The 72089-nt window shown below is 44.7% G+C and overlaps 1 long non-coding RNA gene across 1 annotated transcript; it reads right to left on the reverse strand.

Moving 5' to 3' along the window:
- Positions 1–13191: 13191 nt before the first annotated feature.
- On the reverse strand, positions 13192–48591 carry LOC136167662 (uncharacterized). The gene is made up of 3 exons (XR_010663106.1): positions 48222–48591; positions 13398–13615; positions 13192–13215 (listed from the first exon to the last, which is right to left on the reverse strand). It is a non-coding gene; the product is annotated as an uncharacterized lncRNA (long non-coding RNA).
- Positions 48592–72089: the final 23498 nt, after the last annotated feature.

Consider the following 72089-nt stretch of genomic DNA (forward strand, 5'->3'; position numbering starts at 1 on the left):
AAATATTGGAGTTTCAGCTTCAACATCAGTCCCTCCAATGAACACCCAGGACTGCTAGGATGGATTGGCTAGATCTCCTTGCAGTCCAAGGGACTCTCAAGAGTCTTCTCCAACACCACAGTTCAAAAGCATCAATTCTTCTGCACTTAGCTTTCCTTATAATCCAACTCTCACATCCATACATTACCACAGGAAAAACCATAGCCTTGACTAGACATACCTTTGTTGGCAAAGTAATGTCTCTGCTTTTTAATATGCTGTCTAGGTTGGTCATAACCTTCCTTCCAAGGAGTAAATGCCTTTTAATTTCATGGCTGCAATCACCATCTGCAGTGATTTTGGAGCCCAGAAAAATAAAGTCAGCCATTGTTTCCACAGTTTCCCCATCTATTTGTCATAAAGTGATGGGACTGGATGCCATGATCTTAGTTATCTGAATATTGAGCTTTAAGCCAACTTTTCCACTCTCCTCTTCACTGTCATCAAGAGGCTCTTTAGTTCTTCTTCACTTTCTGCCATAAGGGTGGTGTCATCTGCATATCTGAGGTTATTGATATTTCTCCTGGCAATCTTGATTCCAGCTTGTGCTTCCTCCAGCCCAGTATTTCTCATGATGTACTCTGCATATAAGTTAAATAAACAGGGTGACAATATACAGCCTTGACATACTCCTTTCCCTATTTGGAACCAGTCTGTTGTTCCATGTCCAGTTCTAACTGTTGCTTCCTGACCTGCATACAGGTTTCTCAACAGGCAGGTCAGGTGGTCTGATAATCCCATGTCTTTAAGAATTTTCCACAGTTTATTGTGATCCACACAGTCAAAGGCTTTGGCATAGTCAATAAAGCAGAAATTGATGCTTTTCTGGAACTCTCTTACTTTTTCGATGATCCAGTAGATGTTGGCAATTTGATCTCTGGTCCCTCTGCCTTTTCTAAAACCAACTTGAACATCTGGAAGTTCATGGTTCACATATTATTGAAGCCTGGCTTGGAGAATTTTGAGCATTACTTTACTAGCGTGTGAGATGAGTACAATTGTGTGGTAGTTTGAGCATTCTTTGGCATTGCCTTTCTTTGGGATTGGAATGAAAACTGACCTTTTCCAGTCCTGTGGCCACTGCTGAGTTTTCCAAATTTGCTGGCATATTGAGTGCGGCACTTTCACAGCATCATCTTTTAGGATTTGAAATAGCTCAACTGGAATTCCATCACCTCCACTAGCTTTGTTCATAGTGATGCTTTCTAAGGCCCACTTGACTTCACATTCCAGGATGTCTGGCTCTAGGTGAGTGTGAGTGATCACACCTTCATGATTATCTGGGTTGTGAAGATCTTTTTTGTACACTTCACCACAGAGCTCAAACAAGAAGTCTAGTCTTCTGACTACTAGTTCACAGTTCTTTTATTTGAATTGCTTTCTATTATGTTTTTAGTTATAGCTTCTGGGTGTATCTCCTTAATTTCACTTTTCTCTGTGCCTCATTTCTACTTTTTTCCTGCACGTGTTAGGCATTTGATGAAGGTTTCTGATCAAATAACTGAGCTTAGTGAACAGAAACTTTCTTTGCATGATCTTTTAATGCTGACCTGGCCCAATAAGGCCACTGGATAAGAACTAATGGAAACACCAATTCATAGTCTTTATCATCTGAATGGAAAGCCATGTTCCCACCAAACTATGTCTGCAGAGAGGAAAGACAAGGAACTCAGTTCTATGTTCTGCTGGACCCTCATGTTTGAAGTCAAGTCCTGACAGAGCAGAAAGAAGTGTACCTTGTTTACGCCATATGCTTCTTTCCCTAGACTAGTGCTATCAGAGGGAGCACCCAGGAGCCAGAAAGAGAGCTGGGTGACTACTTTTACCTAAAACTCTACTTCTCCATTGGGCAGTTGAACTCTCCAGGAGAAATCACACACTTCCCAGTTGTACAGGAGCCCCTGTGCATTCATGCTCCCACCCTCAGCTCTGTTGGTTTTCCTTTCTCATGTCTACAGTCCCCATTAACAACCCTGCCAAACACACGCACTGTTCCCTGCTCCTGCCTCAGTTACAAACGTCATCTTCCCACTCGACCAGGCCAACCCCCGGGGACATCTCAGACTCCTCCTTCTCCTTGCCACCATCACCGACAGAGTCACTAAACCCTATTGTTCCCATTCTCTCCACTTCTCTCGGATCTGTTCACTGCCCTCCTGTGGTTTTGGCTTTAATTTGTTTCCAAGCTAACCCTCTCAGGTCCATTCTTGGCATAATGGAGCCAGAGGTTATTTTGGCTGTGCTGGGTCTCTGTTGAAAAATTACGCAGGCTCCTTGCTGCAGTGTGTAGGCTTCTAGTTGTGGACGCAGGCTCCAGAGTACACGGGTTCAGTAGTTGCTGTGTGCAGGCTTAGTTGCCCTGAGGCATGCAAGATATTATTAATAGTTCCCTGCCCAGGGATTGAACCTGCAGCCCCTGCATTAGAAGGTGGATTGGTGACCACTGGACCACCAGGGAGGTCCCCACATCCCCTTTCTTAATGCTTCTCTATAGACTTCAGGATAAAGTCACACTCCTAAAATAGAAAGCCAGGTCTGGCCACCACTTTCCTCCCAACTTCATCTTTTATACCTTGAATCCCTTTGCACTATGCTCAAATGCATATTTGTCAAAGGCCTGAGTGAGTTTGGGTACAGGAGAGCAAGAAGACATGAGGGTGGACAGGGAAGGGATAAAAATACACAGGCATGTGAAAGAAGGAAGAAATTTGGAGCTAAGTAAGATTTTTTTTTTTTTTTAATTTCAAAGACAGAGGTCTAAGAGCACTGTTTCTAAAACTCTGGTAGATTTATTTCTATTTAAATCAACTGAAGGGAACAAATTTCATTGACTGATTCCCAGTAGCCACTACACAACTCAAAATGCCACCCAGCTCTCTGGTGAGCTATAGAAACAGGTGAGAGGTTGAAGCCTCAAAGAGAAGTCAGAGAAACAGTGATTAAAGCCAAGGTCCTGTCTTGGCCACAGTCCTGGGATTCTGCCAACATGAATTTCTGCTGGGACAGAGACCACCTTGCCATCTTAATGAAGTGAGCGATTTCTACTTCTTCTCTGGACCTCTCCATGGCACATTGGGGAAAACACACTCATTAATAACTTGGTTCCAAGTCTTGAAGGATCCCAATCATTTAGGCATGATGATTCATAGGAGAGGTCAACAAAATTGAGGACTCAACATGTAGGACAATTAGTATCTACCATGTGGCAACCCAGAGCCCAAAGAAGAGTGTGGAAGGGACATGCAATGCCTATGACTTGAGACCAAGAACCACTCTCCCACATCTGGGAAAGCTTCAGGTCACAAATATGACCAGTTTGTTGAGATCTTGAAGGCCACCCTCCAAATAGGAGCAAAGGCCAAAACCTGAGGCTCCACGTGGCAATACCAGTTTCCTGATGGGCAGTGTTTCATGCATTAGCATGGTGATCTATCTCCAAACCAAACAGTGGAAGCAGGAAGATGAATGAGCAAGGCCATTTCCATTCCCAAGGGCAACCTGATCCCTGACATAGCAACAGATGTGAATGAACCCAGTTCTTCACTTGTATCGTTTATTTCATGCTCACAACATTTTATGAGAGAAGTATTACCTTTTCTATACAAAAGCATACCCTCAGAAAAGTTAAATGTTCCAAATGTCACCAAGTCAGCGGGAGAGTCAGATGTAAACCATACTGAATATCAGCACAGCTCACATCTCTTCCACTCTTCTCTTCCCTTCCTTTCAAACAACCAAAGAATGTCAGGGTTGTAAGGGACTTTAGGTGCTGGGTGACCTCTCAGAGGTAGAAGGAAGGGGCATGGTGACTGATGACACAGGCGGAAGGTAAGCCTGAATTTTTTGGCTCCCAGTTCAACTTTTTCCTCATTGCACCTCATGGCCTCCCAGATTCAAGCAAGTGTGGTTCTGAATGCCATATACATTCAAACAATTAACAAATGTGGATTGAACCCTTACACAGTGTGAGGCCATGAGGATACAGCAGGTTGAAAGCAGAAAGTGTCTTGGTTCCCATGGAGCCCACATTCCACTGAAAAGACAAAGGTATACAGAAATTATCCATTAGTAGCTGCATGCGAAGTGGCTTCAGTCGTGTCCCACTATTCTCAACCCCATGGACTGTAGCCTACCAGTCTCCTCTGTCCACAGGGATTCTCCAGGCAAGAATAGTGGAGTGGGTTGCCATTTTCCTACTCCAGGGCATCTTCCCAATCAAGGGATTGAACCCATGTCTCTTAGGTCTCCTTCACTGGCAGACGGATTCTTTACCACTAGCACCACCAGTAAGGGAAATTTTGTCCTATGCAGAATAAGCAGGGCATGGAGCAATGGGTGAGAGAAAAGGACATTATTTTTAAAAGGATGCTCAGAGAAGGTGTCTTCTCCATTGACACCTGCCTGTGAGCTTCCCAACAAAATTCATTTTGACTTAACCTATATCTTGCCCAGCCACAGTATGCAATCAATGAGCATTTTAGACACACAGAGAGTGTGCAAGGGGTCCCCAAAGAAGGAGGGGGATTCAAAAGTAAGCTCCAGCTCTAACAAAGTCCAACCATGAGAACAGTGGGTGGTCACCAGCTGGCTTGGGGAGCAAGAAGGATTTTTAAAAGGTGGGCCTGTTCCCAGAGAAAATGACCCACTGACTCAGGAGCTTAAGTAAGATGTCCTTAGGATTCGTTTTATATCCAGGCTTTGAAAGCCTTCCAAGCATCTCCTATTAAAAAGGAAATCGGAGGTGGATATCATACTCAAAGAGCTTTGGTAGGAAGAAAATGTGCTTTAGGACCTCACTGAAAATGTTTTTTCATACACTTGAGAGGTTATGTCTCTGGGAAAGATACCAAAAATAAAATAATAAGAAGATTCTGATTGTATTTTAGAAACAATATGAAAGTTCATTCCTGTCCAACACCCAGAAAGAAAGCTTTGTACAGAAGTTGCCAAATATAATCTATTTTATAACAATAAAGTGATACGTCTGTAGTTCAAGTTTTCAAGCAATCGTATAAATCAAAAACAAAGAAAACCATTGCTCAAGTACATTTCTGTATTTTACTACTAACGTCACTCCTAAGAGAATTCAGTGAAGCTGGGGGCTCACTGGGAGAGGCCACAGCGAACAGCAGGAGAAGCCCCCAGACAGGGTCAGTGTCTGAAGCTGGGAGATGGTGGGACTCAGAGCCGGCTGGGAAGGGCAGAGAGAGGCTACCAGATGCCCAGAGCCAAGAGGCTTCTGCCTGGAGTGACGGGAAGTCACCTGGCTGGATGGCAGAGCTCGCTGCTGCTGAAAGTGCCCTAAGTGGTGCTGCAAATGAAACTGGCAAGAAACTCACAAGAAGCTAACACTTTCAGGAATCTTCACATCTCCCTCCCATCACCACTCCTGCTGCAGGAGAGGCTCAAATCTAAGTTAACCATCCATCTCAGCTCAGGATTCACTCCCTCCTTCCTCCTAATTAGGCTCTTTCTTTCTCACCTGGTCTCTTTGACAAACGCATCATCTCCCATTTTTAAGGGGAAGGAAAAAAAGAGAGGACTTTCCTTGGCCCTGCTTCCCCTCAAGCTAGTATTCCCTTGCTCCATTTTCCTTAATCAGATTTTAAAGCAGTATATCCATGCTCTCCAGATTTTCTTCCTCTTCTCCACCTTCTTTAACATCCACCAGTCTGCTTTCTGGTCCCACAATTTCACAGAAATTTCTCTAACTGCCAGGTGCTTTGCCAGCTTGTCCAAGCCTTTGGTGTCAGGAGCGCTTGTCACTGTTTAACCACTGCCTAGACCCCACATGTTACAACATTTGCCTCCTTTGGCCTATGTGACTTTGTTCCTTGGCCCACTCTGAAACCTCTTCCCTGTCCTGAGCACCCCCACCACCACGATCCTGAGATGGATAGTCATCCACTGGTGGAGAAGAGACAAGCCTCATCTAACTTACTGAGTGTTTTGGGGTCACACACTCTTTAGAATGTCTGATGGAAGTTTTAAAGCATGTCCGCAAAATATGGCTTATATGTATATGCATATAAATATTATCTCAGGAGAGACTAACAGATTCCCTAAATTAAGAGCCTCTGTCCCAGAGAATACCCTTTTATAGAAATGTAGTTATGATGTCATGTGACTCTTCCATGTTGCTTTTAAGTCTCATGTTTCTAGTAAGTTCTTGACTTCCAACAGTGCTAAAATGGAGCAAAGCACTTTATCAGAAAGAGGGGGCCCAGAGTTCTCATCCCCATTTTCATACCTTAAGGGCTCTCTAAACCAAAATTGCCTTCTCTTAAATAAAGCAAAGTGTGCTTTATTTCTACTCTGCTACAAAGAATTGCTGTATAGATCAAATGAGATCAAGAATTTAAAAACGTTTTGCAAACTTCAAAACACTATAAAAATGATTGCCATTAAAATCCTTGATTAATATTCTTAGAGGTATACCGATTGGGTGTCAACATGGGTTTTAATCCTCTCTTGAGTGCCATGTTATGATTTAACCTGTGTCCATCTGCCAGTTTGTAAACTAGAGATGATGACAGTTCTTCTAGCGACCTTGTGGAGCTAGTGTGAGTATCAAATTAAATAATGAATGTGGAGGGACTGTAGAGCTCAGCAAGACTGAGGCCCCCACGGTTTCTCATCCTCTTTTTGTGTCCCTCTCCATGTGCACTAATTGAGCTCCAAGAGCCCAACAGAATGAGGCTGTGCTCACAAGAGTCCCACCGTGCCTGATGATGGATCGTTCCTATGAAATAACTCCGTAATCAAATTAGACTCCAGTGAGTTAATCATGGATAATGTGATTACAAGAAGCAGCAAATAAATTGATAATAATTGGCTACTTATTATTTTTAAAAAGGAGGCATGGAGAGAAAGAATATAGTGTGTGAAAAAGATTATCCTTTGTAGAAATAATCTCTCCTTTTGGCCACTTGGCCTATATTTGAACCCACCCCCAAGGAACACTAGTGTCTCTTTGGTATCCTGGGTTCTCTAACATATATTCTTACCTGAAATCCTAGCTTCACCATGATTTGTAAGTATTTGTGCCCTCTGGTAAGTGTGCACAAGTTTGCAGCTTACAAAGAACGAGCATGTTGGCTAAAATCATGGTGCCTTCCTTGCTCACAGCCCATTCTTCCATGCTCTGCAGTGCCCAATGAGGCTCAGAGTGGTAGGACTCAGAGACAGAGGCAGACAAACTGGCAGGTTTAACTGGGTCCATCTCTGCCTTTTTACCGCGTTCTATCGGGTTGAAAAAGAGGTGAGATTTCTACGGTGATGTGGGAAAAGCAAGATCAGCTACTAACTGGTGAGGACAAGTCAGGTCCCTGTGAGAGTCAAATAACACAGCAAGGAGCATTTCTCAATAGTCTTCTGGACTGGGAGGTGTGAAACTGGGCGTTTCGATCAAGCCAAGGAGAAACAAATGACCTGGGCTCGGTACACAGTGGGTGGAGAATAAGGAAATGGGAAGGAAGATGACATTTATGGTAGTTGTTCAGTTGCTCAGTCTTGTCTGACTCTTTGCGACCCCGTGGACTGCAGCACACCAGACTGTCATTATTTCATCCAATCCACTCAACAGTACCCTGTGGTATGAGTTTGTTGCCCCATTTCACCAGCAAAGAACCTGAGGGTCATAAAGGCTAAAACTTGCCCAGAATTACAGAATAAGGAACAGAGGGATTCCAGGCTATTTCTACTCTGGCAGACTGGCTCACCGAAGATGTCAGAGGGCATTTCAAGTTCTGTATACCCAGAAAAAGACAAAGAGTGAGTCTCAGACAGTCAGTGTTCTGTCTGAAGAAGAAAGCATTATTTTGAAGTTCCCTGAACAGCTCTCACCAGAGACCTGGGCCATGGAAAATCTTCTCCAGAGCCCTTTGGAATTCTAAGAAGGAATCAAACTCAACATAATTCAGTGTTTAATTACTATCTATTGTGGCAAGCATGCTTCTTTTAGATCAGATTTATGATGAAGGGGCATGATAGTGTTTATGACACCTGAGAGTGTTGTATGTTTATAGGATATTGAAATCCTTGTCTTGACCCTGGGATTCTTACTTAGAGGTAGTTTCATAGTATGGGGTACAGTTGCAGTGGATTTCACAGCACAAGTGCTACCAAGGGTGGCTCCATGTTATGCACATTACCCACAAGGGAACCGCGCTGGGGTCTGCACTGGCTGAGGGGTATCCCTTCTGCAATGCCACATCCCCCCAGCCAAGTGCTTAACAGATCACCTACTGTGACTAACTCAAATTTTGGGTCCTATGAATCCTCCTTCTTTTTCCGTTCCTCCTAGTTTTGACTGTTTTTCACTATAACAATGTTTTTGTTAACAATGTCTCAATGTTTCTCTGACTCAGTAGGTATCCCTTCTACTATGCCAGGCTCCCTATAAAATGCATTCTTTATAGTTGGTTCTCAGGCCTCCACTTTTTTCCCATATGCAAATTTCTATGTACTCTTTCTTGGCAACAGTACTTAAAATGCTACAGTACAGAAGTGGGTGGACTCCATCAGTAGTAGATCTACTGAGAGGCGAGGTCCTTTTCTTCCTTGCCCACTGTGTTAATGGTTTGAAAAGAAATTTCTCGGATAGCTCATCTACTGATCTGCTGCAGGGTAATACGCGTCATGGATTCGGAGTAGTTTTCTCCATCAAAAACCCTTCCTCTCATGATGCTCGTCACATCACTGGGAAGTAAGACAGAAAGGGCTGTGTCTGTTTTGCAGGTTCTGAAGCTAAGGATCAAGGATCAAGCTGACTTACCCAGAGTTAGTTGGTGACAGGTCCCCCTTCAAGAGCAACCATTTCGTGTCTCCTTGTCTAATGGTCTTTAGCCCTTGTTTCTCTGTAACACTCTTGCCATAGCTCAGGTGTGCTCACAGGGCTGGCCGGTGCTTCCTCAATATGATGGAGGAGAAGAAGGAGGGAATCTTTGTTTTCATCTCCTGGAATGTTCCAATGGTTCCAGCTGTGGCTACAATTCATGACTACAGGGACCTTTTTTTTTTTTTTTTGCTTGTTTGTTTTCTTTTCTTTTTTTTTTAAATTTTATCTTATTAGTTGGAGGCTAATTACTTCACAACATTTCAGTGGATTTTGTCATACATTGCCATGAATCAGCCATAGAGTTACACGTATTCCCCATCCCGATCCCCCCTCCCACCTCCCTCTCCACCCGACTCCTCTGGGTCCTCCCAGTGCACCAGGCCTGAGCACTTGTCTCATGCATCTCACCTGGGCTAGTGATCTGTTTCACCATAGATAATATACATGCTGTTCTTTCGAAACATCCCACCCTCACCTTCTCCCACAGAGTTCAAAAGTCTGTTCTGTACTTCTGTGTCTCTTTTTCTGTTTTGCATACAGGGTTATCATTACCATCTTTCTAAATTCCATATATATGTGTTAGTATGCTGTAATGTTCTTTATCTTTCTGGCTTACTTCACTCTGTATAATGGGCTCCAGTTTCGTCCATCTCATTAGAACTGACTCAAATGAATTCTTTTTAACAGCTGAGTAATATCCCATGGTATATATGTACCACAGCTTCCTTATCCATTCATCTGCTGATGGGCATCTAGGTTGCTTCCATGTCCTGACTATTATAAAGAGAAATGCAAATCAAAACCACAATGAGGTACCATTACACGCCAGTCAGGATGGCTGCTATCCAAAAGTCTACAAGCAATAAATGCTGGAGAGGGTGTGGAGAAAAGGGAACCCTCTTACACTGTTGGTGGGAATGCAAACTAGTACAGCCACTATGGAAAACAGTGTGGAGATTTCTTAAAAAACTGGAAATAGAACTGCTACATGACCCAGCAATCCCACTTCTGGGCATACACACTGAGGAAACCAGATCTGAAAGAGACACGTGCACCCCAATGTTTGTCTTCTTTTGAAAGAGTCTCTCTCGATTTCAGCAAACTTTCCAGCAAAGAGTACTTTGAGGCAGCTGGGTAAGGGAGGGCTGTTCCTTCCCTGTCATATGTCCTTAAAATAACACAACAGGGGAGGCACGCCCTGAGGGTCCCCTTGAGGTACCAAGGATAACATAATGAATTGGCTAATCATAAACCATTCACTCCCGAGTTCCAAGTGATATGGTAATGAATTGCCAATGAGCCATTCGCCAGACTGCAGCCATATGGTGAGGGATGGGACCCTGGCACATTGTAGCCATACTGTGGGTTTGTCTGCATAATTGTTCCCATGCAGGACCTCCCCATCTCTATGGCTGCTAATTAATGTCCTTTCTAAGTTTCTGTTGTCAAAACTAATCATTTGTTTGTTTTATGCCAATAGGCCTTTCTCTTATCTGGTTAGCAATAGTGACCATTAAGACATGAAAATGTGTTTGAGTTCACATAAAAAATACTTGAGTGTCACATCTTGCAGTACCCAGTGGGTACCAGGACTTCGCAGGACTGGCCTCGGTAGCAACTTGATCCAGGAACTTATTAAAACCAACAAATTATCATCTTTCCCTACAGAAACTCAAATGAGGATTCAGTTCATTAATTTCTCCATTGTTCTTCTTGTCTGTGGACATTACTCTAGTTGGATCTTTAGCTATAAAATGTGGATTTTATGATAATAGTGATGATAATAAAAATAATTAGGAGAAGAAGGAGGTTCATTTATCAGACTAAGACACCCTTTCAAACACACACTCCCTACTGGTTTGAGGAGACATTGAAATTTTGGAAAGAACCTTGTTTCCCTTCTGCTTCTCTGCTCCTTTCTTTCCTTGTCTCTTTCCATTGGTTTCCTTAGTCCTAACCCAGCTGGGGCTAGAAACAGTTTGGGGAAAAGCAAAACAAAGCAAAACTACCCTGGGAAGACAGGAGGATGAAGACCTACTACCAGTAAATAGCAAAGCCAATTTTAAAGAATAAGTTTATTAAGGATTTAGGAGAACAGCAGCGTGGGGAAGGCCGTACCATTTACATGATCCAGTGTGTGTCCAGTGTCTTAGCCCCCCTGACCTTTGCCACTGAGACACAAAGGGGGTACTAACCTTTACATACACCCTCTGACAGCCTTTTCCCATGAAGACTGTTTGTTATTCTCATAAACTGATTTTCCCTCTATAAGCAGGGTGAAGAATATAAGGAAATGGAGGCAAAAAAGGGAAGGAGATGGAGGTGAGAAAGCTTACAGGGGAATATTCCCTGAGATGTCTCTGGGCCCCTTGCTTCCTGTAGGACTCGGTGGGAACAATCACTCTGTTTCACAACTTTCTGCTTTCTCCCTGCAGCCACACACCGCACCCCAGAAACAGTCAGCATGTTAATTGCAAGGTCAGGCCAGTGTCTCACGTGGCATCTGGGACGTGGTATAATGCAAACAGATTTCCATATGCGGTCCCTTTCAGTAGTCCTCGGCCCCGAGCACCCACACCACGTGAGAACTCAGCTTCTCGGGAGACGCTGACATTTTAATTGGGAGCATCTGTTGCCTTTTCTGTTATTTTTGGCCAGGTTTGGTTTATTTGTTTGAGCCGGTGTTTGTGTACAGACCTGCCTGCGTGTCTCACAAGAGGCGGGACATGAAGCCTAGCATTGCCTGCTCTCACTTTCTTCTCAAGTAGCCAATGGGGACACGCGACAGGGCACTGGCCTCCGCCCAGTCTGTTCTCTGCTTGGTTTAGAAAATTTAGAGTGAGGAGGGCCAGGCTGAGAACAAGAATCACCTTCCTGGGAAAATAGATGTTTGGGGAAGAGAGGCCTGGCTCTCCCCACTCCCAGCAGAAGAAGACCTAGCAGCGGAAGCCCTGGTCACAGGGACCCTCTCCCCTCAAGCCCACAAGGTGCTCCTCCCAGCTTGGCTCAGACACTAGCTGAGGTCACTGTCCCCAAGAGTCTCACAAGCCTTGCTCACACCAGCCTCTGAGACTGCATTTCTGCTTCCCATCTAAATCTATGGAGCCTTCCTGCAGCGGGTTAACTGCAGTGGGTTAACTGGCCTTGCCATAGTCTACAGTCCATAGACAGTATGCACTGTGTTCTTACTGTTTTCTGACCTGGAGAGGGTTGAACAATGTCCCCATCCCTAAAGATGGACTCACTGGGAACCTCAGAATGTGAACTTACTTGGAGCAAAGGTCGTTGTCAATGTAATTAAGGTGAGGATCCTGAAACTAAATCATCTGGACTAAGCTGAATCCTAAATCCTGGAGGTGACAGAAAAGCAAATCACAGAGAGGGATAAAGGCCATGTGAAGACAGAGATATAGACTGAAGTCAGGCTGCCACAAGCCAAGGGTGCCAGGAGCCAACAGATTCTAGTGGAGGCAAGAAATGTGCCCCTAGAGCCGTCAGAAGGAGCATGACCCCACCATGTCCTGATTTTAGACTTCTACCATCCAGAACTATGAGAGAATTAACTTCTGTTGTTTTAAGGCACCATGTATGTAGTAATATGTTGAAGCAACCCTGGGCTAGGGTGATGTGGTGTGTAAGATTCTAAGAATGAAGAGGAGTTGGAAGTGGCCTTGGACTTGAAGTTAGGGGCTGAACTCTTCTTACCTGATCTGCTCTGTCCCCTCAGGGAGGCCACGTAGCCCTGGGCCTCAATATCCTAGTCTGTCCATTGCAGGAAGTGGACATGACAATTCTATGACCCCCCATGGCTCTAGTGTCTACGATCTCCCATGGCTCTGGTATTTATAATGTCTCATGGCTCTAGTATTATTTTGTGTAAAAGAAAGAGGTTATAACTACAGAGCCTGATGACATTGTAAGCCTGAGAGCTCACTTTGAAAAGTAAACTAAAATGGGCATCACAGATCAGGAGAGGAGCAGGTTCAAGCGCAGTAAAGCTCACTAGGGAAGACCCCACAGAGGAGGCAGTCTCTGAGCTCAGGCACAGATGGGTAAAGGAGAGGAGCAGAGAAAGCATGAAAGACAGGGGTGGGAGTGATGAATGCACAGGCTTGAATGAGCAGTGATGCTGGAAAAGTGGCTTGGATGGAGCAGAGAGGACCATGAGAGCACTGACACCCCACTCACCCAGAAATCAGCCTGCAGTGACTCTGCCCTGCATCCAGGGCCCAGCACCTGGATGTGCTCTGCTCTGTAGGAGAGGTTGAGCTGCCCTTCTTCTCAGATGCATCCATGCATTGAGGAAACTCATTGGACACCCACCAGCGTCTAGAACACTGAAGAGTCAATGGTGGCCTTAGCCTTGGCCAGCAGTGAGGTGCAGTCAGATGGTAGAAACAGACCACTGAGTGTGTACCTATGTTCAGAGTGGGAAGAGTTTTAGTCAAGAGTGTAGCAGAATCTTACCTTAGTTTGAGGAGTTAGGCGATCTTCCCAGAGGAAGGGAATTTTAAGCTACCTGCTCTGTGCTGCGGTCAGCTGTGTCCGAGTCTTTGCAGCTCCATGGATTGTAGCCCGCCAGGCTCTGCTGTCCATGGGATTTCCCAGGCAAGAATACCGGAGTGGGCTGTCACTTCCTCCTCCAGGGTATCTTCCTAACCCAGGGATCGAACCCGCATCTCTTGCATCTCCTGCATTGGCAGGTGGATTCTTTACCACTGTGCCACCTGGGAAGCCCTGGGAATAAAAGTTGGCTAGTTGACGGAAGTGGTGAGAGTTTCTTCTTGGTGCTTCCTCACTTGAGTATATGTAAAATAAGGAAGCAGAAATATACAACACCAGAAAAAAAATAAGAACAGTAAGAAGAGTCAAGAAGAATAATCAGTTAGAAAAACACAGCAATCTGTGGCCATCTGGCACAGGGGTAAACATCTTTGCACAAAAAACAGCCTTCCAGGTACCATGCTGAACCTACAATACAACCTTAAAATTGATTCAGCATACTCTGTTTTTCTCAAAGGTAAGAAAGCCTGGAATATTTTTCAGAAAGACCATTACCCAACATCATCAACTCCACAGAAAACTGATTTGCATAGGTCTCATGTTCCCAGCTCAAGAGGCTGACCTCTGGAGTCTTCCTGTATTGAGTGTTGACAAACTGGTCCTCATCTATATTCATGGTCTGACTGTCCCATTTTCTCTGTCTCTCAGGTTTTGGAAGAGGGTCCTAAGTTCCTCAAAGGCAGGGCCTTCATCTTTCCTTTGCTTGCCAGCCTAATTATAGGTATCTATTCATCTGCAAAGTTTTCCTCTAGAAAAAGCCACTGTTTATTTGATGAGTCCCCTCCAACCTTCCCACATGCATCCATTCATATGGTCCAGAGAAAGCTGTCAGAAGATACAGACTCAGTAATTCAACAAGATTTTATTAAGGGCTCTTAAGTTCAAAGCATTATGCTCATTAAAAAAAAAAAAAATACCTGTCCTTAAGATGCTCACAATTTGATTGTGAAAACAAGACATAAATATATATAAATGTAAACAGATTCACATAATGTAGAGTATTTGGTGAATCACAGATGACCTTTGAGTTGGTTTCATGGATAGCAAAGCCAGAATCCTCCAAATCATTGCCTTCAGGTTCATTTAGGGCAAAACGCTGGGATGGAAGACCCTCGGCCCTGGGGACAGGACCACTGTTGATGCTCCTTCTAGCCTGGAGCCTCCAGTGTAACCAATCGCCTTGAAATCTCTTTGGAATGAGTGAGAAGAAAAATGAAGACTCCATCAACACCTTCATGGAATACCTTCCCCGGTCTTGCTCAAGTCATTTGCAGAGTTGGTGATTTCTATCACACATATCTTTTTAGACAGGTACACAAAAGGAGATGGGCCACCCTCCCTGTCTCTGTCTAAATTCATCTCTGTCATCTCCTCCCTACTCTCCCTCCCACCCTTCTCTCCCTATCTGTCTCAATCTGCCTTTCTATCGAGTCACATCCCTCTCTCGCTTGCTCTCATTCTCCACAAGCTTCCTTCCTGTGTTTCCTTCTCTCACTATCTGTCTCTTCCTGTTACACACTCACAATTACAGTTTTCAGAAAAACCCACAACCCTTGTCACGATAAGCCTCAATTCTACTTTATTAGCATGGAGAGGATCAAGGTTTTTAAAAAGACATTCATAGGAAAACCAAGATAAAGCTGTGACTGATTTGAGGTCACTGAGGGGACAGGGAAGGAAAAATAAATTGGACAGGATGGAAAAGTGAAGAGCGGAGAGCCTGAATTATGATGTGTCAGCCGTCTGCCACAACCATGGCCACAACTCTGTATCCTGTGGGCCCTCGCCCCTGCCTCGCTTGAATTGTTCTCGCTAGAGGAGTCAGGGCCCAAAGCCTCGAGAAGTTCTGTTGAGATAAACTCTGTTAGCGGCAGAGTCTGACTCAGGAGCCCATGTGGTTGCTTCTCCTGGAACACAGAGCATCATGGGTCACAGGTTGGAGAAATCAGTGATGCTCCTTCAACTCAGGACAGGAATGGGGGGAGGGGCTTAAAGAGGTTCTAATCCACCCTTAACAGAGAGGGAGACTGAGGCCTGAGAGGAGGTACCCAGAGCCCCAGGGCCAGGGGCAGGGGGCAGAGCCCAGTCCACGCCCTCTCTCAGGTTCCCGCCTCACTCTCATCCTTGATGGGAAAGATAAGACACTTGAACCCTCTGAGCCTCAGAACCTTTTCTGTACATTTAGTGAACATGGGGGAGAGCATTTCTATGGGTTTCTTATAGGAATAGTGCTGTTCACAATTACTCTCACATTTAAACCTGACACAGTTCTGTGTTGTATAGGAGTCATTAAAATTCCCATGGTATAGAGGAGGAAAACAAGTCTCTGTGAGATTAAGTAAACTCCTTAAGGTCCTGCAACTAATAGAATTGGAATTTTAATCCTGCTCCCAGTGGTTTATCTAGTGTTCTGCACCTCTCCCCCACTACACACACACACACACACACACACACACACTGTACTTAGCATAGGCTTAGAGGAAAATGAGAAGAGTATGGAATCTATGGTCAACCTCTCTCACACTCTCAGGCCCCTTCAAGCCCCCTGCCCCCGACCATCACCATTGGCAGGCAGAACCCGGTTCCATGAGGACAGGACTCCAGCCTGGTCCTCTCTTTCATAGAATATCACAATGTCACATTCCTCTTTGCCTGCTGGTCCAAGTCCTGCCTCCAGAAATTGGCCAGTGCTCCAACCAGCTACAAAATAAAGAGGCATTTAGCCGTGTTTCCCCACACTCAGATGTTTGCTCCGTGAGGACAGATATCAAGATGTGCAGAGCCACCCCCCACCCCCTCAGAATAGCCAGACAATCCCCTGAAGCCAAAAAAGAAACTTACTTTGAAAGACAACAGCACCCTAGCTCCTTCTCATCCTCCTTGAGCAGCTCGAGCAGCTCGGCAGCATTCACAGATGTCATCAGCAAAGGCCACTCTCCCCCTGTGAGATCAGGACACTTCTCCACCAGCCAGTGCTCAGATCTGGCTACCTGATTGGTTAGACTCACTCACACACTTGCACCAAGTGCTATTATTTTTCATGACTATTTTATTTTTGCCTTCTTTCCTAGAAATCCAATAGAGTCCTCTACGAGGCAAAGGTCTAAAAGACAGCCACTCACACGAAATGACTCTACCTACATCAGAGAGGTCCCTCTTCCTAACTCATGTATTAACTCCCCTTAATTGATTAAGTCACTTAATTGATTGAGTCACTGTCAGCCAACAGATCCGCTCTTTTCCCCTGCCTTCACAGGGTGCATTACCTGGGCAGAGAGTTTGGCACTTGATGTACCTGATGCTTTTCTATATCCAAGGGGAGCCTTGCATTCTTATCTGACTCTTTATTGTGTGAGGAACTCTATTCCTTACCTAAGTTATAGCTCCTACATAGAGGCTGGAACTATATTGGTGGCAGTGGTGCTCTTGAAATTCTAAGGTTTGTATATCACTTTAAAACATCTTTTTTTAGATTCCTATACATCACTCATAGTGGTGGATCCTTTCAGGGTAACTTTTCCCTAGAAGACCCTTGTCCACCAAATCAAGCCTTACCCCTCCTTTAAAGCCCACTTCAAATATTTTCTTTACACCATCTCTGACCCCATCCTCTAGTTCCTGCGCTTAAGCCCATGGCCCTTTATTTACACCTTTATCATTATCATCCAGTCATCACAGCAGTTCACATTTAGCTGCTAAATACCTAGAGTCCTCCATCCAGAGGTTGAGTACAAGGGGGAACTAGGAGCCATTATCAGGGAAAGCTTGCATGACAAACTGGAATCTCAGCCTTTGTGCCTGAGGCAGAAGGAATTTGGAATTAGATGGGAAAGGAAGGGGGAACTAACCCAAAGGTCCCAATAAAAATTCTCCCATTTGTGTCAAATACTGCTCCCAGAGAGAGATCATTTATAAAAAGCACTGCCTTGGAAGAAGAAATAGATCCTAATAGGCATGATGATATAACACAGGGGTTGGGCCTCTGTCTATATCCATACAGTTCATTTTGGTGGACAAAGCACCCCTGTGGGAAATGCCCAGAAAGATGGGTAGTGTTTGAAGACAAATGGGCTGTGGCATCAAGACACTGACTCATCAGAGTACTCCTGGTAGGCTCTAGTGGGAAAAGAAGGGAGAAAAACTGGGCCTTGGCTCTCAGGTAGGATGCCAAGCAAGGGCCCAGCCAAGCAGACCAAAGTCTGAGATGCTGTTCTAAGTCCAGAGCAGAATTCAGAGGTGGGAAAGCTGAGGCAGGAGTCAGGGTGCATGTATGGGAGCCCTTTCTGGGAACAGAGAAATGCTTGGAGACTGTAGATCAATTCCTATGGAGCATCCCTGGGCAACAGATTAATTTCAGTCCCTTTCCAAATGATAGAGGTGAGGCTACCAAATGGGCTTCTATCCTCATGAGACGCAGTTCAGGAGTTAGGGTGAACTGGACCAGCAGGAAAGGAGTGGAGTACAGGGGAGCAAAGCCAGATGGGGTGATTTCCTGGCCAGAGGGATGAGTCCCTTCTTACTTTATACCTCCCACATCCAGCAAAATGCCCGATTCACGCCAAACAGACAAGTGAAATTTTTGGAGAGCAGTTTAGAAGTGAAAGAGGTTTCCAGATACCTTTCCATCATTTTGGCAGGTACCTTCCAGCTTTCCTGGCCAAGCCCTGCTTACTGGAACCCTTCATCCAATGCCGCAGAGAAAATGCAATTCCCCCTCTGCACTACTGCTCATTACCAAGAAAAATGATGACTTGATAGTCTTCCAGCAAGAGAGAACCATCTATTTCATTTGGAAGTTTGGTAATTGATTAGGGCAATAGATTTTCTGCAGGGCAGCCTCTCCGGGAGAGTCTGGCTCAGGCATAAGATTTACATACATCAGGCTCACTCTGCCTTCAGAGTTTGTCTCAGAGGATGAGATCACAAGGCCATTACTGGAGTGGGTGGTGGGCTGCCTGGGTAGGGAGGCACAGGGAAATTCCCAGACATCATTTCTCAACAATGAGGACGGTGTCTAGTTCAGAGCAGGTTCAAGTAATTTTCTGTCAGCAATTTTAGGTAAATCCATTAGCAAGAGTCTGTCTACTCTGAGATGTGATCAGAGCAAGTGGTCCTTTGAGGGTCTCTGCTGACCAAGCTTCAGGGTAGATTGGGCCTAGAAAGTTACCATTAGCCTGTGTGGGCCCCAATGTCAGAGGTACCCAGTGATGGCCTCAGCACAGTGATATCCTGCATGTGTATCATGGGCCCACTGTAGAGGTCAGTGGAGCCAGCTTTTAATAAACACTTGGTCTCTATTACAAACTCCATCTAAAGCACACCCTGTTCTCTCATACAAATCCTTACTTCTAACTCTCTCCTGTGACTATGGATCAAAGCCTTTCAGTGCCATTACTTATCCCCCAATGCAAGCATGAATCATGTTCTCTTTCCCTGATGAATCTTTATTTAAGCCCTATCACTAAATGCAAAGTTGATTGTGATATTTTTAATTATAATAACAGAAGATTGAATTTAGCCCCAAATGCAAAGGTTGAAGGGTAGGAGTGTTTAGATCTTTCCTACATATTTGTAAAGAATGGATGGGTGACTTGGGTCTCTATTAGCTATCCCTAGTTTTCTGAGCATTTTCAGTAAAAGCTGAGTATACACAAAGGCATATCTCTGGGGTGGTCTGAAAGAATGAGATATTCATCTGACCTGTCCCATTCTCACTGTACCTACTCAGACCATGATGGAAGAAGATTCCCCCTTGACCAGTTGAGGATGGACCCAATTTCCTTGGGGATCCCACAGTCTAAAAAGAACATCTCCATTCCTTTGCCTGAAGTGGTAAGAAACTATAATCTTTCAGGTCTCTCCCTGGGTAGGCATCCTCCTCCTTCTACTCCACAGCTAGTAGCTTCATCTGGTTCTAATCAGACAAACAGCATCAGCCATAGATGGAAGAGAGAATTCCCCAAGGATGATATCATACAGGTAGACATCTACTCTGATAAAATGTAAATTTGACCTTGTAGATGAACTGGCCTTGTTAGAAAAGTGCTGTATACACCTTAAAAGAGAGTTCTAGGGTAGACCTGACCTATACTGCTTGCTGAGCAAATGGTGATACTGAGAAGCAGACCTATCGATTTGCACAATTTATTGTACATCTATGATGCACAGTGCAAGATTTTACGAAATATACAAAGAGGGCCTAACTCATGCCCTCAAGATTTATGTGGAAACTCACTGATGAAGTAACTATCACAAACTTCTCATTGCTCATAGGGCACTGAGGTAGCTACTGACATATCCATTAATATCCATTAATATGTTCATTAATTTATTAAAAATGGACTTACTCTTACTCAGCATGACTACCACTTTCTTCTGTTCCCCAACTTATCAAAAATAGAAGTGAAAGCACTAGATTCAGTGATTCTCTTGAAACTCAATAAAAAAAAAACAGGAGAAGCATGTTGACAGCTTTCTCTGGGGTAGGTTGAGGGGAACATGTTGGAAAGGATTAGCATTCCACTCACAGGCATGTTAAGTAGCCTGTGGTATGCACCACAACAGTGTCCAGCACTAAGCAATTTGTCAATATTTATTTGGTTTAATGAATGAATGACTGAAAATAGAAGTGATTTTATGTGCTCTTCATTCAGCTACAGATTCTAGGTATTATGATTTTAAAATAACTGTCCTGTCATATCTCATTCATCACTAAGTTCAAATCAGTTTTAAGGAGTGATTATGGAGAGTATGGACAGAGTGTAAAGTTGGTATCCAGAGACCTGGGTAGTAAGTTTGATTTATACTTACTAACCAGGTTGGCCTTGGGAGGGTCCTTTAATCTTTCCAAGCCTTGGTTCCTTACGAAGTCGACTGGGGGATGGAGGACAAGCAGAGTCAAGAGGAGGTAGAACAGAAGGAAGAGGCTGAGGAGGGACATCCCAGGCAGCTCACGCTCAGCATCCGATAAAGCTCACCACATGTTGACTGCAGGCAGGCAGGGACTGGCAGGGAAGCCTCGGCCTGGGCACGAGTGGGTGGGATGATTAGGGTCAAAAAGATGGCCCATCACAGGAAACAGGACCCAGGAGAAGGACTTGACAGAATGTCCTTGGAAGTGACACAGGGCACGCCCTAACCTCCTCTGCTTTAAGTTACCTAAGGATGAGCAGCTCTAATGCCCTAACTACCTGGTAACTGTAGAAATGCCTCTCTGTAAAAATTCAGCCCGTAAGTCATGTGAAATCTTTACTGTAATGAGTAACTGAGTTAATCATTGATATTTTTCCCTAAATCCCCTTTCTGGAGAATGTCTTTACAAACCTTAACATTTCGACTTTCTGGAGTTTATAGAAGGTTTGCTTTCCCAAGTACAGAGCTGGGGCTAGTAAGGAGAACATTAAATTAAATTCATCCAGAATTACTGAATTTTTTTTTTTAATTTTCTTTCCCTCTGCTCAATACTTCCCTCCCTCCCTTCCTTCCTGCCCTCTTTTCTTCTTTCTCTTTCTTTCAGCCAAAGGCCCAACGATAACATAAAATGGAAAGGTCATTCAGAGAATATTTTGAAGACTTTGATTCTCCTCTCAAATTTGCCACCAAAACAAATGTGAACCTTGTTTCTTGTTTCGCTTGCCCTCAGCATCCTCATTTGTTAAATGAAGGATCTGAACAGATTCAATGATTTTTCAGATGCTATCTCAGGGAGCAGAGTGGGAGCAGAAAGATCACAGATGGGGTATTCAATCCTCCATTCTCTCCTCAACAGAGGAAGCGAGTATCTCATCTGTTTTACACAGGGGCAAGGGAGGTGTCATAATAGTTCAGTTGAAAAAAAAAAAAAAAGTTCTTTATGCTTTTTAAAGACAAAATATTAGAAACCCATTGATCTTGAAGGTCCTGTCCCCATATAGGGCAACAGGGTCTCCTCCTTATTGAATTTCTGTCCTGCAGAAGACCTGAGCTGCATGCCCCCAAGTACAATACAAAGAAGGGAACGTAAGACAGTGTGTGATTCCAGGGCACTCACACTGCTCTGAAATTAACCAAGGAGGTGTTGGGGGCACCAAAGCATACCTCTCTTCCTGAGAAGGAAGAGGCCAGGAGGACTAGTGTGGGCAGAGAAATCTTCACAGAGGAATGGCAACTGGGTCAGCCCTTGAGAATGGGCGGGCCGTTGAGACGAGGAGAGAGAGTGCCTTGCAGAGAGGGGGCCACCGGTCCCTCCGCCATCCTCACGTGGGCATCCTAGCGCTGGCGCTCGGACAGAGGAGAGCCAGACAGGCGGGCCCCTGCTCTCCTGGGGATTATGGTTTGAGGAGAGGTGGACAAGTCACAAAGGACACAGTGGGCTCAGGGCCCAGCTCCACTTGGGGAGCTTAGTAATGACAACTGAGACTTTCCCACGAGTTCATCGGACTCGGGTTAGCCTGGGGAAGGCCGCCTGAGTCAGCAGCAGGGCAGACAAAATGACCTCCCCAAGAAACTTCTCCTGAGACGCGGCGCTGGCTGGGATTCCGAGACATTCCAATATCTGCACGAAGGGCAGGCCCACCCCCAGCCAGACTGACCTCAGCCTTGCCTCTCCCCACAGATAATTACGCCTTGAGGTCTCCAAAGCAAGCAGCATGGGTAACCCTTGGAAGTGACATGTCATTTTCTGATGGGAATTAAGGGCTCTAAAGTAACCAAAAGGCTTCTCAGCAGGAGGGCTTGTTATTCTTTTAATCGTGGCATTAAACCTCAGGCTAGCATTACCAAGCTGTGACCCAACTTGCCAATTAGCTGCTTTTGACAGGCTTTATCATGGCCAGGCCAGTTTCACCCCGACGTGAAAGCAGCACCGGTTCTTGGCTAGGAGTTGTAAATTCTGAAACCCAAGGAACTTTCTACTCTGACCTGCCTTTCTCAGAGATTTCTCGCCTTTGGACTAGGGCCTGAAATTCTTCCTGTGGGATTTGGGACATTCTACTGAGGACTTTGATCCCTCTTTTCCTTCGAAGGGACTATTATTTAGGTTCACAGAGGTGCAAAAAAATAGAAGTTCTCTGGTTATAGAGAACAGAAAACAAGCAGCTTTTTCAGCAGGGCAAATGCTATAAGACAGAGATCCCCAAACTGGGCCATGGATTGCTACCTCCTGTCAGATTAGTGACAGCATTAGATTAGAATTAAAGTGAAGTCGCTCAGTCGTGTCCAACTCTTTGCGACCCCATGGGCTGTAGCCTACCAGGCTCCTCCCTCCATGGGATTCTCCAGGCAAGAATACTGGAGTGGGTTGCCATTTTCTTCTCCAGGGGATCTTCCCGACTCAGGGATCAAACCCAGGTCTCCTGCATTGAAGGCAGACGCTTTAACCTCTGAGCCACCGGGGAAGCCAGTGAAATAAAGGGCACAGTAAGTATAATGTGCTTGAATCATCCCCAAACCAGCCCCCTTCCATGGAAAAATTGTATTCCGCAGAACTGATCCCTGGTGCCAAAAATGTTGGGGACCGCTGCTATAAGAGTAATATGCTTTACTGCAACTGTTGTAGAAGATCATTGAATGGGAAGATCCAGATTAACCCTGTGTCTTAACTTTGACATCTTAAAGTAGATGTCTTAACTCCAAAGTAATAATAACAATAAATATAACAGCTAGATTCCATCTGCTTTCTGCTCCATCATGTATCACAAGAGCAAGGAATAAGATGCGTAATATTTTCCCAATTGTGGTCCCATGCTTTAAAAAACCTGTTACCTACCAAAGTATAGATCTCAGCTCAGGGTTATCACCCCATTCCTGACACATCTCCGAGATACTCCATTTCATCCCACAGCTGATACAAATTGGATCCCTGTCCACCATGTGCTACACACTTAAGCTTTCCTACTTTATTAAATACTGTGATGTTTTAATTGATTATAATCCTTCAAAAAATTTACACCCATCACTGGCTTGTAATCAGTGTTAAACTCCAGCATAATTCCTCTGGGGGATAGCGTTAGTATTCAGTCATGTCTATTTAGCTGTCAAGTACAGTTCTAGACACCAAGATTACTATTGGAAAGACCCCAGCCCACTTCTATAGTCTGAAGGTGAAATGGGCATGTTAGTAAGTAGCACAACCCCCTAACTGCTGGGATGGAGTAATGACCAAGAGAATCCAACAGAAGGGCTCAGGAAAAGCTTCACAGTGAAGCGGTTCAAGCTGATGCTCTCTGGACGCACCACTGATGGCCAGGGATTAAGACCTAGTGACCAGAGATCACCTTCTTTTGTGTTTTCACAAAAAGAAGATAGTCTAGGGGACTAGAGTTGATATTTTTCTAGTCTTTTTCTTACAAAAAAAAAAAAAAAAGAACAAGCAGATCTTAGATTTCTAGACACCTCTTCGTTAAAGTACCACCTTAGCTCTCTCTCCCTGGAGACCACAGCCGAAGGCAGACAAGCTGGTTTGCACAGGTGTCAGGGAAAATGAGACGGTCCACCCTGCTTCCGGCAGACTGAGAGCCCCAGCTGGCAGGGGGCCAGCCCAGTGGCATGCAAGTAATATAACACACAATCTAAATGCAAACGTTTGGGGCCTGTTCGGGGAATCAATTAACGATAAGCATATACACCCATTTACAAAATAGCAGTGTGCTAGAGTATACCACATTTGTAATTGGAAACTAAAATAATACCAGGAGGAATAATCATTAAAAACTCTTCTCCAAAAAGCTAAGAATAATATTAAGAAAATAAAAAATGTCGTCCATCTGCAGAGTTATATCCTTAGGGAAGCACTGCAGAACACACTTAACAAGCAACTGAATCCATGTATAAATGAACTGAAATCCATGAAGGCGAGGAAAGGCGAGGTGGGTTGCGGACTGAAAAAAATCTCCCTTGCAGATTAGCTACCCCTGAACCAGGCACAGTTCCATCTGATCGCTTCTTATAGGAGATGGAATGCTCTGAGGCTGGGCACCAGCCTCAGGGGAAATTATCTGCCCATCCACGGAGCCCTCGGTGTTAGTCCTGAACCTGGATCATCCTCTCCCACTTCCACACTCCCATGACCACATGTGAGCACGCACGTGTGCCCTCACTCACACACACACACTCTTCACTTGCTCACCACCCCTCAGGGGGAATCCCAGACACATAATTCACTGTTAGCTGTTGCTGGTGAAAGGAAACAGAATATGATACCCCAAAATATGTCTTTTTGGCATAAGGATTATCTTTAGCTGATTATTTAAAAAAAAAAAAAAAAAAAACACAGACATAGGAGAGGCTCTGAATACTGAGTAGAAGTTACCCTTTTGTAAGAAACATTTATATTTATACAAGAAATCTCCATTTCTAGGGGTGTCTCCTGCTCCTACCAGGAAGGGAAAGCAATTCTAAATCTCCAGGAACTCTTTATCAATGGAGAAGACAGAGTTACACCTACATCACAATTTTGCCCTTGCTCACTGTGCCTTTCCTTGGAAACCTCCCATAACTGGCCTTTCCCTCCCCTCACCCCACCCCCAACATCTTTTGTCTTTAGCTGAGGATGGCGTGTAAGGTGGTGGCCATTTCAGAGAGTTACTCACTTTTTCTGGGTATCTCCCATATACACAGGAGTTATACACGTTATTAAACATTGGTTTTCTCCCGCTAATGTCTTTTACTACAGAGGTGTCTCAGTCAAGAGCCCTAGAAGAGTAGAGTGAAAATTCTTTTTCCTCCTTTATATTGGGCAAGAGTCCCTGCCAGATAACTCACTGGGGTAAGGGACAGAGGTGAAGACAAAGGATAGAGCTTATAAGCCATACCCTGATGCTTTGGAGTCAGAAAGATGCCGTGTCAAACATCTCCTGGCTAAAGACTCTAGGAATTTCATCTAAAGGTTCAGAGAAAGCCCACCATGCTGTTGCTCAGGGACCACCTGGGACCCGGGGCCTAGGGTCTGGAAGCCTCACAGCTGTGAGAACACTTTGAGTGCTGCCCTAAGGCGAGCGAGGCCAGAGGCGGGTGGAGTCCTGAGCTGGGAACTAACACGCTGGTGCCACCAAGCATCTGGCAGTGGCATCGAGTTACTCCCCCAGATCTTTGCATACATGGGTAGAAGCTAGCAGCCACTGCCCCTGTCACACACTGGAAACCGCACCTGTGGCATGCTTAGAGCTCTTTGGGCCAATGTGCATGCTGCTTGTGCATATGTACGTATGCATGTATACATATATGTATGCACATATGTATACATACATATGTGTGTATACATGTGTGTGCAAGATATGTATGTATGCATATGTTATGCATATGTATGCCAACGTGTATACATACTGCTTGGATTAAGTTCCTAAGGGTTAGAAACCATAGTTGTGAGGTTGACGAAGACTCTACAATGCTTTCTTTTGTTCAATATGATGCTCTAACCGTAATCTTGGAATGAGCCATTCAACCAAGCGAGTCTCCTGCCATCAGTGTGGACAATAGAAACGTGGGTATCCAGAAGAAAAGCCCATCATCAACTAGGCATTGGGTCCCTAACAGGTGAAAAGCTGCAACTGAAATCTCAAAAACTCCATCCAAAAAATGAACACATTACAGTGATTGTTGCCAAATCACCTGATAGGGAGCTAGGGTGACGTGTGGCTCAGGTCATGGGTCAGCGGGCATCATCCGACCATACCGTTGTATGCCTCCCGGTGTCTACCATAGTGCTTTTTCATAGTACGAGGCGGGATACAGTCCCTGGGGTCACAGAAGTCTCAGACACGACTTAGCCACTAAACAACGGAGAAGCAAGGACTATGTTAATCCCTTTTGAATGATTGACTAAATGTACTTAAAATTGCACTTCTTTCTATTCTTTTTGATTATAATTTATGGAATAAACTCTTCATGAGTGAAGTGGGTGAAGGTGGTCAAAAGGTGCAAACTTCCAAGTTGTAAAATAAATAAGTCATGAGGATAGAACATGCAGCATAGTTAATAGTACCATGTAAAGAATCCGCCTGCCTCACAGGAGATCTGGGATGGATTCCTGAGTCAGGAAGATTCCCTGGAGGAGGAAATGGCAACCCACTCCAGGATTCTTGCCTGGAGAATTCGATGGACAGAGGAGCCTGGTAGGCTGCAGTCCACGGAGTCACAAAGAATCGGACATGACTGAGTGACTAACACACACAAGGGAAGGAATCCTAAAAGGTCTCATCACAAGAAAAAATTCTATAACTATATGTTATAACAATGTTAACCATATTTGAGATAATTTTGCAATATATACGTCTATCAGATCACGATGTCATATACCTAAAACTAATATAACATTACTGTCAATTATACTCCACCACCAAAAAGAAACATCTGCATCTGAAATGAGTTAGGTATTTATAGAAAAATGCTTTACTGGGAGTTTACATCCTAAAGACATAGGGCTGGAGGCAAGATGCTACATGGTATCTGGGGGAGAGCACCAGATTTCAGCATCAGGAAGCAGGGTTCAAAACCTGGGGCAATTCACTTAACCTCTGGGAAAATCCACTTTCTCCTCTCTAAATCTAGAAGTAATAAATTGCCTAAAATATAGGTGATTGTGAAAAGATGGGAGAAAAGACTTAGTCAATGGCAAAGCCCTGAGTCAATACAAACTCTTGTTACCATTACTGTTGCTGGAGGCCTGTGGCTTTCTTTTGAATGACAAAGAGAATTTTCCCCTGCCCTGCAATAGCAGAGCTGCTATATCTGAGTGCTCCTTCTGGCAGTGGTGAGCGGTGTGCACACCTCCCCCAGCCCATCTCCTCTGGGCTCCGCTGGCATCTGAGCAGCTCGTCCAGGCAAGAGTACCGTCTGCCATTAACAGGACCACCTGCGGGCTGGACCCCACACCCTGCACCTCCCACCACCCCAATTCTCTATCAGGTGCCCATCAACAGTTATGTTTAGTATGCCTATATTTTTCAGTTCCTTTTTTTAATTGACATATAACATTATATTAGCTTCAGGTGTACAGTATAATGATATTACATAATGATATTTGATATTTTTACATATTGTGATATAATCACCACAGTAAGTCTAGCTAACATCTGTCACCGCATATAGTTATAATTTCTTTTCTTGTGATGAGAGTTTTTAAGACCTACTCTCTTACCAACTTTCAAATATCAGTATTCAGTTTATTAGTATATTAGTAACTATAGTCACCTCATGACTTATAACTGAAAGTTTGTACCTTTTGACCCTCTTCATCCCTTTTGCCCATCCTTGATTCCCACTTCTGGCTGCCACAAATGTGCTCCCTGTATCTATGAGATTCTTATTTTTGTTTTTGGTTCCACATATAATGAGCTTCCCCGGTGACTCAGACAGTAAAGAATCCGCTTGCCATGCAGGAGATACGGCTTCAATCCTTGGGTCGAGAATATCCCTTGGAGAAGAAAATGGCAACCCGTTCCAGTATTCTGGCCTGGAGAATCCCATGGACGGAGGAGCCTGGTGGGCTACAGTCCATGGGGTAGTAAAAAGTCGGACACAGCTGAAGCAACTTAGCACGCACGTTGCATAATGAAATTATACAGTATTTGTCTTTGTCTGACATTTCACTTAGCATATTGACCTCAAAATCCATCCATATTGTTGCAAGTGGCAAGATTTATATTTTTATGGCTGGGTAGTATTCCAGTGTGTGTGTGTGTCTGTGTATGACATCTTCTTGACAGGTTGTTTTCATATTCTGACTATTGTAAATAATGTTGACATAAACACAGGTTGAAGATATCTTTTTGAATTTGTATTTTTATTTTCTTCAGAAAAATACCCAGAAATGGAATTGCAGGATCACCTGGTAGTTCTATTTTCAATTCTTTAAGGAACCTTCATACTGCTTTCCTTAGCAGCAGTTCCAATTTACATTCCTACCAACAGTTCACAAGAGTTCCCTTTTCTCCACATCCTCATCAACATTTGCTATTTCTAAGACCCCATATTTTTGAAGGGAGTTTTTGGCATTTTAGTTGGGACTTTACTCCAGGAGGGTCTCAATGCCTACTTGGTGATGGGCTTTGCTTCTACAATAACCATGTCTTGATTATCCACACTGATGGATCTGGGGAGTGGTGCCAGGCACAGTCCAACAGACTTTAGTGGCTCATTCCAACAGTATGGCTAAAGCATCCTTTTAGCCTCCAGCATTGTGCCAAGGAGTCTTTTTGTTGTTATTCAGTCAATAAGTTGATTCTGACTCTTTAGAACTCCATGGACTACAGCATGCCAGGCTCCCCCGTCCTTCACTATCTCCCAGAGTTTGCTCAGATTCATGTCCATTGAGTCAGTGATGCTATCTGGCTATCTCTTACCATGTCCAATTTAACTTGATTCATGGACCTAACATTCCAGGATCCTATACAATATTATTCTTTAAAGCATCGGACTTTACTTTCACCACCAGACACATCCACAACTGCACATCGTTTCCACTTTGGCCACTTCATCCTTTCTCTAGCTATTAGTATTTACCATCTGCTCTTCCCTAGTAACATATTAGATACCTTCCAGCTTGGGAGGCTCATCTTCCATTGTCATGTCTTTTGGCCTTTTCACACTGTTCATGAGGTTCTAGTAGCAAGAATATTGGAGTAGTTTGCCATTCTCTCCTCCAGTGGATCGCATTTTATCAGAACTCTTCACTATGACCTGTCCATCTTGAGTGGCCCTGCATGGCATGGTTCATAGCTTCATTGAGTTGTACAAGCCCCTTGGCCATGACAAGGCTGTGATCTATGAAGGGGTCAAGGACTCTTGGGAATCAGAAAACTCACCCTCAGAAAGTACCCCAGGGTTAGGGTCAAAAAAAACACACAAAGGCAGACCCACAGTGACTGCACAGTGAGGAAAGTGTGATACGGCTCAAGGACCTGAGGATATAGAACAGGGAGAGGCTCAGAGAAGCTTGGACGGTTGGGAGAAGCAGGAAAGAAGAGACACAGTTGATGCAGGAATCATAAATTTGGAAACAACCACCAAGGAGGAAGCCTGTTTCTTTTATTCCTTTCCTTTTTCTTTTAATTTTTTAAACTTACCTTTCAAACAAACCAATTTGATAAGAGACAATGTCTAGTTCAAAATTCACTGATTTTCCTAAACTAGCAAATTGCAGAGATCAACATGTATCGTAATCATTTGGTGAATGTGTCAAAAATGCAGATTTCTATGGAATCAGTCTCTGATGTCGGCCCCCAAATCAGAATCTCTGAGGTTGGCCCCCCACTGGTACCAAATAGCCAGGTGATTCTGGGGGTGCAGGAGCGGGTAACGAAGCGAAGGGAGCAACACCAGAAGGAAACACCTAGTGGGGAGCTGGCCTGGAGCACTGCGGTCACTCACTGAGCAGCTGTCTCCTTTGGGGACAGCTTGTGGGGAAGAAAGAATGCTGGGCTGGGAGTCAGGAGACATGGGATCTAATCCTGCCTTGATTAATTGCCCCTGAGTACTGTTAAAGCAGTCATGTACCATTTCTTACCTTAAGTTTCCACATCTTATTACAGGAGCTAAACCGCCCCCCACACCCCTACAACTGAGTTATTGTGGATTTCAAATGGGAACATGAATGCTAAAGTACCTTCCGAAATATAAAGTGCCATCACTAGGGGCATCATGCTGTGGGTGTGATGTTTTGTGAAAAGAAAGCATTTCTTACCATTCACCTTGATATCCAGAGCAGCTAAGCCCTAGAAGCATAAACGCCTTAAGCCCCCAAGAAACTGTCTAGCTCGCAGTGACAAACTCAAGAAGGTAGCTCTGGCAGGCTCGCCCTTAACATTTCAGACCAGGGTGAGCTTTAACCCTGCCATTCTCAGCGCAGCAGTTTCCCGGCAGCATCCCTCAGCCCCTGTCCCTCATTCTAATCTACTCAGCCCCCAGCTCCAGCTCTGGGCGGGAACAGCCCTACATAACTCACTACCGGGAATGGAAGGGCCTCGGAGCACACTTAATTCTGCACTGACAGTTCCTGGGAAACAGGCCTAGCTCTCCATTGTCCTCTGAAAGAAGCTGATGGTTTTGGTAATAGGACTTTCTTCAGGAAATTCCATTCATGTATTCACTCATTCATTCTAGATCACAAATATTTATTGATTTTTTTTTTTTTTTTTGGTAGGCTTTTTCGAAAGTTGTTGTTTGCTGCATGAGGATTTTTGTTTGCCTTGCTCGCTTGCCTTCCTCGGGCACTCATCTAATTTTCCAATTCACAATGACATGATTGGAAAATGATATTGCCCAATAGGCAACAGCCCACTGCCTTGGCAAACGGAAGTCAGGGGATATTTTTAAGGACACCTCGTTTAAACAATCTAGATTGCTTGGGATTCCTATCACTGCTAGCTTCCAGTGCAAAACATACCATGGCTTTGCACATGTGCAGCCCCTAAAACTGGTCGATTTAGAGTTCAAGTCTGGAGCAGTTCAGGTGTCTTATCTGGACCCCATGGGTTATTTGTAGCAGGGTGTGATCTACACCAGCCACTAAAGTAATAGGAGCTTAGGGGTCTCCACTTGCCAAACTTGGGAGGATTGTATCTGATTCTCAGTTCGAAGAAGAGACTGAACAAATAAAGGGGGAGAATGCCAAGAAAGTTGCTCTAGTCTCCAGGACTACTCTGGGTCCAGATAATCCAGCCCAGACTCCTTGCTGGCCCAGGAAACATCACAAAGAGGTCACTCAGGGCAGCACCAGAGCACTTGGTGGCCACCATCCTCCTCCCACAAATCCTTCCTGCCTTTAGAAACCCGGTTTAAACGATGCATCCTGACTGTGACCCTCCCCAGCCCATGGTCACCTTGCTCTGCCATGGCAGGCTTTCTTTGTGATGTTGTTCCACTTATCCTGGACCATTCATTGTCAAGCTCTTACTTAACACTAGGCCCTTCTTGTACATTTTATCATGTAATTCTCATACCCATCCTATGAAGAACCTTTTGCTGTCCTCATTTTACAGATGAGAGGTGCAGAGAAGTTAAGCAACTTGCCCAGGATACATCATTGGAAAGAGATGGCATTGGAGGTTAGCCTTAGGACTGATTCCAAAACTAGAGCTCTTTTGAATATACTGTGTGGCGTCTAATACCTACCTTTCCTGGCCTTGGAAGGACTGGCGGTAATAAAATACCTGGAACCGAGTCAGGCAATTTGCAGGTGCTCCGTAAATGATCTGTGTTACTGTTGCTCTCAGCCTTGGTCTGTGGGTCTAGATTGCTTATAGATCTCGCTTCCCTTTAAACCTTGAACAGAGAGTGTGTTGTGGTTTTTTTTTTTTTTTTAACTGGAGGATAGAGTGTGTTTTATTAGTGTCCTCAATGCCCCCAGTGTCTGGCTGGGGCTGTTGAGAATATAAGGATACATGATGTCTTATATTCATGAGGTCCTTGATAAATACCTGTTGAATCACACTGCACTGAACTCAGCCAGACCTTAAAAGACCCGGCAGGGTTTAAATAAGGTGGGAAGAAAAGATGAAGGCAGCAAGAGGGATGTGCACTTGACCCAATGTGGACCAGCCCAGCTGGAACCAAAGTGAGATAAAAGGTTGGATAAGACCCTGAGGAAGCTCAGAGCAGCCTGGTCACCCACGACAGACATGGCACATTGACCTCAATTCCTCATCCATCTCATATGGAAGGTCAGCAGGTATCAGATGGTCATGAAACTTTGTCCTTTTACTCTTTTTCTTGAGTTCAGAGCTCACTTAGAGAGTGGCCGGTGCTTCAGTGGCAAAAACAAAGGCCCAGGGAAGAAATTTACACAGGTGTGGACCTAACTCTTCCCAGTCCTTAAATGATTCCCCTGCCTTCTCTGGCCTCAGTCTTGCCATCTGTAAAATGAGAGGTAGGCATCAAGACCCCGCCTGTTCCTACACTCCATGGTTCTGTGATGCTAAGTGGAGTTTAAAACCCAAAGCACCTTTCCTTTCAGTGCCTTGCAACTGCACCAGTGAGCATTGCATCCACCAGCAAGAATCACCTCCAGTGCCCACATCAATGTCAGTCACTGTGGAAAATATCAGAGGAGGAGAAAATGCATCCCCTGTGCTCAGAGAGTCTAAGCCTCGTATGAAAACCCAGCAGACAGCCCCTGAAACCCCCGGAGTGGAGCCCGGCAGCGGCACTAATGCAGGCTGCAGGTTCAGCCATCCCTGAATGCAGCTGGACTCCCTCCTTGCCCTGGACTGCGGGAGGGGCTGGGGAGTGGCGGAGATGGACAGCAGCCAGGGTCTCACGGAGGTGCTGCCAGGGCCTGACCCGGGTTATGACAGGTGAAGGCAGCACAGCTCATAGACCAAGGGGGGCAAGCCACTCCCACTGGTTCTCTCTGAAGGCCACGTGCAAACGCCTTTCTTGGAAAGTGCCCACCCAGCTGACTTCCTTGCTGATTCTCTGGGATGGTAAAGGCGTTGCCTGCCCAGAGTCATCAAGAAGGCTTCTTTTCTTAGCTGGAGCTTCAAGAACAGGCAGAGTGAGCCTTGGCTTCCACATTCATGTCTGTCCTCTGTCTTACTTCCTGAAATGTTCCTGACGATGCCTGGGCTAGTAACTGAGATTTGGTGGGAGATGCCTGCCTCCAGCTCCACTTTGCTTGCTCCCAGCTCCCTCCTCTGACACTTCCTGCCTCTTATGTGATACTGAATCCTTCCAGTTCTTCAGTTTTCCTCTCTGAGAGCCCCTGTCACATCTACCAGGTGGGCAGATCCCCCTGTTTCCCCTTCGCAACCCCACCTTTAGCCTAGTGCCCAGTCACTGGTGGGATTTGATAAATGTTTGTTTAATAAGTAAACAAATAAATGAATCTAGAACATTCAGAATAGATGGAACAGACAACTGGGGCGTTGTCTTGACCATAATTCCAGAGAGCCTCGGATCGTCTCCTTGTCTTTCCAGTCCCCTCCCAACTTGCTCCAGACTTCAGATACTTGTGTCAAACACCAAGAAGCTCGTCTTGCACAGGATAATTTTTCCATCCATCCAAAGAGCTACCACAACCATCTGCAAAGCACAGTGAAAACAGCACAAGACTTGAGTTCAATTCTAGCTCCTGCCACTTAATAAACCTTATACTTTGAACAAGTTACTTCACCTCTTTGAGTTCAGTTCCTTATATGTAAAACAGAGATAATATTTACTTCAGAATGCTATTGTCAAGATCTAACAGAAGAAATTACTGAAGTGCCTATTCCAGAAATGGATCCCTACCCATTGCCAGGAGTAAAACTCTCCCAGCCCCATCACCACTACCAATTAACAGATGTAGAGCCAGTGAACACCTTGCACAAATATGTGGCTAATATCACAGGAGAAGAACCTGGTCTCAGATTCTAGATGCTTACTGCGTCTGGTTTCCCAGAAACTCCCAGAGCCACATCACTGACTGTCTGGCTCAAAGAGTGTGAGATATCAAAGAAACAGTTTCTGGTACAACAGCTGCCACCCATGAGGTGTATTTGAGCAAACCACCTGATTTATTCATCAGAATTTCAGAATCTTCTGTTTTTAAACTGACAGCAATGAACCCAGCCCTAGCATACAGGATGTTTTTGATTATCCAATTAGAAGATATATGTAAAAATGTTTTGAAACATATAAAATACCCCGAGTCTGTGCAGCACAGTTAATGTCACTTCTCCTCCTCCTCAAGCTGAAAGTCTTTGTGCCACGTTTCACCTTGCCCCTCCCCCAGCCCACCCTTGAAAGGTGAGACCTCTGCCTTTTTTTCTAACCCTGGAACATGGAGTTAAAGGAAAGCTTTCTTGAGAATTCAGTGAGGTTTCTGGTGGGAGAGTAATTCAGAAAGCTTACAGACTCCACTCATCCTCTTCCAACCACACATGGTCACCAAAGATGGAGTAATCTGGAAATCCTAAGACAGATGACTTTGTCATGCACATGTGTATGGGGTGGGGGAGGGAGAAGGAAAGAGGAAGAGGGAAGAGCTTCATTGACATCAGGTGAAATACCAAAAAGTATCTTCCCTTTCAGTCCCTGTCCATCCATCACCCCCTCCCATGTGCCAGGGGATTCTTTAACGTGGCTTCTGTCAGCAACAATAGCTCACAGCTATTCTGTGAGCAAACAGAATAGCTCACAGTTACTCAAAGAAATAAGCAAATGAAGCAAGGACTTCTTGGGATCGGCCCTGGCCTTTTGGCTCTCCATCTCCCTCTCCTGGGAAAGGTCTGGTGGATCAAGATGAATCAAGATAAGAATGACACGAGGTACTGTCCCCCCGCATGTCTTGAAGGATGCCTCTTCTCCTGTCACTTCCAAGATCCCTAGGGATACATTGCATAACTTAGATGTTCCTTGGCTCCATTTCCCTCTAGTACTGCTTATTAACTCCTTGACTTGTACTGAACATATGCCAAACCCTTGTCCCAGACACAAAAATGGTTTTTATTAAAACTTACTGATAAAAATATGCTTATATCACCCATGATAATTTCAAAATGTTCACAATGCTTAACTGACCTATTTGCTGTGCGTTCCAATTAGCATTTTGTAAATCTGCTCAACAATTACTTTCACATTTCAGATGAGACTCTTAAGACCAGGAATATATTTCCTAATAGCCTCCTAGATGAACCCTAATCCATGAACACACCCAATGCAACAGCAACTCCAAACCTCCAATTGTGCAAATTTAAACTGATGAAAGCTGTGCCATTTTTTAATTCAGTTGGTGGTGGCCATTTTGTTTCTAGGTGTCTCCTGAGACACAATGGAATTTAAGGTGCATCTGGGAGCCCTTTAATGTCACAACAGGTCTCATCAACATTAATCTACTAGTTCAAAGGATATTTTTAAGCCAAAAGTAATACTGAAATGCTCAATAAATGCATCATTTGCTTAGTTAAATGAGGAAAGGAAGCATAAGGTATCAAAATATTCTTCTTTCTGAGAGGTAGCCTCAGAGAAAATGAACAAATGTTGCAGCAATAATATTTGGGTTATACAGGGAGGGTCTTTTAATGCAGCATAGCTCAGCCTGCACAAGCATTCTCTTCCCAACAGTGACCCCTCATGGTTTATAGTCCCTGGGATTTCCTGTCCAGCTGAAGGAAATAAAAAATCCACTTTGCTGATGCAATCTGAGAGAGCTATGTGTGCCGTGGCCAGGAGTAATTGTCAGGACACCTTGACACTGCAGCAAAATGTGAATTTCTAATTCCGGTTCCTAATTGGAAGGTGGGCTCTTCTAGGCTACCAAATCAATAGACCCAGAGTAACCGTGCTCTTGGCACTGTAGGGACACAGAAAAAAGAATCGCTCTATCTGAGTCAAGTAGCTTGTAATTTACTTGGAAAGATAAAGAAAGTAACCAGAAAATCCACTAAATGAAAAGCAGTAGGGCCAAACTAGTGCTTCAAATTAGAAGCAATATTGGAGTGAACTTGAGAGGTCAGTGAAGAGGTACCGGGTGTATAATTCTAGAGAACTGGGCCATAAGAAGGGGAGGTGGGTAGAAAATGACTTAGCTGTAAAGAAAGTTCATGCAGAAAAGGAAGGAGAGATACCTTATGAGTAGGTAGAAATGGAACAAGATGGTAAAGGCCTTATCAGTCAGGCTAAGGGAGGTAGATTTTAACTTCCTCAATTTTTTTTTTTAAATCTGGAGCAGAGATTCTATAGGCAAAGAGAGAAGTGCTGCAGAATTCACCATGACCCCATAGAGAATGCAAATAAAGAAAATGTAATTACAGGGAGAAGAAATAGGCAGAAAGAAGATTCTTCAAAATCAGAATAATAGATGCTGGATGAATAACAATGGAAAGCTATAACCATAAAATATCTGTGTTACAAAGATCTCAGGGATAAACTACCAAAGTGTTTTATTCGTCAGGAAACTAAGGCCCCAAAAGGGCATGTCTTGCCCAGCATCACACAGCTGGTAGATGACAGAGCTGAGATCTTTCCCCAAGAATCCTCCAGGAAAAGAAAGCTTGGCTCTGTGTCCTGTGGTGGCAGATTTTTGGAAGTTTCCTTGGGCAATAGGCCCCTGAGTCCTGAGATGGCACCCTCAGCTAGTGAAACAAGCTGGCAAGCTCAAGACTTGAGATGCTTAGCAGCCAAGTCACCTTTATGTTCCCATTTCTCAGTTCAAAATTCTTAACAATACACCACCTTAGAATTCTTGTTTGTTGTGCATGCGTGCTAACTTGCTTCAGTCATGTCCGATTCTTTGAGACCCTATGGACAGTAAACCATCAGGCTCTTCTATCCATAGGATTCTCCAGGCAAGAATACTGGAGTAGGTTGCCATGCCCTCCTCCAGGGGGTCTTTCTGACCCAAGGATCAAACCCACAACTCTTATGTCTCCTGCATTGGCAGATGGGTTCTTTACCAGCAGTGCTGCCTGGGAAGCCCCTTTTTTGTGGTACTTGATGTTAATGGTGTTGTAGAAGATAGCTTAAAAGAAAAATAAGACTAGAGAAGACTCTTGACAGTCCCTTGGACTGCAAGGAGATCAAAACACTCAATCCTAATGGAAAGCAACCCTGAATATTCATAAGGACTGATGCTGAAACTCCAATACTTTGATCACCTGATGCAAAGAGCTAATTGGAAAAGATCCTGATCCTGGAAAAGATTGAGGACAGGAGGAAAAGGGGACAACAGAGGACAAGATGATTGGATGGTATCACCAACTCAATGGACATGAGTTTGAGCAAGTTCTGGGAGATGGTGAAGGAGAGGGAAGCCTGGCATGCTGCAGTCCATGGGGTCCATGCAAACAATTGGACATGATTGAGTGACTGAACAGCAACCCCCTAAAACTAACAATAGCAATAGAATTACATAAATTACCCAATTCATATCTTAACTTACTCAACTTTTTCACATTAAGAAAGACAACATTTAGAAAAAACTATAAATCTCAGTCTTTTCTACAGGCCAATGATATTCAAAGGATGTGGCATTTGGCATTCAAAGCCCTCAGTTCAGTTCTAAGCTGGACACTCCCAGCAGCATATCCACTTGGGAAAGTCACTTATTCCGTTCTTCAACTGTAAAATGGAAGTAGCATTTTCTGGATCTTAGGATTGTGAGGATTAAGTACAATAATATTTGAAACCACTGCAAATTGATATATAAATGTGAATGGCTGCAGCTCATTATTCTTCACCACCCACAACTTTTCTCCTAGAAAGTTAATCTCACAGCAAAATCAACAGCTTTTTCCAAGAAAACAAGCTTAACTTATTAAGGTAAATCTTAACACTACTTCCAAGGAATGCTGTGCTATAATTAAGGCAGAAAACTCTGTGTGTGTGTGTGTGTGTGTGAGAGAGAGAGAGAGAGAGTGTGTTCCCCACAGATCTTGACTATCCTCAAAGACTCTCAAGACATTCTTATTGAAGTTGTTTCCCCTTCCTCTAGGCAGATGAAGTCCCACACTGACTTGTGGCACAGATTGGACTTCAGCCCACACTTACTCCCCCAGCCAGGTGATGTTAGCTGTGTGTGTGTGTGTGTATGGGTATATGTACAAGACACATTTCCTCAGTCTCTCTAAGTCTGTGTACAAAGAGATTCTTATTTCAAAAGCATTTCAAGAATTCCTTCTAAAAGGTATATTCTATTATCTGAAAGGCACAAAATTATTCTAAATTTAAGCAGAAAGGTAGCCTTTGGGAGCTGCCATTAAGCTTTCAATATCACCCATGCAGTTTCAAATTCAGCTTCAAAATCCCATGCTGCTGAAGAAGTCCACTGATATTCTGACATCTTTGGATCATATTAGTCACCTTACCTGGGCTGAGAACCTGTAGCATCCATGCTTCCAGGAACACTTATAAACAGTCATAAATCACATACAGTTGTATTCTATTTCAGATCACTTCATTAATGGATTAACCATCCAGCCAATAGGAACCTCCACTCCCAATTAAAACTCACACACACACACACACACACACACACATTTGCTTCTATCAAAACCTGATGGTTCATTCTGAATCCAAACCATGGAAGGTATTGGAGATACAAAAATAAGCAAGCTCTGAGCCTGGAAGTCAAGTAACTTAGAGCCTTAAATCTGTTCAATTAATTGAAAAACAGAGTCCATTTTGTGTTAGATAGCATCCAAAGATGGCTACCATCAATTCCTCCTTCCTGTTTATTCTTCTCCCTCCTCTGGGGCCACCCTGGTGACTTTCTTTGATGAATAAGCTGAGATGAACATAACCCTGTGTCAATTCCAGGCCTAGAACAGAAGCTTTCACTTTTCTGTTTTCTGGGGAAGCAACCACCACACTCTGAAGAAGCTTAGGCTAGACTTCTAAATGATTTGATACCACTAATCACTCTTCCTCTCATGGGGAGAAAGAAGCCATTTGGAGGTGACCCAAGGCATCAAACACACAGGTGAAGTTTTCTTACACCTTCCAACCCAGCCATCAGCTGAATGTAGCTAAGTGAGTAACTCAGGGAACAAAAGCCGTGCTCAAATTCCTGACCCCCAGAGGCAAGAGAGCTATCATATCTTTGAGATTGTTTGGCAGCAACTGACATTTGAAAAAAGAAATCATTGGTGGTAAGATGAGCGCAGTCAAAACAGTTATTAGCCTTGTGCAGTAAAAGATCTTTAAAAAAAGAAAATACCTCACTGTGATCTACTTCTCCTTGTTTATTTGACCCTACATGAAGATGCAAGCGAGCTGGTAGGAATCCAAGAGTTGGAAGTTGTGGCTCTTACAACCCCACCTGGGGCTTTCTTAATCTTTAGGTTGTTCTCTATAAGAAAAAGTCTAGGTCTTCTATTTCTTTGTTACCTTCCTAAGCAAAGACCTCTACATGTGGTGCTGGGCACATAAAAGATCATCAGTAAAGATCAAAGAATTATTTTTCTAAAGTTTAACCCAAATGTCAATCCCCAGCTTATTCCACCCTCCCCCCATGAAATCTTTAGCCTTGTCACTTTGTAGCCCAAGACTTAAGGTTGAATTGGAGTCACTTAGCCATCAAGAGAAAAGCAGTTTTTAACAAACGAACCCAAGCCATAGGAGGACTGGGTGTTCTCAGTACATGGATCCTGTATGGGGCTCCCTCTCGGAAGCTCTTTGGTGGAGAGTTGCCTGTGTCTGGGGGTTTAAAATAAAAGAGTGTCTGAAATGGACCAAAATCCCTATGGGCTTCAATTTCTCCAAACAGGCATAAAGCCTGGCCAGGGTCCCAAAGCAGACCCAACCATCAGAGTGAGCCATTCAGAGGGTTCATATGTACTAATTGTGATTGGTTATCACTGGTCCAGCACTATTCTCTGAGAAGGAAGACTCTGCCTGCCTAGATGGTAGCTGTTCCATAAAGATCACTGTTGGATAAATCATTGGAAAAGATTATATTTTACATAAGTAAATTGTCCAGGAATTAAAAAACACAGCCCTTCAAAACATTCCTTCTTTTCATTCATTCATCAAGTGTTTATTGAGAATCTGCTGTCTGCTACACAGTGCGCTGGGGCACTGGGACACAGACACAGACCAAAGTTCCTGGGCTCAAGTGAATCTCATTAAGAATAACCTTTTTGAACAATTTTTGTTGGCAATCTTCCTGACAAAGATTGTTTCCTCCCTACTTCCTTATAAAACAAATGCTGGAATTAAATGTAGCCTCTTCTGCACAGTGAAAGTTAAAGTGATAGTTGCTCAGTCCTGTCTGACTCTTTGCCACCCATGGACAGTAGCCCACCAGGCTCCTCTGTCCATGGGATTTCCCAGGCAAGAATACTGGAGTGGGTTATCATTTCCTCCTCCAGGGGATCTTCCCTACCCAGGAAATGAATCCAGCTCTCCTGCGTTGCTGGCAGATTCTTTACCGTCTGACCCACCCATTGATAAAGAATGCAAAAATCTCATGGGTTGCTGAGTTACATGAAGCTGCCTGCCCTAATATAAAAACGTTCTTTATTGCTGTGTTGGGTCTAGACAGTCTTTCTTTTTCACTTCACACTCTCTGCTCTATTTCTTCCTATTGCCAATGCCTCTCATAACCCAATTTCAGTCCTGATTCTCCATATCTAACCTTATGGAGGCTTTGGCAATCTATCTATAACTAAACATATTGGAACCATGTGTCAAGGAAGAGTCAATAAAGTGCTGGGGAAAGAATGGTACATGAGCTTTACTTATTGCAAAAAATCTGTGGGAAACTATTCCAGTTGTTTGGAAGGTTTTTGTACTTGCATATGGGGTCCAAGATCTGAGTTGCTACTAGCCTGGCCTCTGAATAAATGGGGTGCTGAAATATTACTTGGACATTATTCTTGGTGAAACAAAACCTTCAGGTTAACTGAAGCCAGAGGAACCCCACGTATTTGGCTACATAGACGTTTCTACAAAACTGGAACCCTTTCAAGTTTAAATGTGTCCTTTGAGAACTGATGGCACCAATCACATTATGTGATCAATTTCATAGTCTATGTGAATTCATGTGTCTGACTATTATATCACCCCTGGTCGGGGAGTGCACCTTAGAAATCACCTTCCTTTCATTTGGTGCCAAGAGCCCAAGGTCAGAGACTAGTTTCACAAGAAGTCAAATGATGCCAAGTGGCAAGCTGGAGCACTGAGTTAATCTCACTCAGGGGTTTGCATTTGAACCCCATCTTTCTTAATGACTAAAACTGGCTCAGCAGTTTCATAAAGCCAAACATACCAGACTCAAGAGCCTAAATCAGGAAGAGGATAGAAAAGAAAGAAACACCCTTGTTTATGATCTTGAGCTGTCCTGGGTTTTGGGCTGCATGTTAGGGTAAGAAAGAGTGCGGAATTTTGACTTTGCTCAGGTGGACTCTTTGAGGCTGAGGATGCAAAGCTGCAACCTTGGGAGAGACATTAAGGGTTATTTTGTGTGTACTGTCTCCATGAATTCCACTCCCTGTTCTCTTCATCACTGTAGATTATTTCTTTATGAGACCTCACTGGAGCTGGAAGCAAATTTACAGAAGAGTGGCAAATGATAGAAATAAGGAGCTAGAAGGGGCCCAACACTAACTAGTTCAAATAACTAGTTGTATAGATGGGAAAAAAAATTCCAGAGAGATATGTTGACTTACTCAGGATGGCAAAGTTGGTTCAGAACTCAGATTCAAGCCCAGTGGTTTTTCCACCAGACCTTATGTCTTAGTTCAGGCTGGTATAACAGAATACCAGAGACTGGGTGGCTTAAACAGCAATGATTTATTTCTCAAAGTTCTGGAGGCTAACAGTTCAACCTCAGGGTGCCAGCATGGTCAGGTTCTTGGTGAAGGCCCTCTTCCTGTTTACATGTGACCATCTTTTCATTGTGTCCTCACGTGGCAGAAAGAAAGATCATCTCTCTTGTATCTCTTTTTATAATGACACTGATTTCCTTCATGGGGGCCCCATCCTCATGACCTAATCACCTCTCAAAGGCCCCACCTCTTAGTACCATCACACTGGGGGTTAGAATTTTGGCGTATAAATTGGTGGAATCTATAATATCCATAAGTCTACAACTTTACATAAAACAACTTTATGAGCTTCTTCATCTTATTTTACCACAATAGCTAAGAGGAAGCCCTTATAAATGTATTATTATTATTATCAATATTATTGTTATTATTAAAGAAGCTCACACTCAGAACAATAGCATGTCACATCTTAAAGGAACTTTAGAGTTATTCTGATCCAACCCTCATATTTTACAGATTGTTCAAGGTCAAGGAAGGGCCTTCATCAAGAACATTGGGCCTGGGCAAAGGATTGAAACTGGAGCAGGAATATATAAAATTATAGATTTAGGAAACTCAGAGATCATTAGTCCTGCCCTGAGGGTGACCCTGAGATTAGACAGGGGAACTAGCTAGTTCATGGTCAGTTAACAGTAGAGCTAGCTCCTAAATCTTGGCACCACCATTCTTAGTGCTGTTCACTGCACCACAGGGCATCTTTGCAGCCATTGATGGGGAGAAAAAATACATCTTTCAAATATTAGCATATTGTAAAATCACAGTTCACTGGAATTCTCAGGAAATGAGGCATTCTGGTTAAATGAATTAGCTGGTTAATGAGACCCGAGGTCTGTTCCATGTCTGTAATTCCTGCCTACTTTTCCATCTGCTATGATATCTGATCCTTCACAGAGAGGCAACCAGAAAGCTCTTCCTGTTTCTGCTCTAGTTTATGAAAATCTCTCCAAAACGTCAGATACTCATTTTCTTTTTATATTCAGTCGAATCTAGTGAACATCACTGGGTCTTTGTTTGCTGATGAAGGATCTTGCTAGCGCTATGTAACACTTGCTATTAACGACAAGGCTAGGATAGATTATTTTATGCACTTCCATTATTTCTGACAACCTTTCCTACTTGAGCTGGATATGACAAATAGACAAAGATTTTGTTGAAAATGTAATTTGTTTCTACCTCTTTCTAGTCTGGAGTGATGGGAATGAAAGTTAAGAAATTACAGTTCATTGAGTTCCCACAGCACACAGGCAGGGTTCCTAAGTGACATTCTCACTGAATCCTCTTTCCCACCCTGGGAGATTAGAATCTCCATGCTCATTCTTCAGATAAAAAATCTGAGGATTAGAGACGCTAAATAACTTGCTCAAAATTGTACAAATAAAGCAGGATGGGGTTGGGATTTAAATCGAGCTCAGGGTAGATGGTCAGCAACAACTGTGCAAGGGACTAGGGGTATATTTCCAAATGTTTGACTATAAGCAAAAGTCCCAGAGTTAGCAATCCTGTGTGGAGGCAAAATGGAAACATTCTATATCTTCTCGGGGTCATTTTTTCTTCCTGGGCCTTGGTTTCCTCATTTATAAAATGGGAAAGGAGAGAAGTGCAGCAGGCCCCTTCTTAGTAAACAATCCTTACCCACCAGCATGAGTGTTTTCTCATTTTCGTATCTAGACTTGGAACTACAGACAGCACAGGAGACACATCTGTTTCTTGTTGTCGGAGTCATTTAATCAGAGAGACAACATGGCAATAAGTGAGCAATTCAAGTACAAATGGATAAGATAGACTGTCTACATTTTCTCAAGCCAAGAAAATACACATTAATTGTGAGTAAAAAAAAAAAAAAAAAAAAAAGCCATACATTCCAAAGTTTAACCTTCAAATGACAGGATGCTAGGAGTATTGACTTCCTTCTTCTTAAGCTGTCCAAAGGGCTTCTTGAAGGAGGTAAGATTCTTTGTATTGTGTGAGAGAGAAAACTCTCTGAGTAGAATCAAAGATGATGTGTTGTAGTGTTTATTAACGCTGAAAGAAGACTTGGAGGCAAACATGAGATGGTCTTGAAGAAGAAGGCATAAAATGTTAGTTTTGAGGGGGCTACCATAACAAGCTACCACAACCAGATAGCTTAAAAAAAAAAAACAGAAATTCATTCTTTAACGTTTTTGAACCTAAAAGTCTGCAGTCAATGTGTTGGCAGGATTGCTTCCTCCTTTTTTCTTAAGTCACTCAGTTGTGCGCCGACTCTTTGCGACCCCATGGACTGTAGCCCACCAGGCTCCTCTGTCCATGGGGATTTTCCAGGCAAGAATACTGAATTAGGTAGCTGTTCCCTTCTCCAGGGGATCTTCCCAACCCAGGAATCGAATTCAGGTTTCCCACATTGCAGGCAAATTCTTTACCATCTGAGCCACCGGGGAAGCCCAAGAATACTGGAATCGGTAGCCTGTCCCCTCTCCAGGGGATTTTCCTGACCAAGGAATCGAACCAGGGTCTCCTGCACTGCAGGCAGGTTCTTTACCAACTGAGCTACCAGGGAAGCCCAAGGATTGTTTCCTTCTGAGGGCTCTGAGAGTGAATCCATCCCAGGCCTCTCTCCTGGTTTTGGTGGGTGCCACTCATCCTTGACTTTTACATGCATCACTTCAGTCTCTGAAGAGACTCTGAAGAGGTTATATGTATCACCTCTGTCTTCTTAGGGCATTTCTCCCTAAATGTCTGCAGTTTTTCTACAAAGGCAATTAGTCATATTGATTCAGGGCCCTTTCCTCTCTAGTATGACCTCATTTTAACATAATTCCTTCTTTTATTGTTCAGTCACTCAGTTGTGTCTGACTCTTGGCGACCCCATGGACTGCAGCACGCCAGGCTTCCCTGTCCTTCACCATCTCCCAGAGTTTGCTCAAACTCATGTCCATTGAGTCAGTGATGCTATCCAACCACCTCATCTTCTGTTGTCCCCTTCTCCTTCTGCCTTCTGTCTTACCCAGCATCAGGGTCTTTTCCAGTGAATCGGCTCTTGGAATCAGGTGGGCAAAGTATTGGAGCTTCAGCTTCAGCATCAGTCCTTCCAATGAATATTCACAGCTGGTTTCCTTCAGGATTGATTGGTTTGATCTCCTTTTAGTCCAAGGGACTCTCAACAGTTCTCCAACACCGCAGTTTGAAAGCACCAATTCTTTCAGCCTTCTTTATGGTCCAACCCTCCACAATGCTATTTTCAAATAATGTCACATTTTAAGATACTGAGGGGTTGAAACTTCAGCATATATTTTTGGAGGACACAGCTCACCTCATTAAAAGGTGAGAAGAGCAGAGGAGTTGGATGTTAATATCAGCAAATAACCAGAGGGGTAGAAATATTCAGGTTTGCAGGACCATGAGGGCAATGAAACAGGGATTCCTAGATGGCCAAAGGCAGGTAATCAAGTGTGTTCCCTAAGCCTCAGTTTCAGCAGGGCTGTCACTGGATGCTGTAGGTAGGTCATCCTCTCACACCTTTCAGTCCAGAACTTACAAGGAGAGGGGCTGCATCTGCTAAAAGTTCAGATCACAACATAAGCACTCTCACACTCTTTCCTTCCTCCCTCCCTACATTATCTATCCTCCCCTGGTTCCCACCCTTCCTATCACCTTTCCTTCCCTTCTTCAACAGACATGTATGGACTACCATTATGTGCCAGGTACATAGCTCTAGGTTCTCTGTTCTAAGTGCTGGAGCTACCACAATGAACAAAATAGACAACAACCACCCCCAAATCCTTGCAATCATGAAGCTTATATACTAGCAGAGAATGACAACAAGCTGTGAGCATAAAAAAAATAAATCATATAATACATTTGAAGGTTTTAAGTGTTTTATAAATAGAGGACAAAAAGAGGGCATGGAGAGTAGAGAAATGAAACATGGGGGGTCAGGGGGCTGTGCTGCATGTTTTAACAGGGTTGTCAAGGCAGATAGACCTCACAGAGAAGGGGACCTTTGAGTGAAGACTTGTAGGAGGTGAGGAAATGAACTGTGCAGATAACTGGGAGAAATATTCCAGACTCAGAGAGGAGTCAGTGCCAAGTGGGAGTGTGCCTGGCAGTAAAAGGTCCATGCGGGCCGCTGAATAAGGGAGTGGGGAGAGTGATGAGAGATGAGGTCAGAGAGCAATAGGTGACACCTTGTGGGTTGCTTAAGGACTTTGGTTCTTGTCCTGGGGAAGTGGTGAGGCTTTGGCAAGTCAAGTCTGAAGTGTCATGATCTGACTTACATTTGCCTGGCCTCACTGGCTGCTGCATAGAGCATAGGCTGCAGTGGCTGTGGGAGAGGCAGGGAGCAGGTAGGAGGCTGTAGTTAGCATCCAGGTAAGAGCTGCCGCCAAGCGGGGTGGGGAGGGCAGTGGAGGAAGCAGGCAAACAGGATGATCAAGAGTGCAGGTTGGAACGAAGGGCAGAGATGGAACAGAGGCATGTGGATATAGGATTCTGGAGTTCAGCAGAGAGGTCTGACTTGGAAGTAAATACTGGGTGTCATCAACATGTAGACGGTGTTTGTGGTACTTATCTATCACTGTGTAACACATTATCCCAGAGTTAGAAATCTAAAATAACAATCATTTACATGTACAGCTTCTGAGGCAGGAACTGGGGAGCAGCCTCGTGAGACTGCAGCCAGGCTGTCAGCCAAGGTGCAGTCACTGCAAGGCTCCATGGAGCCGGAGAACCCACTTCCAGGCTCAGGGCCTCAATGCTGGCAGGCCTCGGTTCCTGGCTGGCTGTGGGCCGGAGGCTCCAGTTCCCCGATATGCAGGCCTCCCCACAGGGCTGCTCACACAGCATGGTGGCTGGCTTCCCCAGAGCAAATAATTCGAGAGAGGAGGAGAGAGGAATCAAGGCAGAAGTTGCAACCTTTTTCATAATTGAATCTCAGAAGAGACACTATTGTGTGGCTTTGGCCACATGCACCAACCCTGTTATGATGTGGGGCCCGGATTCCAGGAGGAGGAGGCGGTTGGGGGCCATCTTGGAATCTAGTTACCTTATTGTGTAAATCTCAACATGGAGATCAATGAAAGTCCCTCTCCCCTTTCCTTCTTTTCTTCTTTTTTTCCTTCTATCCTTTTTTTTCCCATTCTTTTCTCCTTCTTTATCTTTTATCTCTTTCTTCTTGCCACACAGTCACTGCCCACCTCCTACGTGTCAGGCCTGTGTAAGGCCACTGGTGTCAGAGCCAACTTAAACACAGTCCTTGTTCCTGAGGAATGAATACACCCCAGCACTGCATTGACCCAAAGCTGGGCAGACATGAGGATTCAGAGGGAGGAGCAATGGATGTAGGGATTCAAGGAAACTTCACAGAAGAACCTAGAGCTGCTGAAGGGCGACCATGGGGATCTAAGTAGACAGAAACAGCTTGGGGAGAGAGCTGGGGACCAAAAATAAGAGGACTATTATACTCATGCAAAAGGTGAAACCAAGACCTCCCCCCGCAATTCCAGGGGTCAGGCTCTGTCTCTGAGGCTGGGTTACTCCTCACAAACCCTCCTGCCAGGACATGGATGCTCACAGCCATCAGAGGGCGCCTGGGCAGGCCAGGCTGAAGGAGTCGTGAGGCGGAGAGCTGGTGAGCCTCCACACAGGTGGGAACAGCAGTGGTCTCAGAGCTGAGGATCAGATCACATCCAGACCCTGCCCCTAACCCCACGACAGCCAGGCCTGCTGGAGCAGGGCCAGGCAGCCCCATAGATCCCAGACCAGGCCCAGAGCCTTTGAAATACAACTGCCTCTTCCTGGGCCTGCTCCCCGTGCCCCCGTGGTGTCATTTCCAAATCCATTACATTCCAATGGCTTTGGGATCTTTTAATTACATGTGACGAAGCCTCGCCATTGCTGGAATTAGACGGCCTGTGTTGACGATTTATAGGCCTCAGCTTTCACACAAGCAGGGTAATAAATAACATGAAATGGGCCCTTCAGCATTAAAAACTTCAGAGCTACCCACTAAGCCATGACAGAAAGAATAAAAAAAAAATGAAAGGGTAAAAAAATAAAAAAACAGTAATGTCTGTGTTTCATGTGTTTAAAATACTGTATGTGAAACAGGGAATGTCAAAAATACGGGGTGCTGAGCAATACGCAACTCATAAAATTTTATCTCTGGTATGAGGATTTCCAACCACATAATGAGGACTTTCCTTTTTTTTTTTTTTTTTCTTTTTTAATCCTGGGTAATTCAAGGCTGATGAGGTGACTGAGAGGGCAGGTTGCCTGGCATACCCATTTACTTCCCCAGATTTAATGGCAAGGTGAGGACTAGGGGGTGAAGCAGCCCCCAGTTCCCCCAGGACTTGCCTCCTGGCCCCCTGACCAGCCACGTTCCCGTCCTCTGGCTCATGCTGGTCTCTGTAGCTGGCATGACGTCCCCTCCTTTTCTTCCAGCCACATTTCTGACACTCCCTACCCAGTGCCCAGAGGCATCCTCTGACTGCACCAGGCACCCTCCCCAAACACACCACATTCGAGGTCAGCCAGAGGCTGGTGTGAGGAGTCCCCAAGCCCAGGGTGCCCATAGGCCTTACCTGTCCTCAGAGTGGAGACTTCCCGAGGGCCAGGCCAGGGCTCTCGCTTCCTTTCTGTACCCTCTCGATTCCTGCCACAGGGCCGAGCACACAGCAGCAACTCCACAAAGCTTTTAAGATTAAGAAGCCAAGAATCAGGAATCCAGTTGGATTCCAGTCCAGAGAAGCCAGAAATAGCATGTGAGAGAGCATGAGGGGAGAGAAAGGACAGGACAGGAGGAGGAGAAAAACCTTATCTCAGCCTCCTGGATGGGGAGGAACAGGCATTCAGATGCTTTGAGCTCAGTGGGACCTCCTCACTGTGATAGTACAAGTGAGACTTGAAGGACATTGGGATTCAAAGTCTTTGGGGCTGCTGCTGCTGCTAAGTCACTTCAGTCGTGTCCGACTCTGTGCGACCCCATAGACAGCAGCCTACCAGGCTCCCCCGTCCCTGGGATTCTCCAGGCAAGAACACTGGAGTGGGTTGCCATTTCCTTCTCCAATGCAGGAAAGTGAAAAGTGAAAGTGAAGTCCGTCAGTCGTGTCCAACTCTTAACGACCCCATGGACTGCAGCCTACCAGGCTCCTCCGTCCACAGGATTTTCCAGGCAAGAGTACTGGAGTGGAGTGCCATTGACCTCTCCGAGTCTTTGGGGAGGCAGGGGTGTTTTGCGTCCCTTCTGTGGTCTTCTTGCCAGCATCCCGCCTCTCTCGTGATCCAGCTGTGTGCCTGTGAACTCCTCTACTCCCATCACCCAAGGCCTGATGAGCGCAGTCTGGGACCACGGCCCACTAAAGTCATCTCACCCCTTGAGATAAATCTCTCAAACTCAGAGCCCCTCATAGGACCTGGCCAGCCTGGAGAGAAGCTGGCCCTGGATCAGGTGCCCACCCTAATTCAATCAGCCATCTGTAAGGGCACCAGCTTAGCTGCTCAGGGAAAGGAATGAACAGTCCTGTGTCCATCAGGGAGCTGAGGTACGACAGGATTTTCTGAGGCCTCAACTACAGAATGGTTTGCAGAAGAGATTGAACTCTGTAGGGCCTTAAAATCTGGTCCAAGTGTAAATTCAGTTCAGTTCAGTTCAGTTCAGTTCAGCCACTCAGTTGTGTCTGACTCTTTGCAACCCCATGGACTGCAGCACGCCAGGCTTTCCTGTCCATCACCAACTCCTGGAGCTGACAAGACGTGGTCCACTGGAGGAGGGAAAGAATGGCAAACCCCTTCAGTATTCTTGCCTTGAGAACCCCACAAACAGTATAAAAAGGCAAGTTTAAGTAGATAGAGGTAATTCTAGACCTGAAAGAGTCTAAGCACCAGATCCAACCCTGTCTGACGTCCATGACATCCAAGCCTTTGGATAAGAGAAGATCTAGATTTTCAAATCTAAGAGAAGGGAGCGAATTGGCAGAGACTGCAGAATCAGGTGAGTCTGTGTGAGGTCACTGAGCTGTCTACTTTATCTATAATTGAGGTTTGGTTGATGACACGTAATCTCCATGTGAATGGGAGTCACGGGTGCCACGGTCACTGCTAACTGTGTGTGTGTGTGTGTGTGCATGCTTGCATGCATGGTCAGTCATGTCCAACTCTTTGAGACCTCGTGAACTCTAGCCCCCCAGGCCCCTCTGTCCATGGCATTTTCCTGGCAAGAATACTGGAGTGAGTTGCCATTTCCTACTCCAGGGGATCTTCCCAACCCGGGGATCCAATCCATGGCTCTGCATTGGCAGGCAGATTCTTTACCACTGTGTCACCTGGGTTCCCAGGGCCTACACAAAACAGGCACTTACTCGTGGAGTGAATCAGTAGCATTGAAACGCAGAGGCCTCGTCCTGACAGTAGTCTCACTTCTTTGACAGACGTTATGAGGTGCATCTATCCTAAGGGCTTGTTAGATGAAAGAGAAAAAGATCTTTTGGTTTTGGGTCCCCTGGGCATCAACAGTCAGAAAGCCTAGCTTAAGTTTTCAGCTTTCTTGCCTGAAATAGCCTCTAGGACTATTGCAAAGGTGTATTTCTTAATAATAACTTTCTAATCTCTGTGGGCTCAGAATTCCCAGAGGGCATGACTGAGAACTGCAGTTAGTGACTTTGGAAGTCCTAGTACAGCCCAGAATTGATGATCAGGGCCAAGATATTGTCATGAAGAACTGCTTGTCCTGCAGGCAAGGGGGAAACAAAATCAGGCTGACTCAGCAACACCCGTGTCTCAAGAATAAAATATACTTACTCACTGTACTGCCCACAGGGAGTAGACGTGGCCTCTGACTTCTGGATTGTTATTCATTTAATATTATTTAATATTTATAATTTAATAATTTATCTTTAAATTGACCTACTTTTCAAAATTATATTTGCACTAATAATACCTATACTGTTAAAGCTTTAAGATGATAGCTAGCTAGATACATGATATCTATAATATATTATAAAATAGTATCATTAATTTTATATTATATAATTGCATATGAAATAAATATATAAATATGAAAATATGAAATATTATTATAGACAGTCTAAAATCATTGTGCATGCCACTAGTGATAAATGCTTGCCATTTGGAAAATACTGTACTAAATGACTAAATTTTATGATCCTTTTTAAGTTTAAGATTCTATGATTTCTAAGAAGTTTAGTTTTATGAGTATTTTTTTAATATCTGGAACACTTTCCCTTTTTCTCTCCCCTTTCCTAAATCATGGTCCTGCTCAATTTCACTTCCCCAGTGAAGGTTTCTGTACAGAAAAGAGATAACTTAGCAGGCCTGAGATTACCACCTTTAGAAAGATCTACTTGCAAGGTTAGCCTTTGGGCTGGTATCTGGGAACTTGAATTTTTGGAATGTTCCCACCATGACTAACTGCTAAGCACTCAAATGTGTGTGCAAACAATGCAATTTATGATGAACACCTGCTTCCCTCTAGAGGTCTAGAATTTTGGTTGTGCTAGGCAGAGGGTGTCTACGTGATCATCCCCAGTGAAAACCCTGATCTCTGCGTTTCTGATGAGCTTTCCTGGTAGATGACACTTCACGTGTGTTGTCACAGTTCCATGCTGGGGAGCTTAGCACGCCCTGTGTGACTGCAATGGGAGAGGAATCTGGAAGCTAACTCTTGACTTCCTTCAGACCTTGCCTACAGGCCTTTTCCCATTGCTGCTTTTGTTTATATTCTTTTTCTATAATAAATCTTAGCCCTGAGTGCAACACTGAAACCTGAATTACTGAACTTGAAGGAAGTCTTGAAGACCCGACATATAGCTTCTTTCCATGACTATTCCGCCCTCCAATTCTCTTCCTATTCTGAGCCCATTGAGCAACTTAGATAGAATCATACAACTTCCCCCCTTGGTTTGTCCATTAATACAGTACATCACTAGTTATACCTAATGTCTCTGTCATAGTCATTAATAAGCTCCTATAAAAGAAGGGACTGTTTCTTATATAACTTTGATTTGTATTTGCATTTGTGATTAATAGAGTCTTATTCATAGTAATTGTTCTAAGTTTCTTTTTTAAAAAGAATACAAGGCAAAATCAAATAAAAAATTTAGATGCCTTTGTTATTGTAAAAATAATTTCAAAAATACAAGGAAAAAAGGGGAAAAAATTAAAATCATCCATGATTCCCTATCCATAAATAACCACTTTAATTTCTTGATTACATATCCATAAAGAGTTTTTCTAAGAACGGTATCATTATTTTTGTTAATCTTTTCTTAGTAAATACATCATAAATATGTGTTCTTATGAGTACTTGTTTGTTAATAATACCATTTTTAGCAATTACATATTAACTCATTGTGTCCCAATATATATGTGTCCCAAACTGGTGACTCTCAAGCAAATCACCATCTACAGACATGTCTTTGTTTTGAGCAGCATAGTATTGACCTTTCTGGTCATTGTTCAGTCACTAAGTCCTATCCGACTCTTTGTGGCCCTATGGGCTGCAGTTCACCAGGCTCCTCTGTCCTCCACTATCTCCTAGAATTTGCTCCTATTCATATCCATTGAGTCAGTGATGCTATCTAAACTATTTCATTCTCTGCCACCCCCTTCTCCTTTTGCCTTCAATCTTTCCCAGCATCTGGGTCTTTCCCAATAGGTCAGCTCTTCACATCAAGTGGCCAAAGTATTCAAATTTCAACTTCACCTTCAGTCCTACCAATGACTATTCAGGGTTGATTTCCTTTAGCATTAACAGGTTGATCTCCTGGTAGTCCAAGAGACTGTCAAGAATATTCTCCAGCACCACAGTTGGAAAGGCGCTCAGTCTTCTTTTTGTTCCAACTCTCACAACCATACATGACTACTGGAAAAACCACAGCTTTGGCTATACACACCTTGGTTGAAAAAATGATGTCTCTGCTTTTTTAACACACTACGTTTGTCATAGCTTTCCTTCCAAGGAGCAAGCATCTTTTAATTTCATGTCTGTAATCACCATTTGCAGTGATTTTGGAGCCCAAGAAAATAAAATCTGTCACTGCTTTCACATTTTCCCCATCTATTTGCCATGACTTGATGGGATTGGATGCCATGATCTTTGTTTTTTTAATGTTGAGTTTCAAGCCAGCTTTTTCCCTCTCCTCTTTCACTTTCATCAAGAGGGTCTTTAGTTCCTCTTCACTTTCTGCTATTAGAATGGTGTCATCTGCATATCTGAAGTTGTTGATATTTCTCCCACCAATCTTGATTCCAGCTTGTGATTCATCCAGCCCGGCATTTTGCATGATTCACTTAATATAGAAGTTAAATAAGCAGGGTTACAATATACAGCCTTGTCATACTTCTTTCCCAATTTTGAACCAGTAAGTTCTAACTGTTGCTTCTTGACCTGCATACAGGTTTCTCAGTAGACAGGTAAGGTGGTCTGTTACTCCCATCTCTTTAAGAATTTTCCATAGTTTGCTGTGATCCACACAATAAAAACCTTAAACATAGTCAATGAAACAGAAGTAGGTGTTTTCCTGGAATTCCTTTGCTTTCTCCGTGATCTACTGAATGTTGGTAATTTGATCTCTGGTTCCTCTGCCTTTTCTAAATCCAGCTTGTGCATCTGGAAGTTCTTCGTTCATGTACTGTTGAAGCCTAGATTGGAGGATTTTGAGCATAATCTTGCTAGCATGTGAAATGAGTGCAATTGAATGGTAGTTTGAACAGCATATTAAAAAGCAGAGACATTACTTTTACAACAAAGGTCCATCTAGTCAAGGCTATGGTTTCTCCAGTAGTCATGTATGGATGTGAGAGTTGGACTATAAAGAAAGCTGAGCACTGAAGAATTGATGCTTTTGAACTGTGGTGTTGGAGGACTCTTGAGAGTCCCTTGGACTGCAAGGAGATCCAATCAGTCCATCCTAAAGGAGATCAGTCCTGAGTGTTCATTGGAAGGACTGATGTTGAAGCTGAAACTTCAGTATTGGATACAGGAATTGGATATTGGAAACAAAGTATTGGATACTTTGGCCATCTGATGCAAAGAACTGACTCATTGGAAAAGACCCTGATGCTGGGAAAGATTGAAGGCTGGAGAAGGGGACGACAGAGGATGAGATGTTTGGATGGCATCACCGACTCAATGAACATGAGCTTGGGTAAACTCTGGGAGCTGGTGAGGGACAAGGAGGCCTGGCATGCTACAGTCCATGGGGTCAAAAAGAGTCAGACACAACTGAGCAACTGAACTGAACTGAACTAAACTTGAACTTTCTTTGGCATTACTCCTCTTTGGGATTGGAATGAAAACTGATCTTTTCCATTCCTGGGGCCACTGCTGAGTTTTCCAAATTTGCTGACATATTGCATACAGCACTTTCACAGCATCATCTTTAGGACTTGAAATAGCTCAGCCAGAATTCTGTCACCTCCAGTAGCTTTGTTCATAGAAATGCTTCCTATGGCCCACTTGACTTCACATCCAGGATGTCTAGCTCTAGGTGAGTGATGGGTGGCAATATCCAACTTGATTCCAAGGTTTGAGTAACTGAACAATGCCCAACTGGTGCATACATCTTATGAGTAAATAATTATGATTATTTAACAATAAAATATAAACATTATTTTTTCTTTCAATTTCTTTGTAATAGGACTTAAACACTAACTTGTTTGTTTGTGCCTGCATACTTAAACCTAACTGTGAGGCATTTATTTTGGTCCAGGGGCGCTGTAAAAAATATATATATATTGCTGAGACAAAGCTTGGGGATCTTTGGCATATTCCTTGTAGAATGAAAGATAGTGCGTTGTCTGGTTTCACTCCTGCCTGATTGCTCTCAACCCCACATGGTCACTAAGTCACTAGAGCCTGTAATGCCTGTATTAGCTACATCAAGTATCTGTCAGCTATCCCTGAGACATTTATATTGCCTTTCACTGTTAATAAACAAAGAGGAGCTTCTTCATAGCTAATATTCCATACATTCAGGATTATGTTCTTAGAATAAGCTCCTAGAAAAAAGAATTCCTGAGTAAGATTAGCCCCAGTTTTAAGCTTTTGAAAATTATTTCTGGATTGACTCAGCTTCATTTGAGAAGCCCCAAGACAGAGAAAACTGCCCGACACACAGGTGGCACTGAAGTTGTACTAGGAGTACAAGGGAACTGAGTTGAACTGAATCACAATGAAGCAAATCCAAATCAAATTGAATCTCTAAAAACACACGGCTATGTTTTACTTCTCTTTGCCTAAAGTTGCCTCCACCTCTGATACAGGCTCTGTCTTCAGCAGTCAACAGTCTTGGAACAGGAGAGCTCTTGCTTCAGAAAAGAAGCTTGTGGACAGATATTTTTTACAAAAGAACTTCTCTGAGCCCTGAAAAGCCAAAGAGCTTAACAGTTAAGTCTGGCCTTGAAGCCAGACAGATTTTAAATCCCCCTGTGACTAGTGGTTGACTTTGGAAATGTTACTTAAACTTTTGTAACTCAGTTTCCTCATCTGTATAATGGGAACAATTAAAGAACCTATCTCATGAGGCTGTGATGAAGACAAAAATGACATAGTCTATATAAATACTTTGTACAGTGCCTGGCCTTTTAAGCTCCCAATGACAGCCATTAATCTTATTTGTTCTCCTGGATGCTTCTGGATCTTCTCAAAGCAAGATGCACCTGAATTTCCATTCTTCCTACAGGTTTGCTGTTGGTTGAAAACATGGGGAAGACATATCAATCCATTCCCAGACTTCTTAACCCAGGAATTAGTGTATTTCCTATCATGGTCCCTGGATCCTTCTTCACCAACCTAGGCAGGAGGCACTTTCCAACGCCTTTCTGATCAGAATACTGGCCAGAAGGTCCTGGGCCTCTTGTCCCAGGAGGTCCTGGGTAGAGGCAGCTACCAGAGCAAGCAGTTCTTAGAGTAACAACACCAAGACTATAGTCATCTGAGCTAAGCAAAAGGAAAGCAAAAAGAAAAATCACTATTGATTTTGGCTTAAGAAGCAGAATGATTTGTTTCTTGTCGTCATCATGTTTAGTGACCCATTGCTTTGAGCATTAGAGGCTAGATCCCCGCCTGTAACATACTCTTGGGGAGAATTTTCTCAGGAACATTTAGAGACTGACTTTGTGTCCCTGAAATGCCCACATCTCTAGTCCCCTCCTAGTTTGTCTCATCCTGCAGTAGTTTCTCCCCTGAATCCTTGGGCGTCTTCAGAGAGATATGAAAAGAGAAGCAACAAGCTCTAGGATAAACTAAACCAACCAAAGGGAGTGGCCACAAGTCTCTATGAGTATTTAAATTTCTCATCCTTTGTCACACCTGACAGAGCTCTTGGCTTGGAAACTGGAAGTTGCATGAGTCCCTGCCCTGCCCCCAGTGACAGCTTCCATCCTCATTCTATTCACTTCTAAAATAGGGGTGATAATGTCTGCGAGATGATAAAACAAAGACGACCTCTACGAAAGTGCTCTGTTAAAATATATATGTAACTAAGAAGGATTTTGATTAAGAAAAAAAAAAAAAGTTGAAGCCCACTATGTATTTATTGATCAGGCCTGGGAAGACTTCTTGTAGAAGAGGACTTTAGATACCAGAAGGGCTGCATAGCAGAAGGATAACAAGAAAGTCTATAAGGGCCAGAAGGCCCTGGTTGGGATGGAAGAACAAAAAGATTGACCTGGGGTGGATAGAGGAAAGTAAGACAGAAAGATGGACAGGGTAGGGTAGGAAAATAGATTCAAATTAAGACTTTGTAACCCAGAAATTGGAGCCTTTTCTGATTAATCAATCATTCAAAACACTATGACTGAGAAACTTCCAAGGGCTCAGCCTGGTGCCACCTTGATTACAGCTATCAGGGATTTCTATAATCTGTTTGTGGGAGGCAGAATTGTCAAAGTCAAAACAATCAGAGATGATCCAGGAGAGGCAGTGAATTCAGAGCCAGGAGTCCTGGGGAGGGTCTCAGAAAGGAGGAAGTGGGCCTGAGGTTGCCCTCATTGTGGGTTCAGGGCTGGAGACAGGCTGAGAGGGTGGGGCTGTGGCCACAACTAGGACAATTTGTGACCCTGTTAGCTTTTCCCAATAGTGAATGAACAAGAGTTCCTTCAGTGACAAGAGAAGGTGCTGAGGAATGTGACCATAGGAAAAATGACTTTTTACGGGGAAAGATGAGTAGTAAAGGGAACAGATAAAGGGATCACAAATGTTAGTGCCAAATGGAATCAATTAACTCCAACCCAGGGCTTTCATTGTGCAGTAGCTGGAGCATAAATGGGTGATGTCACTTAACCTGGGAGTGAAAAGCAGGTCTCCAGCCTCATCATTTGGTGACCTTTTGACTCCTTGATGATGACCTAGATGGAGCTAGGGCATTAGACCTTGGGCTATAGGGACAGGCCTAGATGGCACACTGGGGCATCTGCAGTGGGAATTGTAAATTCCTAGGCACCAGATTAAGGTGAAAAGGGACCCTAGCAAGAGGGAAGAGGGCAGCACTCTTGATCAGTGCTGTAATAGGGCCAGAACTCTGTCTCATCTTTCTTCCTACACAGCCAATTCCCCGTGCTTCACAGCCAGGATTTGGGATATGTGTTGCAGCTTGAGTGAAAGTAAAATAGGCCAAAGGCTAGAAATATGACCACAAAGGGTTTGTGTAACGTCCTCTAGATTGGAGCAAGTAGAGAAACAGGAACAAGGGGTACCTAGAGCCAATAAACTCCAGGGTCTCAAACAAAGGGCTATGATGTGTTGGGCTTGCAATTTACACAAATAGCTGATATTCAGATGTGCCCCTGAATCTGTACAGATTCAGAAATCACAATATTTTGGCCACCTGATGTGAAAAACTGACTCATGGGAAAAGACCCTGATACTGGGAAAGGTTGGAGGCAGGAGGAGACGGGGATGACAGAGGATGTGATGGTTGGATGGCATCACCGACTCAATAGACATGAGTTTGAGCAGGCTCCAGGAGGGTTGGTGATGAACAAGTAAACCTGGCATGCTGCAGTCCATGGGGCTGCTAAGAGTCGGACACGACTGAGCGACTGAACTGAACTAAGGTGTGCTAGGAGCAGGGCGGAACCAGAGTAAGCTGAGCTGGGGCAAGCATTTGAGAAGAAGGCTGGGTCAACTGCCCTCCCGACTCTCGTACACCAGCTCTGGGCAGTCGTAGCTATGCCTTCCTCAGACAGGAGACAGTCGTGTTCCACAGACACTTGTGAACATGAAAAGGGAGGGGGAGGGAAGCAGAGGGGAAGAGATCTATTCTGCCTCACAGCTCTCCATCTATACACCAGTGGAGCATGAGTCATTTGTTATGCCTAATGAGCTAATGCCACCTTATGTGGAGGCGAAAATGCCAATGAGATGATGGGGTGGGTTGCTATGGGAGACCATGGGACCTCCCTGTAATTTGCACAGTCTAGCAAAGGAATCTTCACGAGAGGAAAACCTGGCTGTCTCCTTCCATCAGGGTAATAAGCCCTTGTGTTTGCGCTGAGTTTTATGTATTTCGAGACTTTTTTGCATCTATTGTTATAATTGAGTTTCAGAAACATCCAATAAAGTAGGTGGGTCTCAGCGTTACTTTCCCTACTTTTCAGGTGAAAAGACAGGCTCAGAGGAGTTAAAGAAATTACTCAAAATCATGAAGGAGGTAGATGGATATATCTCAGAAGACCTAGTTTGCAAATGTTTTTCCATATGTGTCTTTTTTTTTAAAGAGCACATCACCAGGTTTGTGGCAATAAGGGGAGTTTGATCAGTTATAACAAACGCCATAGCAAGATGGAAATGAAAAACTTAAGGTGAATCCAGAGAAGTCCCAATTCATAGACGAGAAGGCAATAGATCTTGTTACCAAAGAGAAATTTAGATAGATACCTGCACACATTGCAACTGGAAGAAATGACCAAGGAAAGCTGGGGTGGAGTCTCTAGCTGAACAGGTTAGGACTCCTTGTCCTGGCCCTCTTACCTTTCCAGGCCAACCTCTCAGCACAGCTCCAGCCATGCTGAACCACAGCGGCTCCTTAAATCCATAGGACTCTTCCCATTTCTATGACTTCTTGCATCCTTTTCCTGAAATTTCCAGTTCTAACCCCTCAACATCTTCAATCCCATAATGAGTTCATTGCTCCCTCCTCTGAAAGCACATTAAAATGCTGGGATGTCCCCCATCTATCTCCTCCACTAAACAGTGAGCTCTTTGAAGGTAGGAACTGTGATTCAATCATTACTCAACCCCCAGCACTTGCCAAGGGGCCTGGCGCTTATTAGGATCCCAGGAGATGTTTATTAATCGAACGTTTCCATCATCATCACCATCTTAATTTAAACTAAAATCATTTACAGAGCAGCTCCCCTGAGCTGGTCATTATGTAGGTGATGGGCTTTGAGATGTTACCTCCACACTCTAGTGCTCGTGAAGACTTTTGGCAATGCAGAAAGAACATTTGCACCATACTGAACTCAAGTAAGTTAACTGACATAGGAGTCTGAGCGTGGTAAAAATCTGATCTGTTCAAGGTAGGATCTGAGGAGCTTTGAAGGAAGAAAAGGAATATGGGACATTCTAAGACTTTATTGAGGGGGCTTCCAGGGTGGGTTCTATGGCTGCTGTAAGATCAACATGAGGCAAAGCCCAGTTGTCACCAAGCTGAGAGGGGCAAAGACAACACAGCTGTAGCAAAAGAAGAAAATGAAGGACTACTGCTAAGGAGCTGCCCAGTTCTGCCAAGGAATCATCAGAGGAGTGCAAGCTAGAGGAATCGGGAAGGCTCCATGGAAAAGGTGACATGAGCTGGATTTTGGATTCTATTTAGATAAGGAAGATATATAGGCAGTCTTAGAATATTAGACAACTGTGAGCCTTGAACTGATAATTTATCAATATGGCTCAAAACAAGCAATGCATAGTTCTAAATCTATCCTCTACCATAGGACAGATTTCACTGCAGGCAGAAAAGACAAAGATTTGAAACCTCTATTCACATCAAAACATTAATTTCTTTTTTTCATATGAAGAATTAAAGAAAAAAACTAAAACTCCAGATGGATTTTAAACACAGTGGGGAATTGGGTGGCGAGATGGCAGATGGCTATTTCAGCTGCACATGAGTAAAAATAATTCAACTTCCCAATACCCAGGACTTTTCTGAACTTGTGAAAACCTCTTCAGGAAAAGTTCAGAGTCACAGCAGACGGGGTCCAAGGCTTAGAGTTTCCCAACAAAAAGAGGACCTACCTCTGCTGGAGCAGTAGCCCCCAGACCATTCAAGAAGGCTTCTTGCTCACAGACTCTGCCAGGACTGACCCTCAACGTTAACCCAGTCTGATGAAAGTGCCCTAGCATTTCTTCCCCTCTGTTGGGAAAGTGTGAAGGGAGATGAGTCAACTTGAGAGTTAGGTGTGATGAAGACATCATAAAGCAGAAACTATCTGAAGGGTATAGTGGTGAGTGTGCCCATTGTGGGGAAGGTGGCCCCAGAGGAGGGCAGGGTGGTGACTTTGAAAGTTGATATCTCTGGGTGTCTGATGGCTGTGGTTTGCCGGATTGGCTTTCCTGGGGCAGGCTGGATTTCCCCACATTTACTGTCATCTGCATTTCACCCTAGAGATAGAAAAGGTGCCCTAGGTGGAAGCTCACTTTGTTCACGTGACTTCCACCTGCAGGAACACAGATTTTTTTTTTTTTTTGTCACGTCTGCTGTCTAGGCTACAGGAAAGAGCTGACCACAGGAGTCAGCCAGGCCACCAGGGCATGATGAAATGGGCATTCTAGGGGTCCAGTGCCAGGGACAAGCAGGTAAAAACCAGGATGGGCATGGGTCTACAGCCCCCAGGAGATTAAATTCCAGAGGAATCATGTAGAACAGGAGTGGTTAACAGAAGTTCCTGACTAGCTGATCTCTGCTCCAAGGTCCAGGAGGTCAAAGGTACAGGCAGGCGACAGCAGGGAGAGCTCTGACCTTAAACAGGGACCGGCCTATCTGCACTGTGTACTGAGTCCTGGTGATCAGGGACCACACTCATTCATGGTGTGTGCCATGGTTTCCTGGACAATACGTATTTGGCTGGGCAGTATGCTAGGGGCACATTAGCCAGAGAAGGACACAAGTCACAGAACAACAGAAAGGCGTTCCATCTGTGTCGGCCACCCCACTTAACAGTGGGAGGATGAGGAGGGCAAGGCCATGGGTTCATAGGCAGCAAAGAGTCTCAGTGACCGATACAACAGGACACTCTCTCCAAGTGGATTCAAGGGTCTCCAGGGCCAGGACCAACCCCAAGGAGAAGCAAGTGATGGGATCTGGCCTCAAGTCTGGTCTATGAACTGGACTGGGCCTCAGGGCCCAATTCTAGCCCAAGAAAATTGAGAATGTGCCTTTCTTCACATGCCACACCATAGAGGACAAGGTAAACAAGTATTAACAAAGGATACTGCTGCTTTCTGTGTTTAGAAAGAGAGTCAGAAGACTCTTGTGTTTATGTCTGGTGGGAGGGAGGAGGCTGGGGTTCTGGTGTGAAGGTTATGTCCACCACACCAACTCCTGAACAACCAGGCTCTGTGTCCAGCTCATTCTTACCAACCATGAGATCCAGATCTTCCCTTCTCTTGCTCCCAGCAGCCTTGTCTGTCATGTCCAAGTGGGCTGAACACCCTCAAGAGGACTCGTGTGACACCCTCTGCCCCTTGTCAATCTCATTTCTTCCTTCTCTCCCCAAGACAATGCTAGACAATGCCTCTCTCCTTGACTCTCCCATGGTCAGGGTCAACCACCAACAGGAGGCCATGCCTTCTGCCCCTAAATGGCAGCTAGACAGGATACTGGGGACACAGGAGACCATCGTGAGTGAAGGTAATTTGTGTTGTCAGTTGGCCGCCCCCTGAGGCCGAGTCAGGATGGGCAGCGCTGAAGCTGCCCCACGTGGGAGTCCAGGATCCTTGAGGGGGTAGAGTCAGGCTCCCAGGCAGGTTCTGCAGGGGAAGCAGCCCCTCATGTGGCCTGTGCACCAGGGAGGGTCTTCAGGCAGTGGGAAAAGGGGAGCACAGTCACAGATTTGGGATTTTTCTCAAGGGCCCCTGACAGTGCAGTATTACCGCCTAGCATTCTTAGAAGGGCTTGGAGCTAATTTGCATCTCACAGCCCTTTTCGTAGTAAAATCAAATAGATGTTGAAATTTTTCTAGGCAAATTCTTTCATCTTGTATATTAAAAAATAAAAAACAAGGCCCAGAAAAGTGAAATAATTCGTTAGTGGCAGATCCATAACCCATACGGGGATCCCAGTAGCAGGCTCTGGTCCATATATGGCCTTCATTGTTAACTCAGTCCTTGTTTGGGCTTGAAAGATACCGCAGACAGAGGAGAATGGAATGGACCCTAGCACACTTGACGAGTCTGTCAGATGGGAGACACGGGCAGCCTCTCTGGGTTACAGACCATGAGTGACTCCCAGTGCCTTTACCACAGAAGGGGGACCAAGCGGGTTGGCTTTTCCATCCCCCAGGCTCCCTCCTCCCTGCGTGTGCATGGGTTCTTTCTCTTTCTTTCTTAGTCCCCCAGTGTACTGGAGCTGGGACCTCACTCAGAGCGGATGTATCACCTGAGTACACACGGTTTGTCCCTCACACAATACAGATTCAGCAGCAGACACCCCAGACAAAAGTCCTATTCTCTAGGAGCTGGTATTCTGATGCGGTACATGCGTGCTAAGTCGCTTCATTCATGTCCAATTCTTTGCGATCCTATGCACGATAGCCCACCAGGATCCTCTGTCCACAGGATTCTCCAGGCAATGATACTGGAGTGGGTTGCCATGCCCTCCTCCAGGAGATCTTCCTGACCCAGGAATCCAACCCACATCTCTGTGCCTCTTGCATTGGCAGGTGGGTTCTTTCCCACTACCACCACTCAGGAAGTTCATTCTGATGGGGAGATACGGTCAAACACAAATAAATGTGAAGTCAGGAGGTGTTGGATGGCATAGGGAAAGTACGCAGGGAGGAGAGCTGAGGAGCACTGGTGGCGGCGGGAGCTCTGTTAGCTGCGGTGCGAGGGGAGGCGGCTGCATGAGGGTTGACTCGTGAGCCGCAACCTGGAGGGGGGGTGTCCCTTTCCAAATGAATGTTCATATTGCAGCAGCATTTACATACATTTTGAAAGAGTCCTACATGGGTGCCTGCAAGTTGCATTGTATATTAGGTCTGCAGACCGTTCAATGAGTAGGGGATTTCAGACCTCCTCACCCCCTCCACCGCAACCGTTGTGGCCCCAAAATAGGGCACTGAAATTTCAGCCCCCACCTTTCCCATTGTGTTGACCCGCCTAAGCTCTGCTTCCTCAGGCCTCACTGCTGAAAGGCTCCAACAAGCTCATGGGGGCCAGGGTGGCGATGTCAATGGTGATAATTGAGCAGGAATTCATGACTTGGAATTGATCCAGAGTTGGGATTCAAAAGAACAAAAAAAGAGCCCAAAATTGTAGACAATATATATGTGAGTGTGTACAATTTGAGGTCAGCTTCCATTCACTTCTAAATAGTCCTTTACTGAGAAAAAGAAGGGGTAGGGATAAGAATCACAAGGTAAATTGGTCATTCTTTCCAGATAGTATGTGTGTTTTAACAGACTTTCAATGCTTATTCACAAAAAGTGAGCACCAGATAGGGGTAGGCAGACATTCTAAAGCCATATCCAGAAAGACCCACACAATCTGTAGATAAAGATGCAATATCTCTGATTCCAGAAAGGTAAGCCTTCCCTCCTAAAGTCAGCCTTGAACTATGCCTCTAACATGCTTAAAAAGAATGTATGAGATGAAAAAACTCCATACGAGTGTTCCAGTCTGAGCACAGAAAGGCATGATCATTCAGAAGGAACTCAAGTATTTGGAGCAATAAATAAATAAATAATCCATCCAAAGCCTGTACTCTACCTTTGGATAAATTATGCTTGATTTGAAGGTCAAGAGTGTTACAATAGCCTGCTTCACCAAGGTGCAGGAAAGCTGAAGCTTGCGGTTTGGTAGAAGAATTTGCAGGGTATAATTATGCACCCCTTCAACATCCTCACTGCCTTCCACGTGATGTGAAACAATGTGTCACAGTCCTGTACAGTCAAAGCAGTAATTTACAAGAGTCAGCAATTCCACAGGGCAGGTAGGCCATATTTCAAAACGGGAAAGGAGTTGGGGGGATGGAGGCAGGGATCAGTGGATCAATTTACAAAGATCCTGTTTCTCTGCCACTCTGTTGACCTTTCAGGCAAGACCTAATGCCAATTAGCTCCGTTATAAAGTCCATAACTCTTGCAGGGAAGGCCGTGTGTAGCACATGATCATTTTACAATGTTTGCCCTAATTTGCAGCCCCCAAACTTGGACTCCTGGGGCTGCAAGGTGGGGGTGGGGCGGTGTACTGGCAAGCGATGGGAGCAGCTGGAAGGGATCACAGAGCACAATTACTGTCTGCGCATGGCCACATCTGGAAAACAGCTCCGTGCTCGCTTTAAAACAGCATTAATGAAGAATGGAACCTTGTGCTGGGAAGGATGGGGTGGGGGTGATAGGAGGAAATAAGGGGGAGGGGGCGCCCTTCTCCCCAACTTGGTGAGGATGAAAAGAAAACAAAGAAAACAGCAGGCAGGGTATAAGACCAAATCCAAGGAGAAGAGGGTGTTGACAAGAAAGGGGAGGCAGGGAGGTACTGCGAGTTTAAGATGCAGTCTCTAGTTCTCCTCATTTTTGCCAACTTCAAAGCTGGGTATCCACACAGGACTGGCCCCTTCTGCACTGATTGAGCAGACATTTGCCTATGGTGTGAGATCTTTGTGGCATCTGGAAAATTCCACTGGTAACAAATTCTACCACTAAACATTCAGCCCTTTGGTCAAGGGGTCCCCTCTCCTGACATGGATTTGAAAATGCAGGTGTACTTTATGCCTTTCAGATCCCAGGCACATAGTAGTTGCTCAATAAAAATTTGTTGACTATAACTGAATGAATAGGTTGAATAAGACATTTGTGACTATGACCTTCAGCTATAAGGGTTACCCTAGACCAGTGATTTTCCACGTGAGGGCAGGAGGAGAGGACGAAAGGTCTTTCCAAGGGGCACAACAAATCCTATGGGGAAGGAAGATGGTAGCATTTGTGTTTGAGAAAAAAACATTCAATTGTAAAATATAGTTTTATTTTTGGAAAACTGAAGAGTCTTCTCCTGATACAAGAGACTTCTCCAATATAATCCACAGAAATAAATGCTCAACTGAATCTTCCTGGCTGGTGAGGATTCATAAACTGACCTTAGAAATCAAAATGGGCACTTTCCATCCCACCAGAAATCAGAGCATCTCTAGATCTCCCAGAGAAGGAGGGGGATTTATTTGATTGAGGATCAAAAAAGGCTGAGAAATTCTGAGTAGGGGGATTTGAAGCCACCAACTCCCATCTTCTCCATTGGGCTGTTGCATGTTCCTTCAGTAAGACGGATCAGCCGCTCAGGTTCCCAGGAACTAAAGTAGGACATATTGCAGAGAAAACAGAGAGTCAGGGAGATATAAACAAACTTAACCTTCCTGGTCTGGGTGCCTGTATCCCTGCCTGCTCCGTGCTGCATCTTTGGCACTGTGCAGGCATATGGAAGGGCATGGCCCTACTTAGCTTCTGTTTCAGTATTTGCCTAAAAACCCTAGAGGCCAGACTATAGAACTGGAGAGGTGAAAGAAAGCCTATTCATCTCTACCCCTGAGGCAGAAATTCCCTGTTAGTGTCCCTAAGGTCATACACCTCCTGATCAGATGCCTCCAGCAAAATACTGAAACTAAGATCTTTGAGCAACCCTAGCTCAAGTGCCACCTCAGCCATCTACCAGCAAAGTGACCTTGCCCAATTTACTTAATCTTTTTATGTCTTGGCTTCCTTTCCTGTAAAATGAAGATAGCAGTACCTCCTTCATGGGATTAACGTCGGGGTTAAACGAGATAATATATGTTGTTTTCTCACTATTTGGAATTTTACATTTCTATTTATGCAAGGCATCCATGCTGAGATGCTTCAGTCATGTCCCATTCTTTGTGGCCCTGTGGACTGTAGACGGCCAGGCTCCTCTGTCCATGGGATTCTCCCGGGAAGAATACTGGAGTAGGTTGCCATTTCCTTCTCTAATTTATGCAATACAACTTATATTTATTTACAAGTGAGCTTATATGCAAACTGTGTGTGGTCACAATCAGGATGAGATGAATGCACATGTCAAAAATGATGTAGGCAGTTATTTTTGCTTGAGTCAACCATTCACATATAGCACCCATAGAGGGTGATGTTTAAGGAATGTTTCTCATTCCTTAAAGCGTGCATTCCTACATGCTTTTTCCAATATTAAGTGTAAAAATTTTATGCATATGAGAATTTTTAAAAATACTTTTATCAAAGAAATCATTCCCCATATATTCCAAATAAGCCCCCAAATAATGTCTGGCTACAGACCTGAGGGCAGCTGGCTTTCTGCTATAAGAAGTATAGCATCAGGCCCTGTGCATAATAAGTGCTCTGAAAAGAGCAGGCACTTCTGGGGCAGGCAGCACTTTCCCTGGAGTTCAGCTCCTGTTGAGAAACCCACATCCTCTAAATTCCTAGTTCTGCCCTAGCAGAAGCACTATCCTCAAAAGGTGAACCCCTCACCCACATGACAGTTCATCACATATGTGACATATCACATGTCACATCACATCTGTGACATGTCAGACATTCTGTGCCCTCCACCCCTCTCACCCTCTGTCATATCCCCACGCTTCCCATTTCCCTTCCCTAACAGTTCCTGCCACCCCGACCTGGATGTTCCCTGTGCCAGTGTCTCTTAAAAAAGGGGGTGCACACTCAGGCAGACAGTTGAGCCCTGTTAACACATCTGAGTTTGCATCTACTTTCCTGCCAGCCCTCTCAGGCCGTAGGTTCCAGTACTAAAGCTATGCACACCTGAACTTCCTAAGGAAAAGGTATTTGGAAATAGCCTGGAGCAGATGGGTTTGACTCACACTCTCCTGTCTTCCCACCAAAATGTTCCCAACACAGCTGCTTGCAAGGTCTCAATTCCCAGCTTCTATGGACCATGAGAAGTTCTGGCCTCCATAAAACATGTCAGAGGCTCCGTGTATTGGCCCTGGGTAAGCATCCCCTCGGTGTGGCTTCCTCTCCTACTTTTGCCTGTTTTGTCTGGTGAGCTTCCTCTCTTTGAAGCACCAGGAGCCTAGGCATCATTTCTTGCCCACTGAATTACTCTTGCCTAGAGACTATTCAGGGCTTCCGTGGTGGCTCAGGGTGTAAAGCGTCTATCTGCAATGCGGGAGACCTGGGTTCGATCCCTGGGTTGGGAAGATCCCCTGGAGAAGGCAATGGCACCCCACTCCAGTACCCTTGCCTGGAAAATCCCATGGATGGAGAAGCCTGATAGGCTACGGTCCATGGGGTTGCAGAGCATCGGACACGACTGAGCAACTATTCACACTCCCGAAGCAGATAAGGCATATAGATGAGACCATCCCTAGACCCACATGGCTATGGACCCATGACGATGCCCTCCCCACAAATTCCAGTCAGCTGTAAAAGAATATATTCACCTTGCGTCTGAGGATTTGGATATTTTCAAGAGTGACACAGGCATAAACCAATCTGACTGTCCCTGGCCCAGCACAAGGTGGTGGGCCAGAAACACTTCGGGTATGAACACTTTGTCAATATGGATAATTCTCACTCCTGGCCCACATTCTACCTTTCTGCCCCATCTCTTACTGTCCTTTCCAGCCACTTCCTCGGATGGTATTAATCTGTGAATCTGGTTTCCCCCATCCCATGTCAGTGGAACTTCAGCAACGCCAGTATCAGACACAAGGCAGAGAAGGTGGAAATGAGAAAGGAACCATGCTAAGGAAGACAGCTCTGGGCGACCACCTTGGGCCATGAGCTTGTTTCTTAGGAGTAGAAGGTGCTTAGGAATTGAGGAGGTGAGGAGTAGAGAACAAACCACAGAGGCAGTATCCCCATGGCAGGATCACACAGTGCTGCACGTTATATAGGGACCAGTAATGGGTCTAACCTCACTGAGGTGGGGGGAGCAGGGATATGGAGGTGGGAGCTGAAGCCAGGTCGTGGTCACCTGTTTATCCTTGCATGTTGGAGAGAAGAAAAATCTTAATTCCTGACAAGTGTCCACTTGGTCACAGACACCAAGGGACATAGGATTCTTTGGTCACTAAGGACTCTATCTTCCCAACCAGTCATCAAATCTCTTTGGTTGCTCTATGTGCCCAGCACTGTACTAGGTGGATGAAAAGGCATGAAATTATAACCTAAAATAATCAATGCCTTCAGAGAACATATGATGTAAAAGAAAAGGTGAGATACTCAGCCACCATGCTAGACAAGGACTGTTGAGTCAAGTGGAGGTGAAGGCAATGAGCATTCCAAAGGTTAGGAATGGGAAAGTGATGGAGAGCAAAAGGTGCAGAAGAAGGTGGGATTCGGGGGGAGGGGCGGCTGATGATGGGACAGAGCAGGCTAGAAAGAGAGAAATAAGACAGCGTGTTAAAGTGGGTTGGTGCGCTTAGTGCCACTCAGCAGAGAGGAGGTCTGTGCAAGGCAGCCAAAGTGGGAGAAACACCAGAAAGATCTTCTGGCTAGCTTGTGGATGGCTCCAGGCTCCGATCAGGATGTTCAGATTTTATTTCCCAGGGAAGTAGGAAGTTGGGCATCCCAGAAAGACAAAACTCTGTGGTATAAACGTGTCTGGAGCTGATGTTCTCCTCCAAGCATTTCCATCCCGGATTTGATTCAGGGTCTTCCCAAGTTAGCTTTATGTTTGCTCATTGTCTTGCAAACATGTAATTTTGGTGCTCCGTGTGCCATTTGATCAGATTACTAACATCAGAGGGGCTGCTCTGTTTCCCGTGTCCTCTGTGGAGTGGACTCAATCCTGGGCTCTGATGGGGGCGCTCGAACCATCAGTGCCTGGATACTGCCTCTGCCCACACGTCCACACCCCGGGTCTCCGAACCACCTGTGAGCCATGCCCCTCTCAGTTCATTCACTCACTTGTCTTTTGCCTGTCTGTTCAGACTGACCCGTGTTGGTCTGGCATCCATCATGTCGCCACACTGATGGTACTTATTTGTGTGGCACTTGCAGTTGATAAACATTTTCACATATTTTACTTGTTTACATCTCAGCAGCCAGCAGAGTCATGTCATCCTTTTTCTAAAATAAGCATTCTGAGACTCAGGAAAGTTAAATGCTTTGTCCAAAAAATAAAAGGTGAAAAAAAAAGTGACTTGCCATTGCCATCCAACAGACGAGGACCCCATACCCTTTACCTGGACCTCCTCTCTAGCCTGGCCTCCCCCCATCCCACCTGCCTTTCCCCATAAACCTCAAGGCTTAGCCCAGTTGCCTCTCCTTCCCAGACACAGGCTCCCTCACTCCCTCCTGGGCCTTCTCCTCTCCTAGGATGGGCTGAGGACTAGGACGCGGGTGTCTCCTCACCTTCCTGACTGCCTCTGAAACAACACCCCTTCATTCTATGGGATCTGATCCAAGGTCCCCGCAGAGGAGCCAGTGTTAGGAAACCCAGGCTGGAGTTAGCCTTGATCTTCTCTGAAATGTGAGTGAATCTCAGCCTCAGGTTCAGAGCCATGGCCCCGCCCCCTGCTTCACTCTCTCTTCTTCAAGTCCTGCTTGTTCCTACCCCTCTCAGGGAAGGAACTCTTTTACACCAACCCTGGAAATTCTGAACAACGTGACATAGGCCCATGAGGCTTGCAGAAGACACCAGATGAGGCTCTGGGATTCTCGTCCCCTTGCTCAGCTCAGATCCAGTCCAACAAGATCCTTCCCTGACAGATGTATACAAAGATAAGGCATCCTTCCAGTCACTAAGACAGAAGCAACAACATGGGGCAGTTTGCAGTCAAAGCCAAACAGGCAGCACGGCTAGGAGTTCTGGAGACCAGAGGGTCAAGGGAAGGGGACACATGAGTCACAAGCAGGTCTGGGCCAGGCAGAAGGCATTTAAGGTTCAGGGCACCAAAGGGGACATCTGGATGCAGAGCAGATCAGGAATGAATGAGGTGCATTTTGGGAACAGTGAAGAGGCCAGACAAGATGAAACAAAGGGTAGAGCACCTGTTTGGAAGCCCAGCCAACAATTAAAGATCACACTCCTCCTGCAAGCCACAGAAGACCCCAAACTTTGCTCAGTTATCATCTTCCCTCCCTCCTCTTGTTCCCTGCAGCCCAGCAGGGCTTGGGAAAGACCCCTAGGGAGGTCACAGAAAGTCAATGACCAGTTTGCTGCTGACCCGGCCCAGGTGTTCCAGGGGCCAGACAAGAAGTGGTCGCCATAGGCCACATGCCAGGGGCCAGACAGAGGTCATGTGGCTGCAACTCACTGCCGAGGAAGCTGGAAACAGGGTCCAGGGCTGGGTGGGGAAGGAGAGCAGCCCATAGCGGGGGCATCTTTCCTGTCTCTGCCTCACAGACAGCTGTGTACTCACCAAGCCAAATTAGCCAGTGTTAACATTTTCTTATCTGCTTCAGATTATCATCATGAGAAGAAAAATTACCTAGAAGGAATTAAAGAGTCTAGGATCTCATTCCCCATTCTCCCCTCTCCCTCTTCAGAGGCAAGCAATGGCAAGATTTCTATGTATTTCTTTCTCATTGCTATGTTCACACATGGCTATATTCACATGGATCCATAAAATGCTATGTAATATTGGTTTATGTGGCATTGAATCTATATAAGTTATATCTTAACCAACATATTGTCCTACAGTTTGCCTGTTTCACTCAACATTTCTGTTCTGGGAATCTATACATATTGATCATTCAACTTCATTTTCATGAATTGCTTTTGAGCATGTCATCATATTCCATATTCTTACCCATCCTCCATTAATGGATATTTTGCTTAGATTTTTCTGTTATTTATTATTACATTTTTCATTTTTTCTCTTCAAGCAATGCTGCATTGAAATTCTATTTCCAGAGGCACACAGTTCATTATCCTGTTGTAGAGAACACGCTGAGACTCTCTGTTCCAGTCCAAATGTGATTATGAAGTCTCCGTCCCATAAAGAACACGAAACTAAATACAATGCATAACACAACGGATGCACGCAGAAGACTTCCTGCCTTGGAGGGGCTTACAGTCTGGAAGCAGGGATAAGCCTGTTAGAGCCTGTGTGTTAAAATCTCTAGGATGGGCCCAGACAGCCCATATGCAATTAACGAGCATGTGCAGTTGACTCAATACAGAGGAACTGAAGGCAGTGAGATTAAGGGGAAGATCTGCATAGATATGGATTTTTCTCAGGAAAATGTTCTTAAAAGAACTTGATCAGGGCCTCAAAGAAAACATAAGATGGAAGTTCTCGGGATAAAGTGTTCATGGAGCAGGAGAGGGCATTCCTGGCAAGAGAACTGTCGGAGCAAGTGCCCTGGGGCAGGACTGTGTGGAATGTGAGATGTCTGGTCTGGCTGGAGCGCCTGGTGGAGATGAGCAGGGAGCCGTTCTTTCATTTTCAGCGTTGAACTCAGGCCCACATGCGAGATGGAGTCCACGTGGCCTGTTGCCCTGGGCAGCCAGCCCGGGTGGTATTTTTCCATTACCCTGAGCAGGGAAGAAGTTCAGTCACTTGTTGATAGCAATGTGACCATTCAAGGAGAAAACAATTAGGGATGCTGACCTCTGGGCCCTCGAGAGGAGGGAGGGAAGGAAAAAATTCTCCCCGGAGGGAAGGGGCCGGGTGGGAAACATCCAAAAGGGTAATTGGTAAATATTATTGTTTCATTCCATGTTTGCCTGCTCCGCGCGGGTCCCTCTGCAAGTGGTGCGTTTAAATCACACTGTCTGACTTTGGCAGGTTTAATTGAGTCGCCACTGAAAAAGAAATTATCCCTGTGCTATTAATTTTTATAGTTCCTTGGGGCTTTTAAAAAGTGTTTGGATTTTCTAGGTCTTTGAAAATGAAAACATTAAATTTTATTAAAAGGAAACGCAGGGGGGGCTGGCAGGGCCCAGGCAGGCCCTGACGAGACTGTTGGTGGAAAGGTTTGGGCCCTCGCAGATGGCATGACACCACTTTTGCCCCTTTTAGAACTAGAGTTAGGTGGTCTCCAAGGGTGTGTGATGTCAACCAGGTTCGGGTTCCCCGCCGGCTCACAGTGGGTGCCCTGGTCAGAGCCACCCAGACTGTGTCCCACATCCAGACCTCCTCCTGGCAGCCACGGGCCCAGAAACAGCTACGAGAGGCAGCTCCTAGCCAGGGCCGAGGGGTGCACAGGACAGACCCAGCGAGGTGGGGCCAGGAGCACTTACAGTTTGGGGAACTGCTTGAGGAAAAAGAATTAAAAATTCCAAACACAAATTCTGCTTGAAAGTG

Source organism: Muntiacus reevesi, chromosome 4, assembly GCF_963930625.1.
Source record: "Muntiacus reevesi chromosome 4, mMunRee1.1, whole genome shotgun sequence".
NCBI classification, from domain to species: domain Eukaryota; kingdom Metazoa; phylum Chordata; class Mammalia; order Artiodactyla; family Cervidae; genus Muntiacus; species Muntiacus reevesi.